Source organism: Melanerpes formicivorus, unplaced genomic scaffold (assembly GCF_026170545.1).
Source record: "Melanerpes formicivorus ecotype bairdi unplaced genomic scaffold, bMelFor1.0.p_v2 SCAF_8, whole genome shotgun sequence".
Classification (NCBI taxonomy): domain Eukaryota; kingdom Metazoa; phylum Chordata; class Aves; order Piciformes; family Picidae; genus Melanerpes; species Melanerpes formicivorus.
This window is the reverse complement of record NW_027142360.1, coordinates 28109766-28170713: the sequence shown is the minus strand read 5'-3', so window position 1 is coordinate 28170713 and position 60948 is coordinate 28109766. Positions and strand designations below refer to the sequence as shown.

General features: G+C 59.4%; 1 protein-coding gene across 4 annotated transcripts; it reads right to left on the bottom strand.

Moving 5' to 3' along the window:
• Window positions 1-1353: 1353 nt before the first annotated feature.
• Window positions 1354-32870, bottom strand: RASSF8 (Ras association domain family member 8). 4 transcript variants are annotated; one of them, XM_068142866.1, is made up of 6 exons: window positions 32493-32870; window positions 18171-18263; window positions 12214-12395; window positions 7579-8462; window positions 6497-6641; window positions 1354-5551 (listed from the first exon to the last, which is right to left on the bottom strand). In XM_068142866.1, the coding sequence occupies exons 3-6, from the start codon at window positions 12314-12316 to the stop codon at window positions 5430-5432; spliced, it is 1254 nt and encodes a 417-aa protein (XP_067998967.1). In that variant the 5' UTR covers window positions 12317-12395; window positions 18171-18263; window positions 32493-32870; the 3' UTR covers window positions 1354-5429. The 4 variants fall into 4 exon arrangements, with proteins under 4 accessions (XP_067998967.1, XP_067998968.1, XP_067998970.1 ...); XM_068142867.1 differs by having other exon boundaries at window positions 18171-18260; XM_068142869.1 differs by having other exon boundaries at window positions 32781-32870.
• Between the last annotated feature and the right edge of the window lie 28078 nt (window positions 32871-60948).

The following is a 60948-nucleotide window of genomic DNA, read 5'->3' as shown; positions in this document are numbered from 1 at the left end:
CGCGTGTTTTGTACCCGAGACAAGCTGCAGGATAGTGGAGAGCCCCGGCCGGAGTCCTGGTAACCATGCCGGGATCTGCTAGCTCAAGAGTTAAGGCAAGGTTGCAGCAGCAAAGCCCAGTTAAAGCTCAGCTGCTGTTCTCCAGTTTTCCTTCGGCTTTCCAGCAGGGCCACTCCTACCTCCCTCAGCTGGATGGTCTGCTCAAATCATCTTCTGGGCACAGAGCAGCATGCTAGAGATCTGCTGTTGCAGTCTGTGACTGGTAGCCATCCGTGAGAAGCTTCAGAGACAACAAAGACTTTCCAGTTATTCCCCACTTAAAGACTGCCCTGGGTTTGATTGTAGCAGCAGCTGTTGCTGGTGCCCCGTGACACCATGACACCGGCTCTAAAGCTGAATGATTCCTTTCCCATCACACAGACAGTGAAAGGGACTTCAGAGCAAACAGGAGCCGGGCTGATGGGTGCTCATCCCCCTTCCCTCCTCTTTGTTTCAGCAGAAGCCTCCCTCTTGTAACACCCAGGCGGGTCCTTATTTGCCCTTATCTGTGCTTCCTTCAGTAAAAGTTTTTAAGCAGCTCCAGCACCACAGACTGTCAGGGCCCAGGGATTCTGAGGGGAGCTACGGCCTGGGAGCAAAGCCAAGCTCTCTTGTCAGCCAAAGACAGAAGCCTTGGAAATGAGCAAAGGCCCCAGCTGTGCAGCATGCAGCTTCCCTCTTGCACTGAAGCCCAGCAGCAGGGACTCGCTGCAGCTCTTGCCATTGGCTTGTACTGCTTCTCCAGGCTGAAGAGTCACCAACTCCACTCCTCCAGCCCCTGCTTGGCATCTCCATAGGGTGCTCACAAGGGTGGGGAATGTCCTCTGCATTTGGAGCCCTGAACCAGCAGAGCAGGCAGGCCCTTGGGTCCTGCTCAGAACCACTCGAGCTTGCAGAGGCACCACAGCTATGCCTGCAAGGAGGCCTCCTTGCTGCAGCTGGAAGGGTTTTGTCTCACAGGGTGCTGGTGGAACCAACTCAAACACATCCATGGCCTGCTCAAGAATGTGCTCAGCCCCCAGCTGGATCAAAGGGCTCTGAGTTGATCCTTTGTGACCACCCCTGCTGCTTCTGCCCCCCACCAGCACCACCCTCTTGCCCCAAGCAGCATGGGATGGCAGGTGGGAGTTGCCTGCAGGACACACAGGACTGGGCCATCCTTCAGCCCTGAGCACACATTGCTGGAGGTGCTGCACCCACCCAGCCCCTGCCCACAGCATCACTGCAGTGAGCCTGCTGGGGCAGCACTTCACACAGCCCCTTCCACTCCAGCCTTCTATCCAAGTGGAAAGAAAAGCACCTGCAGAGAGCTGGGACGGCTTCCAAGCAGTCACTCTCTTGGCACTGATAGCTTTATTTGGAAAACTGGAAGCAGCAATACTGAATAAATAGACAGAATGATTGTTTTGTCATCTCCATACCCCCCGTGGCCTTCATCCCAAACATTCCAATACTGCAGCAAAGAGAATAAACATGCATGGTGCAAGGCTCTAACCAACAGCAACAAAAAAACCCAAACAGACAAAACCCCAACCAAAACCCCAATCAAACCAACCCCAACAAAAAAAAAAACCAAACAACTTCCCCCAAGGAACAAAAAGCCCAAACAAAACCCTCCCAACCAAACCCAGCCCAGGAGGGGTGCCTGGAACAGTCCCACTCGGGACACTTGTTCCAGTGCAGAGCAGCAGAGGCTGTTTCTGCAAAGAGCACCTGCAGACAGCTCTCTGCTCCGTGCAGGGATCTTAAGGCCCAGCTCGCTGAGCTAATGCACATCAGGAATTGATGCTTCAAGGTCACTGGCTGCAAAGGAGGAGATCAAATCCTTTGTTGGTAGGACCCCGGGTCACTGAAGCAATGCGACGCCCCTCAGGCTGAAAACAAGGCAATTGCTGCCCCACAGGAGGGCTTTGTTTCCCTGAAGCCTCTCTTCCCTCTCCCCTAGCCTCCAGAGCAGCTCTGCCTATTGCTAGTGCCATGGGAGTTCTCCAGGAACTTCCTTCTGTCTGGCTAGGCTCAGCCCCGAGCTAGGGCACCGCTTCAGAAGCGATTCAGGCACTTGGGAACCTGAGTCCCACTGAAAGGTAACAGAGGCAGGTCCCTGGCTGGCTTGTCAAGAGTGGGACTTGGATTTCTCCTTTGCTCTGCCGTCCAGGATGTTCCCCTCTGCCTCAGCCTGCTGGCGTTTCAAATGGCCAACCCCCACCCCAGCCTCTTCTCCCTACAGCACAAACTGGGTCCTCATGGATGAGAGGTGGCACAGCTCCTGCCCACCAGTAACCACCCCCAGGAGCCCCCAGATGAGTTCCTGTGCACTGGAGAGCAGTGCTGCTGTGTCCACACCCTGTGCCCATGCTGCCCAGCAAAGCAGCTGGCACTGCTCAGAACCAGCACTGCAGCTCCTCCCTGCCACTGCCCTGGGAAGAGGCTTGAGGCCACGTCCAGAAGTGAATGCTTGTGAAGGAGAGGGCTCTGCAGCTCTCAGAAGCCAGACCTTCCATGCCAGGTGAGAACTGGTCATACACAGCAGGTGCAAGGCCATGCCGTGCCTGGGGGCTTATTTACAGAGGGGCAGAACTGCTGCAGAACCTGAGCCTGGGTGGGCTCCAGCAGGCAAGGGGAGCATGGTGTGGGCAGGGGCACTGATCAGTGTCCCATAAGCACCAGGCTTGGCTAGCAAAGCCTCTCCTTGGCTACAGCAATGGCTATGGAGGTTTTCCAGACCACCCTGCCACATGCTAAGCCCTGCAGGAGGAGGGTCCCTCGGTAGTGCTGCAGTGAGGATCTTCAGGCAGCCCCAGGCTGCTCCCCTTGCCCAACAGCTGCTGCAGGCAGCAGGGGCTGCCAGGTTGCAACCCTCCAGAGCTGCTCTTACCCTTCCTTTCAAACCTCTTCCTCCTCCCTCCACCTGCAACTACCCTGGCAGAGGAAAGAGGGCAGTTTTTATGATGCAAGAGCCCAGTCCAGCTCCTGCTGCCAGCTGTGGGAGATGGACCAGCCACAAAAGCATGCCCAGAACTAGGGGAGCAACGTTGATCTGCCTTTGAAATGCTTCTCACAGGACAAGACTGCCCCAGGCTCTTGCTTGTGCTCCCCCCAGCCCCGTGCAGCAGCACAACTTGGCCCAGACTTTGCAAGGTGCTGAGTGCCTCAGCTCTGCTCCCAGCGAGAGGCACCGAAGGTGCAAGATATCCACTGGAGAGGGCCACTCTGCTTCCGTGAACGGAGCCCAGGATGTAAGGCATAGATGCTCAAGTACCTTGGACACACCATGGTCCCCAAACTGCAGCTCTTTGCTCCTTTTTAATATATATTTTTATATACACACATTCTTGCTTTATTTCATACAAAGTGAGGGGCAGGGGAGATGTGAGCACAGAGGGGGGAGGGACTAACAATAAAACCTGTGAGCACTGCCAAGATGCCCAGGGCAGGACCACCCCAGCCCCTGGGCTGCTCACAGAGGGCAAAAAAGGGGGAAAAAAAAAAAAGAGATCTGGTCAGTTAAAAAGTAAAAACTCAGAGTCCATCTGGAAAGGTCTTGACTCTATTCACAGCCTGGTCTGGTGCTGTCAGCCTAAGCACAGCAGCAGGTTTAGAATATATGATGCCATTAATAAGTGGAAAGGGGGTGGGGGAAGTATGGAACACTCAAGAGTCCTTCATCTTCTCCTAGGTAAAACTTGCATTGCTCAGGAAGCTCCTTTTTTAAACAACAAAAAAGGAGCCTTAAGTGAACCTTTCCCCTGCTCGTCAGGGAATCCACCCAGAGGGTGCCAGGGGCTCAGCACTCAGGATGCTTCCATCTCAGGGAGCCTGAAGCTTCCTACCAGAGGTAAAGTCCTGACCCTGCCAGACAGACCAGGAGTTCTGCCATCTGCCCAGGGACAGGGAGAGCAGAGGCCCTGAGGTGGGGCTGATGGCAGGGACTGCTGCTAGAAGAGCAAATCCAGGTGCAGGTGGGGCCCATCCCTTCTCTGAGTCACCCAGGAGGCCACATGGTCTCCCACCGATGCCACCCCCTCTCTCTACAGACCTGGTCCCCTCGGGGTCTCATTTCAGGGCCTGTAACCAATGTGCTGCTTGCTAGCCTCTGTCTGGAAGCTGCTTGGTCCAGTCCTTGTCCTAGCTGTGAGGCACCAGAGTGACCTCAGGACAGGATAACAAAGCCTGCCCAGTGCCTGCACTCCCTGTCTGTGAGCTTTCTGCTCTGGAAGGAACAAAGCAGCAGCACCTTTCCAAGAGGAGAAACCTCTGCCATGGGCCCTGGGATGAAATCCTGGCCCCACTCAAGTCAGCAGGAGCCCTGCTGTTAACTGCACAGGTCTCTGCCAGCTTTCTTCCTCCCTCAGCACTTGAGTGAGTTCTGGGAAGCTGGGAGGTGCTCCTCTGTCCTGGGAGTTGTTCCTCCTCCAACAGCAACATTTACTGCAAACAAGAACACTGCAATGGCTGGGGGGAAATGAAGCACAAACCAACCAAAGCCTCCTCACTCTCTCAGACAGACATGAAGACAGCTTCTGACATTGCTCCTCTCTCCCAAGGCATATTCATCGTGGCAAAACACCTCCATGTACACCCTTCCTAATAAAATATCATCTCTGTAGTGCATCCCCAACCCTGTGCTGCCAGGGGCCAGCTCCACGAGCCTCCTGAACACCAACTGCTTCCCTCAAGGCAGCTTCAAGGCAAGGCAAGCCCCCAGGCTCACTGCTCGAGCCTCCCACAGTAGCAATGGATGGAGCAGGGCAGGTGAGGGCCCCTGGGCAGTGGTGGAAGGTTCAGCGCTGTGCTGTGCTCCGTGCTGCCAGAGCAGAGGGTGGCTGTGCGCACAGGCAGGCTGCAGCCACCTCAGCAGCCTGACCTGCGGCCAGAGGTGGTGATCCACACGTGGAAAGTGCCGCTGGAGAAGGGCAGCACTCACAGGTCCACTGGCTCCTGGGAATAGATTAAGCCTCAGAGCACTTCACACGTGGCCTCCTTCACCTGCACTCTGCTCTTCCTGCCCAGGCGAGCGGCGATGCCCTGCCGAACGCTTCTCGAGGGGCAAAGCCAAGGGAGGCTTCAGCACTGCGGCTGTGCTGGCAGGCAGCTGGGCCTTGGCAGGCGGCCGGGCCTCGCTGGGCAGCTGGGCCTCACTGGGCGGGTGTGCTGGCAGGCGGCCGGACCTTGCCAGGCGGCCGGGCCTCGGCAGCCGCGGGTGGAGACAGCTCCTCTGTCTCGTCAGCATCAGTGCACAGGGTATGGCTCCAAGTGGTGCGGTGGAGGAAGAAGAGGAAACTGCAAACAGAAGTGGTGGCTGAACAGAAGAGAAGCTCTTCTTCCCCCGGTGGTTGGCAGAGTGACCATCGGCGTCCTGCCCGGGCGGCCGCGGCGCGGGGCCGGCGCTGTCATACGTAGATGCCCTCGGGGTTGAAGCCGGAGGCCAGGGGGCTCTGCAGCAGGCGCAGGTTGCTGGGCAGCTGCCGCGAGGAGCCCGGCCGCCGCAGCGAGCCCGACTGGAACGGGGGCTCTGCGGGGGGCACAGAGGGTCAGGGCTGGCACCTGCTCGGCCCCCAGCACAGCAGCACCGCACACCACAGACACGGCCTCACGGCGCCGCGGGCTCAGAGCACAGGGCTGCGTCTGTGCAGGCTGCTGACCCTCCCTCGGGGCAAGCACAGCTGCCACACCTCTGCAGAGGGGGGCACAGTCAGGCTGTGCCTGCACACAGGAAGAACACTCACCCAGGTTGGAAAAGCTCTCTAGGAGCACCCAGTCCAACCCAACCCCACCATGGCTACTAAACCATGGCCCCAAGTGCCATGGCCACAGGGTTCTGGAACACCTCCGGGCATGGGGACTCCACCACCTCCCTGGGGCAGCCTGTGCCAGTCCCTGACCACTCTGGCAGCAAAGACATTTCTCCTCCTCTCCAATCTGACCCTCCCCTGGCACAATTCCAGGCCATGTCCTCTCCTCCTATCCCTAGTTTCTAGGTAACTCCAAGCAAAGGAGGCTCTGCTTGTGCCACAGCTCTAGCACAGCTCAGAGTGCTGCCACGCTCGTGCCTAGGACACCCTGAGCCCAGATGTGGACATGAGTAGCGTGAGCTGACCTCCCATGGGGCACAGTCAACTGGCACAGCCAGTTCTGCAGGCCTGCAGCACAGCTAGAGCAGCTCCTGCTCCTGTGTGGCTGCTGTCTGGGATCTGGGGGCTCCAGCAGCTCCCTTTTCTACTTTGACAACATCCACTGGCCTGCTGGGGTACTGATGGGGCACCCCAGGCACAGTGGCAGAGGAGTCCTCGGTGTGCTCTACTCACAGCTTGCCAAGCCCTGGGGAGGAGCAGCTGTGACTCTGCTCACTCAGTATCCTGCCAGCACCTTCACCCCCTGCACCAGTGCCAGCAGGAATGCAGCAAATGCTCTGCCACCCCCTTTCCCCTGCCCACCAAAAGCACTCTGAGCACTGCACCTCTCTTGAGCTCCACGTGTGAGGCCTCCACCTCCACAGGGTCTGCTGGCAGCACTGTCACCTTGGTTCCCGTCTGCTGGATGAACTGCTGCAGGTTGACCTGGCGCAGCTCCTTCGTCAGCTGCTCCAGCTCCTGCTCCCTGTCCTGCCGGAGAGAAAGCAGCTGCTGAGCACCAGGGAGTGCAGCCCAGGGCCTGCTGCAGCTCCTGCCTGATCCAAAGGGCAAAGCTGAAAGCCTTTCACTCCATTCAGAAAGCAAATCTCCACTCCCTGTTACTTATGGGGTTATGCTTACACCGCTGCTGGGGGCTTCCCAGGGGCTGGTTGTGTTGGAGGACTGGCAAGAGGGTTCCATACCCCTGAGCAATGCCTTGGCAGAACAGCTGAAGGCCAGAGTGTGCATTCTGGCTTTGCCAGCAGTGCACAGTGTGACCTGGACAGCTCATGGGGTTCTTCTGTTCCTAAAAGCAGATTAATTCCTTTCTCCTCTCCCTCTCCTTCCTGTTTTGTATTTAGAATGTAAAATGTTAGGGCCAAGACTCTGCCTCTGAAGGAGAGCTGTGTTTTGTATAGCCTGGCCAAACCCTGGCTGGTTCACCTCCCCTTCCCAAGGCCATGTGGTGAGTAGGGAATCACAGCATCCTTCCAGCTGCAGAAGCCCTTTCAGCTCACCCAGCCCAACCAGCCTCCAACTCCACCAGGGCTGGGGCTAAGCCATGGCCCTCAGCAGGACAGCTCTGCCTCTCTGAAACACCTCCAGGCATGGGCATTCAGCCACCTCCCTGGCAGCCTGTGCCAGGCTCTGAGAACCCTTTCAGTCAAGAAGTTTCTTTGCTGTCCAACCTGACCCTGCCCTGGAGCAGCTGGAGGCCTTTGCTTTTGTCCTGCTGCTACTCCACAACAGTTCCATCTACCTACACTGCAATTTGCAACCCACAGCAACACTTCCCTCATGCACCCAGACACCCTGGGGAGGACACTGCTGCTGCCTTCCTTCCTGGGCTCCAAGCCTGTGCCAGAGAGATCTGTGGCAGTCAGCTCTGCAACTTCCCCTCGGCCAGGGCCACAGAGGCTGTCCTTACCTGCAGCCGCTTGGTAGCTTGGCCCAGAGACCTCTCCACAGCTTTGATGCCGTTCTCCAGCCTCAGGCTCTGCTGGCCCTGCACGTCGATTTCGCCCTTCACCTTCTCGATCTTCTCCTTCACCTCCTCCTCGTTCACCTGGGACTCCTGCACCTCCCGCTGCAGCTTCTCTGCCTCCAGCCCGCTCTCCATGCTGTGGATCTGCGACAGGTAGTCCTCCAGCTTGCTCTCGCAGTCCAGGATCCTCTGCCTCAGCTCCTGCAGCTGCTCCTTCAGCTGCTTCTCGTTCTCCTGCTCGATCTGCAGCTCGTTCTCCCAGAACTCTTCCTCCTCAATCTCCACTTCGTTCCTTTTGACCTCCTGCTCCAGCTTGAGGATCTCCTCCTCCAGGCTGGCGCTGTACTTCTGCTCCCAGTAGCGGATCTCGGCCTCGTTGGACTCCAGCTGCCTCTCGATGCCCTGCAGCCGCTCGCCCTGCAGCTGGATCAGCTTCCTCAGCTCATCCGCCGTGGCCCTGCAGCCGCCCTTGTGCTTCAGCTCGGCCTCCCTGCCCTTCCCGAAGATGTCCATCAGGCCCTTGGCGCCGCCGGTGAAGGTCAGGGACTTGCGCTTGGGCTCCCGCCGCTTGATGGCCTTGTCGGCGGGGGGCCGCAGCTTGGCCAGGGGCGGCAGGCTCTGCCGGTACAGCGAGCGCTCGGGGACGCGGGCGCCGCCGTCCGAGGTGGGCCGCTCGCTGAGGGACGGCCCGGTGCGGCGCAGGATCAGCTGCACGTCGCTGGCGTACTGGCCCCACTTGTTGAGCGACACGATGGGGTTCTCGCCGGGCGCCAGGTGCCGCTCGCTGTCCCGCCACTTCTCGATCAGCGCGTAGCGCCCGGTGCGGCCTGCGGGGACAACACTCAGCGCGGCCGCCTGGGGGCGCTGCCGCCGAGCCGCCGAGCCGGGCCCCGCGCCCCGGGGCGGACTGCGGGGACAACACTCAGCGCGGCCGCGGGGGCAGGGGGCTGTGGGGAGGGCCCCTGCCAGAGCAGCACGGCCCCGAGTAAATGCCCCAGCAACACAGCCAGGTGGGTTTGGAATACCTTTAGAGAAGGCTTCCAGCCACAGCCAGCCTGGCCTCAAACATCTCCAGGCAGGAGGCTTCCACCACCTCCCTGCGCAGCCTGTGCCAGGCTCTCACCACCCTCCTGGGGAACAACTTCCCCCTGTCTAACTCTCCCCTCCTCCAGCTTGGATCCCCCCAGTCCCATCACTACCCAAGACCCTAAAGAGTCCCTCCCCAGCTTTCCTGCAGCCCCCTTCAGACCCTGGAAGGCCACAATTAGGTGGTCTCAGAACCTTCCCCAACAGCAGAGCAGCTCCAGCCCTCTGCTCCTCCTCGTGGCACTCCTAACCCCTCTCGGTGCCCTAAGCTGCAGCAGGCTCCCAACAGAGGAGTTTCCTCTCTCCTGCAAGTGGCTTCACACAGAAGCCACAACACTGCTGACAGGAAGGTGTGGGAGACCAACTGCTGCTGCAGCACCTGACCCTGGAGCTTCTGAGCAGCTCCTCACAGACACCAGCAGCTGCTGGAGGCTGCAGGAGATGAGCTCTGAGGTCCCTTGCAGCCTGAGCCCTTCTAGGTTTTAGCCTTGCAAACAAGCAGGAAAAGCCAATTAAAACAATCAAAGGTGTGCAGCCAGGCCAGCCTTGGAGCTGGCAGCTAACAGAGCAGCTCCCTTCCTTCTAGGGTGCCAGCTGGTCTTGCCCTCAGCATCACAGCGATGCTCTGGAGGAGCCACTCTGGTCAGCCCCTGGTGCCAAGGTGCTGCTGCGTCCACAGCCCTGCCCAGCTCCAGCAGCCAGCCCCCACGGGCAGCAGGGAAGCAGCAGCAGCTCTTGCCCCTGGCTCTCATCACTTGCCCAGATTAAACAGGAGTCAAAACCAGCAAGAAATGTTTCTCTGCAGCCATGCTGGTTGTCAGAGCTCCTGGCAGTAGGACCTCGGCAGGATTTGCTGTCAGATGGTGATGGAGGTGAGCAAATCCAGCTGGCTCTGGCCAAGCCTTCCCAGAGCAGCCTCATGGCTCTGAGCTGGGGCTGCTCTGCACATTTCCAGTGCTCAGGAGGACACCACCGCTGCTCACATCTGCACTGTAAGGACCAACCTTCCTCTTCCTAACTTGCAAGCTATTTTTAGCCCCCAAACCTGGCCTGAGGCACCATCAAGTGTTGTGCAGGGTCCCAGCAGGAGGTGACTTCACTCTCTGGAAATGTGTAACTGGACAGGTTTATGTTTGCCTTGAACAGAACTCCAGGCAGCCTCCCCCCAGCCAGGGCACTTCTGAGTCAGGGACACAACCAACTACAGACCCCAGAAGGATCTCCAGGTGAATCTCAATCATGCCCCAAACCATTCCTCCTGGACCTGGCTCCAGACCCCCTCAGCAAAAGTCTCTCTGCAGCCTTCCTGCAGGATCCCTTCAGGTGCTGGCAGCAGCTCTGAGGTGCCCCTGGAGCCTTCTCCAGCTGCACAGCCCCAGCTCCCTCAGCCTGTGCTCAGGGCAGAGCTGCTCCAGCCCTTGAGCATCTCTGTGGCCTCCTCTGGACTCATTCAGCAGCTCTGTGTCCTTCCCCTGCTGGGGAGAACTGGAGGCAGGATTGGAGGTGGGGTCTGAGCAGAGCAGAGGGCAGCCCTGGCAGACAGAGCAGTTCTGAGTCCTGCTCAGCTATGCACTGCTGCAGGAGCCAGACTGCAAAGAGGCAAAGGAGATCAGAGCCAGCTGAGGCTGGCTGCTTTCCACCACCACAGGTCAGGTGAGAGCAGGAGGACACATTTCAGAGCTTCCACTCAGATCTGAGGCACAGAGAGTGGCTGCTGTGCTGACAGGAGGGCTGGCCAGCCCTGCCTGCCAAAGGCCTGCAGGTGCCATTTGGTTGCTGTCTCACATTGTCCCAGCAGCCCAAGCACTGGAGGTGGTTCCTAGAGAGGAGATTTCCCACAGGAAGGAGTTTCCCAAGCATGATCTTCGTTTGGCTCTGCTTGCAACTAAAATTCATCCTCACATGGAAGCAGCCACACGCCCAGGGTGGTCCTGTGATGTGCTAGAGGACAGGAAGTCTGCTGAGCTGACACAAACTGAGCCTGCCCAGGGCTGCTGGAGCCTCCTCAGAGCTCAGGTGAGCTACTGAGGAGGCAGACAAAAAAAACACAAAAGAAACTACCCAGAGCACTGAATGGCACCAGGCTGGGTGGGAGCTCATCTGCTGGAGGGCAGCAAGGCTCTGCAGAGGGACCTGGCCAGGCTGGATCCATGGGCTGAGGCCAGTGGGATGAGATCCCACAAGGCCAAGTACTGGGTCCTGAACCTGGGGCACAACCACCCCATGAACACTCCAGGCTGGGGGCAGAGTGGCTGGAAACTGCCCAGCAGCAAAGGCCCTGGGGGTGCTGGGTGCCAGCAGTGCCCAGGTGGCCAAGAAGGCCACCAGCAGCCTGGCCTGGAGCAGCAGTGGTGTGGCCAGCAGGGCAGGCAGGGATTGTGCCCTTGGACTCAGGACTGGAAGAGGCCACACCTTGAGTGCTGGGTTCTGTTTTGGGGCCCTCCCTACAACAAGGACATTGAGAGGCTGGAGCTGGTCCAGGAAGGGCAAGGAAGCTGGGGAAGGGTCTGGAGAGGAGCAGCTGAGGGAGCTGGAACCTGTAATTACTTTGAGGTGGTGTCTGAAGCCTGCAAGTCACAGCATGCACAGCTGGACTTGTGTTCCATCCCCATGAGATACAGAGGGGCAGCCCTCCACCCCAGCAGATGGAAGTGATGCTCAGAAGCACTCACCCAGAAACCATCACAGACATTCAGATGCATTGACTTCACTGGACCCTAGAATGGCTCAGGCTGGAAGGGACCTCAGAGCTCATCTCCAGCCTCCCCTCCATGCCCAGGGACACCTCTCAGCTACACTCAGCTGCTCAGGGCCTCATCCAGCCTGGCCCTCAACACCCCCAGGCAGGAGGCAGCCACAGCCTCCCTGGGCAGCCTGGGCCAGAGGCTCAGCAGCCTCCTGCTGAACAACTTCTGCCTCAGCTCCACTCTGACCCTGCTCTGCCTCAGCTCCAAACCATTCCCCCTGGGCCTGGCTCCAGACCCCCTCAGCAAAAGTCTCTCTGCAGCCTTCCTGCAGGATCCCTTCAGGTGCTGGCAGCAGCTCTGAGGTGCCCCTGGAGCCTTCTCCTCTGCAGGCTGCACAGCCCCAGCTCCCTCAGCTTGTGCTGACAGCAGAGGTTCAGCAAGCAGCCAGCAGCGAGCAGCCCAAGCCAGCCCTGCCTCCGATCCAAGCTGTGCTGCAGCAGGAAGAGCAGAAGCTGAGGGCTCAGCCTCACTGATCTGTGCTGTTCCCAACAGGGCACAGGAATCAGGAGGCTGTGAAAGCCAAGCAAGCACTCTGCAGTGCTGGGGCCTCAGCAGGGATACCTCAGCAGCCTCTGCAGCCCAGGGTGCTCCCCAGCAGAGCACTCAGTGTCTGCCACACCCTGGCAGCCTCAAACCAAAGGGCTGTGAAGATACTGCACTCTGCATGCCACACTTCTGCTCTGCTGCCACCTCCCCTGGCTTCAGTCCCCAGCCAAGCTGCTGCCCAGGTGCCAGCCTGCCTTACCAATGGCCTGAGCCAGGGCTATCACCACCTCCTGGCATGTCGTGACTTCCGTGACCCCGCAGACGATCCTCTGGACTCCATCCACCCATACCTTGAGCTCCATGGTTCACCAGGTCACCCACCAGCCATGAATGCAGATGCCTCAGGTCATCCTTGCAGCTCTGCTGGAGATGGCTCAGCAGCTGGAAGAGAGAAGAATTCTGCTGTTGGTAGTGGTGTCCCCAGATCTGAGCCTCACCCAGGCCACTCTAACAGCTGCTGAGCACACACAGGCTCCTCTCCTTCAGGCACCAGCAGGAACCACCCAGCCCAAGCTCAGCAGTGTCCACCTGCCCTGCAGACAGACCTACAGCTTCCCTGCACTGTGCTGCCTGAGGCATTCCAAGTCATCACAGAGCCCCCAGAGAAAGAGCCCCAAGGGACTGCAGGGAGCTGCTCAGTGCCCCCAGCCAGCACTGATGCTGTGAGAGAAGTGGCTGCTGCACCACAGCAATGCAACAGGAGGGAGCCAGCCAAGGACAACATTGCTGAAGAATGAAGCAGCAGAGAATGGACAACCTGAGAGACAGCTCCAAGTTAGTTACAGGAGATTAGCATCTGAGCAGAGCAGGATTACACCCAGAGCATGGAATCTGATGATGCTGCTGGACTGCGCAGAGCTGCAGTGGGGCAGACCTGGGGAGGGCAAAGGAACAAATCCCCAGCACAGGGCACACAGGGAACTGAGAGGAGAAGGAGAGGAAAACCAACAGACACAGAAAGGAGAGAGGAAAGGGGGTTGGGGGTGGAATGGGAGCACTGCAGAGCTCTCCAGTGGTCAGCAAACACCAAAGCCAAAGCAGGCCCTCAGAAGTGTCAGGAGCCTCACAGGGAGAGCCCCCACGAAGTGCAGCACCCCAGCAAAGCCTCCCCAGCAAGGGCAGCAGGAGTGCAGCCCTGCCAAGCTCAGGGCATTCATCAAGTGAAGTATGAAAGGAGAGGAACAAAACTGAGCAGAAGCATCCAATGGTTTGCCTGCCACACCAAAGCCTTGCAGGCAGTGAGCTGGGGCCCGAGGAAAGAACAATCCCAATGGCTTTTGAGACAGAAAAGCTATCATGGAGTGGCTCAGGCTGGAAGGGAGCTCACAGCTCATCCCCTCCATGCCCAGGGACACCTCTCAGCTACACTCAGCTGCTCAGGGCCTCATCCAGCCTGGCCCTCAACACCCCCAGGCAGGAGGCAGCCACAGCCTCCCTGGGCAGCCTGTGCCAGAGGCTCAGCAGCCTCCTGCTGAACAACTTCTGCCTCAGCTCCACTCTGACCCTGCTCTGCCTCAGCTCCAAACCATTCCCCCTGGGCCTGGCTCCAGACCCCCTCAGCAAAAGTCTCTCTGCAGCCTTCCTGCAGGATCCCTTCAGGTGCTGGCAGCAGCTCTGAGGTGCCCCTGGAGCCTTCTCCTCTGCAGGCTGCACAGCCCCAGCTCCCTCAGCCTGTGCTCAGGGCAGAGCTGCTCCAGCCCTTGGAGCATCTTTGTGGCCTCCTCTGGACTCTCCCCAGCAGCTCTGTGTCCTTCTCATGATGAAAGCACTAGAGTCAGAGTCCCAAGATCTCTGTTTCTCCCAGCTTCCAGCCAGGCCACCCCCAGCAGAGCACTGTACTGAGGAGAAGTACAGCACAGCAGAGCCTCCACTCCAGCCCTTCCAGCTCCTCAGACAGCATCTGCTCTGCTAACAGCCTGGACCTGCTTCAAGCAGCTTTAACCACTAAATCCCAGCCCCTGATCTGCTTCAGGATTAGGACTGAAGCATCACCTGCAGGTGGTGTTACACAGAGCTCTCCCTTCCCTAGCTCCATTCCAGCCACCACCAGATGGAATGACCAAGAGGGGACAGCACAACCCTGCCAGAGGCAGCACCAAGTGGTGCCACCCTTGAGAGCCTCCCTGCTGGGCACTGCTGCAGGGAGGGGCTGGGTGGCTGGCAGCAGCATGGCAGAGGTGAGGGCAGGTAGCAGATGGATGACTCTCACTCCATGCCAGAGGAACATCCCTTTGCAGCAGGCATTGCTGGCACCAGTGCCTGCCCTGCACCCCCCTGCTGTGCCCAGCAGCCCCAAGCAGCCCTGTGCCTCCCTCCAGGCACTCTCTGCTGCCTGCCAGGGCTCCCACGGCCTGGGTTTGCTCTTGGCTGGCAGTGAGCATGCAGCACATGAGAACAGCAACCTCCAGGCAGTAACAGCAGCAGCATGCAGGGCAGCTCACAGCTCTGCCTCTCTAATATGGCTAAACACCGAGGGGAGGGAAAGAGGAAGCAAAGAGCAGGAGAAGAGGAGAGCTGCTCCAGGGCAGCAAAGTGAGCTGCACCAAGGCTGCTGCTCCAGGAGCCAGCATCAAAGCCTTGCTGTGCTCTGCTTCCAGCAGGCAGCACAGTCAGACCTTCCACCCTGCTCTGCCAACAGCCCCCTGGGGATTCCCTGCTTCTGCTGACACTTCTGCAAGATGAGAGGAGATGCAGAGTGCAGCAGAAGAGGCACAAACCCTTCAGGCTCCAGGCCTAGGCCCTGGTGTTTGGATTGTTTTCAAAAGGAGACATTCTCAGAGAGGACAAGCTCCCTTCAGGGACCTGATGGAACAGCTCTCCCCTTGGAGCCCCTGCACTGGCTCTCTAGTCTGGGTTAGCTTTAGCCTTGAAGCTCTCTGCCAGACAGAGGTGCCAGGGATGCTGCCCTGGCCCAACAGAAGACCATCCTTGAGGGAGTCTGCCTTGGAACATTAGTGCCACACTCAGACACAGACTGCCCCCAGACCTTCTCAAAGAGCCCAGCAGAGGAGAGTTGAAGAGAGCTCTGAGATATGCCCAACAGCTCCCCAGCCTGTGCTGCTAGTGCCAGGCCTCTGCGAGCAGAGGGGCTGGGAGCTGCCCCAGGGAAGGTGCAGAGCAAGCTCCAGGCTCCCAGATCTGTGCCTGGCCCAGGGCCATGCCTGGGTAGCCTGCAGGAAACCTCTGCTGCAGAGGTGAGTCCCAGCCCCAGCACTCAGACCCCAGTGCCACCCCCCAGGGCCCTGCATGGCTCAGAGCAGATGGGGATCAGCCGGCAGGGCGCAGTGCCCAGGGAGGCAGCGCTGGGGGGGACCTGGAGCACTGCAGGGCCTCACTGGAGCAGGAATCCTTACCCAGAGCAGCCCAGCAGAAGCCACTGCCAGCAGAGCTCAGCAGCAGACACTGCCAGCCAGGCACCCCCTGCCTGCTGCCCGGAGCAGCCAGGCCAAGTAGGCCAAGTGTCAGCGTGGGACAGCAGGAGGCAGCTGGGCTGTGGGCAGCAGGGCAGCTCCAGCTGGCACCTCCCCAGTGGTGTTCCCCAGGGCTCAGCTCTCTGATCTTTGCTCTCAGAGGTCTCTTCCAGCCAAAGTGACTCTGCAGTTCTACAAACTGCCTGAATGTACCCAGCTGAGGAGACTCAACCTGGGCAGCCCTGCAGGCTGCTTGTGGCCAAGATGCCCACTCTGCTGCCAAGGGAGAGGCCTGGCCCTTGTCTGGAAGTGTGCTCAGCACTGATCCAGTAAGCACAACGCAGTGGCTCCTGGCAGCCCAGCACTCTGCTCCCCTTCCTTCCTGATAAGCCAAGCTGCTGGCAAAGCCTGGGTAAGAAACAGAGCTGAAGGGCACAAGCTGCAGTTCTTTTGCACTGGTGGTGAGCTGGAGCAGACCCCTCTGGAAGTGAGAGCTCCTCACCAGCACAGGGGCACAACCCACAGGGAACTGTCTGCAGCAGCACTTGGGAGTCTGAAGCCTCTGGGGCTGCTTGGAAGCACAAAGGCCTTCGGGGGGTGGTTTTTGTGGTGAAGAAACAAAGCCTGGCTGTGTGGAACTCAAAGGGGTGCTTTGTTCAGGACATCCCCATCCTGTGCCAGGTGCTAGCCTTGGCCTGCTCTGTGAGAGCCTTGCCTGCTTCTGAGGCTTCCTGGAGCAGCTCAGAGACTCCTGACTGAAGTCTCCTCAGACCTGGGCAAGGGCAGGTGGAAGAAGCCTGAAGTTCCTCGGAGAAGTGCAGTGCTACGCTGCAAGTGGAGACAGGCAGCCCTGCTCCTCCCCTGTCTGGTGCTGAGGGAGCTCAGCAGCAGCTTGAGGGGCTGCAGGGTTGAGAAATGAGAGACAATTTTACCTCATTGAGCTGCTTTGTCTCCCTCACTCCCAGACCCCAGCTACCAAAGCAGGTTTCCTTGGCCACCAAAACACCAAAGGTAAAGCTTTCCTTTCTTCCAGGCCTGCAAAGTCTCCATTTCCCCACACTGTGCAGCTGCCCTTCATAGGAAGCAGCCTAGAGAGCTGCCAGAGCAGCCTGAGGAGGAGAAACAAGCCTGGATCAGAAGGAGACGCCTGCAGCCGCAGAGGGCAATGCCAGCGTGTGCCAAGCGCTGCCTGGGCTGCTGCCCGCAGGCTGGGCAAGCACCAACCCTGGGAGCTGCTGCAGGAGCCTGGCAGGGTGAGCCTGCATGTCTGTGCCTCCCTAACACCCACAGCTGAGCTCTGCCACAGCCACCAGAGCACTGCAGAGCTCTCCAGTGGTCAGTAAACACCAAAGCCAAAGCAGGCCCTCAGAAGTGTCAGGAGCCTCACAGGGAGAGCCCCCAGGAAGTGCAGCACCCCAGCAAAGCCTCCCCAGCAAGGGCAGCAGGAGTGCAGCCCTGCCAAGCTCAGGGCAATCATCAAGTGAAGTATGAAAGGAGAGGAACAAAACTGAGCAGAAGCATCCAATGGTTTGCCTGCCACACCAAAGCCTTGCAGGCAGTGAGCTGGGGCCCGAGGAAAGAACAATCCCAATGGCTTTTGAGACAGAAAAGCTATCATGGAGTGGCTCAGGCTGGAAGGGAGCTCAGAGCTCATCCCCTCCAGCCTCCCCTCCATGCCCAGGGACACCTCTCAGCTACACTCAGCTGCTCAGGGCCTCATCCAGCCTGGCCCTCAACACCCCCAGGCAGGAGGCAGCCACAGCCTCCCTGGGCAGCCTGTGCCAGAGGCTCAGCAGCCTCCTGCTGAACAACTTCTTCCTTGGCCCCAGCCCTGTCTCTTCATCTAAGTAGCACACACCACCCTCCACCAGCTATGATCAGTTCCTCTCTCTGTTTCCAGACACTGTCTCCATTCTCTCTTTGCCTCCAGCTGCCAAGCAAGTGCTGAAGTTCTGAGCATCCCCTGGCAGCACTGCTGGTTCTCAAACACTCTCCAGGCCACAGCCCCTGGTAAGGGCTTCAAATGGCCTTCAAAACCAAAGCACAGGCACCAGAAATGATCTGCATGCAAGACCCAAGCTCTGTGTAAGGGCAGATTTCCTGAGGGCAGTAAGAAGGGGAAGGAACATTCCCTTAAACCTGAAAGCAGAGAGGCTGACACCAAAAACCATGAAGGAAGCTGATGCAGCCCCCATGGTACCCCCAGCTTCAGCCCCCCCACCAGCCTGAGCCAGGGTAAGGGCATCCCAGAGCTGCAGACATGAGGGAACAAGAGGCACTTTGTGCAGTGCTCAGCTCCAGAGAGGGCACTGGAGTGACAGCAGAGATGAGAAGCATCTCTTGGCATCCAGAGAATGCAGCCAAGCTCCAGGGTCCCAGGCACAAAGCTGGCAGAGCACTGCTGGGCTTTGCTCTGGCTCCAAGGCTGGGGAGGGAGGTGCAGACCCTTGCCAGGTGGAGGCTGCAAGTGAAGCAAGGAAGTGCAAGCAGCAGCACACTGGCTGGGAGATGGCTTTAGCCTCAGCCACAGCAAAACTCTACCTGAACCAGAGAGCCTTCAGGGAGCACCAGGAACATGTCCCTCCTCTGCATTCCTCTCAGCAGTTAGGTGATGGCTGGACTCCATCACTCCAACCCAGACAATTCCACAGTCAAGTCTAAGCTTTAGAGCTCTTAGCATGTTCAAGTATCTGCAGACAGGAGAAGGGAAACTCTTCTCTGAAGCTTCCTGACCACAGCTCCTTACCTGCAGGTGCAGATGGGCAGAGGGCTCTGTCTATGCAGCAGGGTTAGGGCAGGCTCCAGGCACAGCTGTCAGCTCTGCTGCCAAGCTCAGCTGCTACAACAAACAAGAGATCATTATGATCAGTCCAGTCCTGCTCCCCCTCCTCTCCTTGATCACAGAATGGCTCAGGGTGGAAGAGAGCTCAGAGCTCAGCTCCTCCAACCTCCCTCCATGCCCAGGGACACCTCTCAGCCAGGCTCAGCTGCTCAGGGCCTCATCCAGCCTGGCCCTCAACACCCCCAGGCAGGAGGCAGCCACAGCCTCCCTGGGCAGCCTGTGCCAGAGGCTCAGCAGCCTCCTGCTGAACAACTTCTGCCTCAGCTCCACACCATTCCCCCTTGGCCTGGCTCCCGACCCCCTCAGCAAAAGTCTCTCTGCAGGATCCCTTCAGGTCCTGGCAGGCAGCTCTCCTCCCATTGCCTCAGCCCATGGATCCAGCCAAGACTTTCTGAACAGCATTCCACAGGGATTTACCTGCTCTGGCTTAGCAAACTGGACCTGGCTGTGCCACTCACTGGTGCCTCAGCCCATCCAGGGATGGAGATGCTGGAGAGGAGCAACAGCATCAGCACAAAGCAGGAGAGCCGAGCTCTGAGCTGCTGAAGCTGCCTTCACCTGCTGCAAAGTGACCAACTGCTGAGCCCCCAGCAGCCAGCACTCACTCCAGTTCCTGCTCCTTGGCTGCTCTTCCAGAGGGCTTCAGAGTGCAGGCAAAGCCTGGTGGGCTTGGAAGCTCAAGCTGGAGGAGCTGTGCTGCTGCTGCAGCAGCAGGCACTGACACTGCTCACAGAGCTGCATTCTCATCAGCCCTGCTGCAGCACCAAAGCTCTTCTCAGAGCACTCTGCAACCTGAGTGGGAAAGGTAAGGCTGAGAGCCACTCTCTGTCCTCAGGGACCCCTATTAAGTCAGATTCCCAACATCAAGCACTTCCTCTTTGTTTCCCTCCAGCCATATGGCTTCCTGACAGAACCTCTGCAGACAATCAATCCATTAATCAAGGCCCTGCTGCAGGAAAAGGCTTTTTCCCCTTCATCAGCCCAGACATTTTCATGGAGATGGTTTATGTATTTTATGCTGTGGAAGTCCCACAGAAAATACTGAAGGGTTCTTTGTTCTCACCCTGCAGCCTTGGAGGCTGCAGCCCCAAGTCCAGAACCAGCCCAGAGGCAGCTGTGTGCTGGGCTGCATTCAGAGGTGTGGGCAGCACGGCAGGAGAGGGGATTCTGCCCCTGGACTCTGCTCAGACCTCCCCTCCAGGAGCCCTACAAGTGTGGAGGTTCCTGGGGACTTGCTGAGCCCTCCCCTGGCTGCCCTGCTGGAGCTGAGTGGATCCAGGCTCGGCTCACAAGGGGCCCCTTGCTCATCATCAACCCAAGCCTGCCCTACAGACTTCCTCCATGAGCAGCTCCTAACCCTGGGCTAGCCCACAGCAACAATCCAGTGCCAGGTCAGTTGTGCTGCTGTTAGCAGGCACATCACACACTGCTCTGCCTTCCCACCCCAGGGAGCTGTCACCCAGCACAGGCATCTCCCTTGCACCTCCTGCACTGCAGCTCCACACTGCTGCCAGACACAGCCCTCCCCACTTCAGTGAAGTTCAGGGCATGCAGCCTGACTGCATCTCCCAACCACAGCCCAGAGTACCCTGAGCTGCTCAGGTGGAGCAGGACCAGGGAGTGCTGCTGCCCACCAGCCAGCAGGGTGTCCTCATGGCCGAGGAGGATTGCATCCAGCAGCTCCAGGAAGGTTCTCCTGCCTCCCTGCTCTGGTGAGGCCACATCTGCTGCTGCAAGGGGGGACACCTGCACCCCTGCAGCCAGCTGACAAGAGAGTTGTTTGCTTGGGGCTATCGAATGACACCAGTGGAGGAACTGCCCCTCAGGACAGACTGGCATCTCCCTGCACCGTGTGTGGCACCTCAGCAGGGGACCTGGCACAGCCTCTGAGCCTTGACACCTGATCTGTAAGCAGCTCAACGTTCAGCACCCCTCACAAACAATTCCAGTTACAACTCCTCAGTGTCTACCAAGCACATGGTGCCAAAACCCCGACAGCTCCTGGCTCTGTGAGGTTCAGTGCCAGGGCACAGAGTCAGCTCCCAGAGCCAGCAGCTGGAGCTGCCCACCCAGAGCACCAACCTTGGGAGTCCCCATGGAAACACAGCTGGGATCAGCACAGAGCTCCCAGAGTTTAAACCCAACCCCTCTCCACCTGGCCCAGGAGCAGAGCTGCTGGAGTGCAGCAAGGGCTGCAGACAGACACAGCTGCCATGCCCGTGGTGATGGAGAGGCTGATCCTGCCCCAGGAGCCAGCCAGCCCCTCAGGAGCCACAGAGATCCATGCTCACAAAGGGGACAGCACTCCAGAGCCATCACTCAGGGGGAGAGCTGCTGCCAGGCTGTGGGAACACAAAGAGCTGTCCCCAAACCCCTGCTGACCCGAGGCAGGGCCCGGGAGGGTGCCTTGCCCCCGTGCCACACTCACGCCCAGTGCCGCAAGGGAGAAGCCTGGCCTGGGCACCAGGGCTGCAGGATGCCAAAGCCATCTGCAGTGGTATTTGTGGCTCCTGCTCCCTGTGCTTGGCAGGAGCAGAGGAAGAGCAATTTTCTGGAAGTGCTTCCATGGATCTTGCAGCTGCTGACAACACTCCAGCTGCTCTCAGACACCGCTGCCCTGCCAGCCCCTGCCCCATGCGCTGCGGGCTGCAGGCTGTGCCAAGCTTCTCCAGCTCCTGAGCCCTGCTCTTTCACCAGCTCTGAGCAAGAGCTTGAGGAGCTATGAACAGCTCACCCTGGGCCCTAATCTCAGCTCTGCAAACAGGTGGCATTGCAAATGCTGCTCCTCTCCAGCAGCCTGGTGACACAGCTCAGCTTCAGAGCTGTGCAAACCCTTGCAGGGAAAGGGTCTGGAGGCCAGTTCAGAGAAGCAGAGTTTCAGGGGAACCAAACCCAACTGGTTCTTCCACGAAAGCCCCACAGCCCCATGGGGACCAGGATGCCACCTGGCACTTCAAGATGCACCACACAAAGCAGCATCCCCTCTGCAGATGGCTGGAGGCTCGGGACTCTGGCTCAGCAAGCACAGTTCTGCCCACACCAAACAGATGCCAGGATTCCCTTCCCAGCTGTGTGCCTGGCACCTTCCAGAGTTAACCATCACAAGAACCAGAAAGCCTGGAATGTGAACTCCAGAGCACCCCAGGCACACAGCAGGGACCTCACTGCTCCCCCAGCCTCCATGCAGTGACCAAGCCACTTCCTGTCATGTGCAGTGATTCACCATGAAGTACTCCTCAAGAATGCAGCAACTCATCCTGCAGCATCCCATCAACAACAGTAACCCCTGAAAGGCACACCCAGGCCCCTTGCTGAGATCAGACACTGAATCCACCACAGACAGGGACTGCAAGGTCAGAGATTGCTGGAAAGCAGCTGCAGCAGCTCTGGGAAGCAGCAGTGCTTAAACAAGGGCTGGACAAGCAGCAGCAGTCTGCCCAGCTCAGATGATCAAACCTATTCCATAGCCACAGAGTGGCTCAGGCTGGAAGGGAGCTCAGAGCTCAGCTTCTCCAACCTCCCTCCATGCCCAGGGACACCTCTCAGCTACACTCAGCTGCTCAGGGCCTCATCCAGCCTGGCCCTCAACACCCCCAGGCAGGAGGCAGCCACAGCCTCCCTGGGCAGCCTGGGCCAGAGGCTCAGCAGCCTCCTGCTGAACAACTTCTGCCTCAGCTCCACTCTGACCCTGCTCTGCCTCAGCTCCAAACCCTTCTGTCTGCAGCCTTCCTGCAGGATCCCTTCAGGTGCTGGCAGCAGCTCTGAAGTGCCCCTGGAGCCTTCTCCTCTGCAGGCTGCACAGCCCCAGCTCCCTCAGCCTGTGCTCAGGGCAGAGCTGCTCCAGCCCTGGGATCACCTCCTCTGGGCCCAAGCTCATCCCAGGTTAACAATCAGGGTCAGTGTTTCCCATTGCTGCAGTCTGTGACTTTCAAACCCCAGGGCCACACCGACACAGCCAGCAAACAGCCACGGACCTGAGGTCAGCCTCCTGCTCTCCCAGCAGCCCTACCCCATGCAAGCAGCCTCCTGCCCCTAGGCACAGAGCCTGAGAGCAGCCCAGAGCTGAGCACATCCTGCAGCGAGGCAGGCACGGGACTGAGCTTTGCCTTGTGTCAAAGGAAAGAGCAATTCAGCAGCGGCAGAGGCAGCAGCCTGCGCTCTCCTGCGTGGGAATTCACCATCTGCTCGGCAGCCCCAGGCAGGCCTGCTCCAGGGTGGCATCCCCAGGGCTCCTGGCGCTGGGACACACAGCACAGAGCCCAGCAGCCCCCCCGGGCTCCCCTGGCTGCCCAGGCTGTGGTCCGAGGCAGTGAGCAAGGGCAGCCCGGGCAGCAGGGGAGGCACAGCTGCCAGGGCACACCGAGGGGAGCAGCTTGAAAAGGCTTCCCAACAAAAAGATGCTGTTTGCAGTGGCTGCAGGACACAGATCCTGATCAGGAGCCCAGCAGGCTGGAAATGGTCGCTGGAAAGGAGAGGCAAGGCAGAAGGCCTGCAGGAAAAGGTGCAGCTGGAGAGAGCTCCCCAGGCAAGGCTGGGGGGGTGCCAGTCCCTGCTGCTGGGAGAGCAGGAGGCCTCTGCCCCCTGCAAGCACATCTGCACAGCACAAACATGGACTCAGAGGCTGGGGTGGCCCGGAAGGGACCTCAGAGGTCACCCTCTCCTGCCATGGGCACCTCTCAGCTGGCCTGGAAGCTCCCTCTGCCCAGCTCTCCAGCCTGGCCAAGTCCCACCGGGGGAGGCACAGCCTGGAGCTGTCTCAGCCACTGCTCCCACTCGGTACCATCAGCAAACTGGCTGGGAGGACACTGTCTCTCCATCCAGGTCACTGATGCTGGACAGGACTGCACCCAGAACTGCTCCCTGGAGACCACCACTCGAGTGAGGGCATGCAGCCAGACTCTGCCCCACTGGCCACAGCCCTCTGGGCTGCCCCCAGCCCTGTGCCTGTGTGCTGAGGCTGCACTGCTTTGTGTGGAGTGGAAGAGCAGCCTCTAGTACTCTGCTCCCAGCCTCACCACGACCCCCAGGCTCCTTGCCAGAGCTGTTGTAAGGCTTCCCTGAGAGGCCTTGCAGGGCAGCTCAGCATCTGCCTGGGACCAGGAGACCCTGAGCAGCTGAGTGTAGCTGAGAGGTGTCCCTGCCCATGGCAGGAGGTTGTAGATGAGCTCTGAGGTCCCTTCCAACCCAAACCATTCTGTGTGCCTGTGAGACAGGCAGGAGCCATCTGCACCTCAGGAGCCCTAGAGAGCACAAGGCCAGCAGTCAGACACCCTCAGGTTGGGCTCAGCAGAGCACCAGAACCTAAAGCACTTTTAAAACTAACCTCAAAGCTCAGCCAGCCCCAGCCCCCTGCCATGGGCAGGGACACCTCCCACCAGCACAGGTTGCTCAGTGCCTCATCTCAGCCTGGCCTTGAACACCTCCAGGGAGGGGACAGCCACAGCCTCCCTGGGCAGCCTGTGCCAGGGTCTGCATAAACATCTCCAATTATTTAGGCTTTTGGAGGTGCCTTTAGAATGCCAAGCACGAAGGGCACCACGAGACAGGAGAAAACCTCTCTGCAGCACCACTTCAGTAAATCCAGTCCCTGTCTGCTCCCCACCAGTGACAGTTTTCAGAGGCTGGGGTAAGTGATTGAATCCTACAGAACCAAACCTTGTCTAGAGGTGATGGAGCAGTCCCCAGGCAGTCAGGAAGCTTTAGGCCCAAGACAGAGAAGTGTATTTGCCATTTCCCTCTATTTAGTCTCACTTGTACCTGGCAGTGTGCAAATACCTTTAAAAGGTCATTAATATTTCATACAGCAAGCCCAGTGTGAAGCTGCTACTTACTGCTGGCTTGTCCTCCCCACAGCAGAGGGTGATGCTCAGAGCCCTTCCCACAGCTGTTTGTGGGGTGCCAATGCAGCCACTGCAGCTCCCTGCCCTCTGCTGAGGACAGATTTGTGCACACACTGTTTACCTGCCACTGGCTTCCCAGTGTGAGTGGAGCTGAAGGGGAAAAGGCAAACCCAACCCCCCCAGACAACCCAACCCGAAGCAACTGGACTGAGTGTGACTGTCCTACACATCTGCCAGGGCTGAGCCTCAGCACTCCTGGGAAAACAACCACACTGAGGAGGGAAGGGCAACAGCAGATAAAGGAGACCAAGAATCTTGTCAAGAGAGATAAAAGTGTGGTCAGAGGTCAGTGAAGGACAAGGGCAGAGAGAGGAAGACTTCTAGAAGGTTCCTGGCTGGGGTTTGCTATGTGGTAAGGCAGAGAGCTGCCAGCAGCAAACAGGCTGCCTCCCAGGGAGCAGGGAATGGGCACTCCAGGATGCCAGGATCACCCCAGGACAGGTGCTCTGGGTACATCAAGCCCAGGTGCAGGACTCAGCAAGGTCTCCCCCCCCAGCCCTGGCTCCATGCAGCTCAGCAGCACAGGAGTCAGAGGAAGGCCTCTGCAGCTGGCAGACAGGCAGGGAAGGGCCCAGGCTCCCTGCTCCTCCTCGAAAGGCAAATGCTGTGCTGCAGCCAAACACCACCTAGAAAGCCACCAGGTCGTGGGCAGGGATTTAGGAAGCCTGGCAGCAGGGCAGAGCAGAGAGGTGCAGGGATGCCAGCCAGCACGGCAAGCGGGCACCGCTGGCGAGGGCTGGAGCGGGCGAGGAGGCAGCACGGGGGTGAGGAACAGCCCCAAGGCTGTCTCAGCTCTGCACAGACTTCATTTGCTATAGAGCCACAGAACAGGTGGGGTTGGAAGGGTCCTTGAAGTTACCACTACCTCCAGGCCCCTGCCATGGGCAGGGACACCTCCAGGCACTGGACACCCACCAGCTCTCCGGGCAACCAGCTCCAGCGTCCCCCTGAGGCTTCTTGGAAGCAGAAGAGCCCAAACGCCTCCTGCCTGGAACTCCTCAGCTTGGAATCCCCAGGACAAGGTGAGCAGGGATCTGGAGAGCAAACAGAGGGCTGGCAGTGGAGGGGCAGTGCTGCTAAGCCAGGAAAAAGGCTTTTCTGCTCAGCCTGCTCTGTAAACCGAGGCTCATTCAGGCACTCCCGACCCATCCCATCCCAGCTCAGCACAACGGCTGCTGATGGAGCATTGTGCTGCACCGCTTAGCAGCTCCTCCACAGCCTCAGTCCCTTTGTATGCTAAGCAGCCCCTGCTACCTCGGGGGCTACCAAGCCCTCCCCAGCACACGCTGCAGCCTCTCACTCCGCTGAGCCTCCAGAGCTCTCTGCCCTGGCTCCCGCGGAAGCCATTGGAGGGCTTGGGCTGGCTCGGCGGGGCAGATGGAGCCCGGAGCCAGCACACACAGGGATGGAGTAGCCCCGAGGTGAGGAACTGCTGCTGAAACTCAAGCAGAACTCCACACACGACCACTTTCTGATGGGCAAGGGCATTTCACCACTGCCCCATGCCCCTCTCCAGCTGCCATTTCCCAGGCACCCGTGCTGGTTAACACTGCCAGCTCCACAGCCACCAAGCCATGCTGAGCTGGTTGGGATCCTGCTTCCCAGGACCCATTTTTAAACAGTCAGCTGTGGCACCTTCCTGCTCTCTTCTGCAGGAAGGGTTGGCCATGTGCAGACACCTGATGAGTGAGACCCTTCCTGCCCTTCCTTCTCACAAAGCAGGGGAAGCAAGAAAAGCCTCTCCGAGCACCTCACAAGAAGCACTGAGCAACGACAAAAGCCCAAAGCAAGCCCAAGTGACAGCTGAGTGCCAACTGCAGGAGGGCAGAGTTACACTGGAGAGGAGGAAGAAATCCTGCCCAGGGAGGCTGTGGCTGTGCCCTCCCTGGCGGTGTTCAAGGCCAGGCTGAGATGAGACCTTGAGCAGCCTGTGGTGGTGGGAGGGGTCCCTGCCTGTGGCAGGGGGTTGGGGCTGGCTGAGCTTTGGGGTCCCTTCCAACCCAACCCCTGCCTGTGGCTTGTGCCCCAGACCAGCCTTCCTCTACCACTCTGCCCCTTGCTCCACACTGCAGAGCCCAGGGCAGTGCCCATCTCTGGAGCAAGGGCTCTGCCCTCACTCCCTGCCCAGCTCCATGCAGCTTATCTCCAACTTCAGATGAAGGAACTCAAGCTGACAACAAAAATACCTTTTGCCAAAGCAACAAAGAATGCTTTGTTCTCAATCTCCTCACAGGCATGGCAGGAGGGAGGGGGAGAGGACAGAAAGCAGATAGGGATCTGCTGAAGATCCCAACCAGCCCAGTGACAACAGCAGCCCCTCCACCCCAGAGCCACCCCCTCCCCCTTTGGCACCGACACAAAACATCTGGCTGCCTAAATTGCAGCCTTGCCCCCTCCCTGCTCCCCAGGCTGCTGACTGAGGAAGTCTCAAAGGGCCCTCCAGACACGGCAGCTCCCTTCGAGTAACAGCTTGGAGACATGGAGCAAAGCCCCAGGAGCACAACGCACCGGCACAAAGCCCCCCGAGCAACCCCCACACCACTGCCTGCCCCTCCAGCAGGCACAGCAGGGAGCTGCAGCTCCCCAGGCAGAGGGGCACACGACTACAGAGCACAGCCAGTGCAAACTGCATGACCTGATGGGCTGGCCTCAAGCTGTGCCAGGCTTGGGTTGGACATTAGGAACCATTTCTTGCCCCAAAGGGTTGTCAAGCCCTAGAAGGGGCTGCCCAGAGCAGCGGTGGAGTCCTCATCCCTGGAGGGGTTTAAAAGGCTGCAGATGTGGTGCTGAGAACTTGGCAGTGCTGGGCTCATCTTCAAGGTCTTCTCCAACCTAAACTACTCTGTGTCTGAGCAGGGGACACAGCAAGCTGGGAGCACACCAGCTGCTGTGGCAGGCAGGGAAGTAAAGCCTCAAGCAGCACCCACCCTGGGGCAAAGGCAGGGTCCAGGGGAAGTCACTCACAGGACACTTCTCCAAGCTTCCCTCCACCTTCCACTCAGAAGCAGCCAGGCATTAAAACAGAAGGCTTCAAAAATCCCCCAAACCACCACAAGCTCCAGTGCTGGGAGAAAGAGAGACCCTCTCCAAGGGCAGCTGTCATGGCACAGAGGCAGCAGCACACAGCACAGGACACCGCTGCAGCTCACCCTGCTGCTGCTCCGCAGGGGACAGACCGAGCCTGGGGTGCCTCACCCCTTCCCAGAGCTCCAACAGCCTCTGGGTACATCTGCAGGATAAATCTCCAGTCAGGTTAACCCCCCTGCAGCATGAACTGCACCCACCCCAGTCCTGAGCAGGAATGGCAGCCCCAAAGCTTCAGGACCTGTGCAGAGTTCACTTTCATTTTCTCTTCCTCTGAGTAAGAGCTTCTGGGACTGCAGAGCCCAGGGGGCACAGCTCCACTGATCTGGCAGCTGAACCCAGGCTGGGTGCAGAGTGGGTTAAGAGCAGCCCTGGAGAAAGAGCCTTGGGGGTGCTGAGCAGCTCCCCAGGAGCCAGCAGTGCCTCCTGCAGCCCTCAGGCAGCTGTGTGCTGGGCTGCAGCCAGAGCAGGGTGGGCAGCAGGGCAGCAGAGGGGATCCTGCCCCTGGGCTCTGCTCAGACCTCACCTCCAGCCCTGCCTCCAGCTCTGGGGTCCCCAGCAGGAGAAGGACACAGAGCTGCTGGGGAGAGCCCAGAGGAGGCCACAGAGATGCTCCAAGGGCTGGAGCAGCTCTGCCCTGAGCACAGGCTGAGGGAGCTGGGGCTGTGCAGCCTGCAGAGGAGAAGGCTCCAGGGGCACCTCAGAGCTGCTGCCAGCACCTGAAGGGATCCTGCAGGAAGGCTGCAGAGAGACTTTTGCTGAGGGGGTCTGGAGCCAGGCCCAGGGGGAATGGTTTGGAGCTGAGGCAGAGCAGGGTCAGAGTGGAGCTGAGGCAGAAGTTGCTCAGCAGGAGGCTGCTGAGCCTCTGGCCCAGGCTGCCCAGGGAGGCTGTGGCTGCCTCCTGCCTGGGGGTGTTGAGGGCCAGGCTGGATGAGGCCCTGAGCAGCTGAGTGTAGCTGAGAGGTGTCCCTGGGCATGGAGGGAGGTTGGAGGGGATGAGCTCTGAGCTCCCTTCCAGCCTGAGCCATTCTAGGATCTCATGACCTGCAAGCTGAGACCCACCCTGCTCAGCAGGCTCCAGCACCAGAGCTCCAGTAAAACATCCTCTGCCCTGCATGGAGCTGACAGCACCCTGGGGTCAGAAGCCATCAGTGCAGAGGGGTTTGCCTGCTGCCCTGCGCTCAGCATTGGAGCTTCCCCACACTTGGGCTGAATGCCCTGACCTAGCTGGCCCCCACCTTACCTTCAGCAGCAGTGCCCTGGACTGGAACTGCCCTGGCAATGGCTGTTGATGCCCTTGCAGGCACTGGGCTGAGCTGCTCACCAGCTCCTGACCTTCAGCAAAACACAAAACCACTACTTTGTTAATAACTATTTCCTCAGCAGTATTCCAGCCCTGGCTTGTCCCATCCAAAGGGAGGGCTGCAGGGATGACCTTCTGTCCTCATTACCATTCCTCCCTCCTTGTGCTAAAGATAGCAGAGAGTAAAAATAAATAAATCCTCAACAGCACCAGGAATTAGACAATGTCATGCTGAAAGATGCCCTAAGTGACCAGCCCCAGCTCCTGCCCGAGGGCTCTGCCCCACGGAGGGGAGCAGCCTTGCCTTGGTGGTCTCTTGGCAGCAGCTCCATGCCCAGCTGCAGTTTCTTGTCAGCCTGAACTCTCTGGAGCAGATCAGCAGAGCAGCTGAGCAGCTGGGTGGTAGAGGCCACCGCAACACCACCGGGGTCTGCTCTGCCCATGGCTCTCTCTCAGCACATTGCTTTGCAGTGCCACCACAGAGGGCTGGCCAGCAGCTGAGAGCAGAGCCTGGTCCAGCCATGCCCACCACAGAACAGCCTCTGTGCTGGCCAAGCCCTCTCAGGGCTCTGGAAGGAGTGACTGGGAAGTTAAAAAGTGAATTCAGTGGCATCCTCAAGCACCTCTGAAAGCTTGCAGCCCCCTCAGACTCAGCCACTCGCCCCAAAGAGGAGCAGGCACTGACAGACCTGAGTGCAGGGACAGCAAGAGGGAGCCCAGCTCTAAAAATACCTTGCTGATAGGGCCTGGACTAGCAGGAGCAGGGACCTGATCACACCCCTGTACCCAGGGGGCTGGAACTGGATGATCTCATGGCCCCTTCCAACCCCAACCATACTGTGCACCACCTTCAGTGACGAGCAAGAGCTGCCTGCAGCAGGGGCACAGCTCTGCCTTTACCAAGTGTACAACTCCCCCGGGGCACAGCAAAGCCAGCACTGAGAGCCTCATCCCATCACACTAGGAAGTCCCAACCCCACAGAAGAAAAGAAAACCTCAGCTTCTGGAGCAGCTCTAGAAAGCCACACAACATCTCCAAGTCATCTGAGCACAGATCTTAAAGGGCTTAACGGCTCAGACAAAGACCTGACCCTAGGCAGCACAGAAAGCAGCCCCCAGGCCCTGAGCCCACCAGGGGAGCAGGCACCCAGAACTGCACACACCATGCTCAGGGGATGCTCTGCCCGCTCCCCGAGGGACACCCCCCACCCTGCAACCCAACTTAACCACTTGGAGAGGCCAAGATTCCTTCAGGTGCAGCTTGAGGCAGGCTGGTGAGGTGCTCCAGCAGGAGCATGCACCAACACTGCCAGAGAGGCCAGGGGACAAACCCCCTCCAGTCCCAACCCCACCACAGCAAGCTCAAGCTGCTCAGAGGATGGCACTGACCACGAGTTTCCTGCCCAGCTCTGGAGGGGCACTGGCAGCAGCAGAAGCAGCAGCCAGCAGCAGCCAGCAGCACAGCCACACGAGGAGCACCACCTCCACCGGGAGCCATCCCCCTGCCAGGCACAGCTCCCACCGCCTGCCTGGGCAGCAGCAGCCTCGCCGGTGCCCAGCTCTGCCTTCCAGCAGCTGCACCTCCTCCCTCCCAGCCAACACGTTCCTCTGCAGGGCCTCCCTCCGAGGGGATGCTCGGCAGCCCCAACCTGGCTCCTCGCAAGCACTGGGGGTGCTGCCAGGAGCAGCCCAAGGCACAGGCTGAAAGCACTGCTGCTCAGATTTGGTTTTCCTCTCCTACTTTTCCCCATTCCGAAGTTCTTTAAACTCCAGGAAAGATAAAAAAAGATTCCTGGAACTCAAATGGTGTTGGGCTGCTAGGGATGGGGAGGGAGAGGGATGGAGAGAGGACTCAAGTGCAAGAAGTGAAGCAGCTTCACTCTTTCGGTTGTCCTGCAGGGCACAGAATCACTAAGGCTGTTAAAGACCTTCTAAGATCAAGTCTGGCCCAGGTAAGGCCAAGCTGCTGGCTCAGTCTCCCCAAGCCCATCACAGACCAAACATTCTCCTGCTGCAGGACACACAGCCCTAGCTTAATGCCCAGCCTACTCCCCAGCTGGATACCACCAAACAAAAGCTGATCTGAGAGGCAATTTTACCTCTTCGAAGAAACAGGAAGAGCAATTAGAGCTGATCTGTCTGCTCTTCAGCCACCTAACCCTGTGGGGTTCTGGGGCAGGACTCATCAGAGGTAACACAAGCAGGACCCACCCAGCTCCTTCTCCCCTCCCAGGCTGACATTCCTTGGCCTCTCAACACGTCCCACAGCCACACCACCCCCCTTCCCTGGCAGCTGAACACCATTAACAGGTGTCTGCAGCCACCAGCCGCTGATGGACTGCCCTGTGCCCCTGCCCAGGCTCACCTCACTCGGGATGCAGGAGCTTGGGAGCTGCAGAGCAGACTCTATGAGCCACAAACCAGCCCTGACAGCTGTGAGCAGCTCCCAGTGACTGCTAACCTGCCAAGCTCTGCTGTGCCTGCAGCCCGGGCTGGAAAGTCTGGCAGGTGTCATCCTAAAGGGGATGCTGACAGCTGTAACCCTCCCTCCTGATCCCTCACCCTGACGAAAGCCAGGGACTACGATGCTGGGGGGGCCTGGTGTATCCATCCTGTGAGGAGAGGCTGAGAGATGAGGCTGTGCAGCTTGCCAAAGAGCAGCCTGAGGGGGATCTGATGAATGCTGATCAAAGAGCTAAAGGGGCAGTGCCAGGAGGATGGGACCAAGCTCTGCCCGGTGGTGCCCAGGGGCAGGCCAAGGGGCAGTGGACACGGACTGGAACCCAGGAGGCTCCCAGTGAACATGAGGGAAAAATTCTTCCCTGTGAGGGAGGCAGAGTCCTGCAGCAGGCTGCCCAGAGAGGCTGTGGAGCCTTCTCTGGAGCATTCCAAACCCACCTGGCTGTGTCCCTGTGGGACTGACTCTGGGTGGCCCTGCTCTGGCAGGGGGCTTGGGCTGGATGGTCTCCAGAGGTGCCTTCCACCCCCTGCCATGCTGTGATATTGAGCTGCAGTTCAGCAACGGCTCTGCTGGCACAGGAAGAGGCTGCTCTGCTGGAGAGAGCAGAGCCTGGCACACACCACTGGGCTGCTACAGCCCCAACACCAGACCCCTGGACCAGACCTTCTCCACAAGGGCTCCGAGCTGCTGAAACCAAGGAGCAGAATCCATTTTCTTGCCCTTTAACGTCCATGCCCCCGTGTTGCCCCACTGCACTGATCTGCTTTCCCCCTCTCCTCCACACCAAAAAGCAGCCCTACTAAATCTCACCCATTCCCTGCTGGCAGAACATGTTTCCATCTCACTGCTGGTGTGGGTTGCTTTGGGGTTTTTCCCCCCTTTACCGGCAGAGGAAAAGAGAGAGAAAGGGATTGGGGCAGAAGTAAAAGATTAATTGTGAAACAAATCAGTACTGACTGGAGAGGGGGGGAAAAGGACCAAAATAAACAAACAGTGCCCGGCGTGGGGGGAGGAAAAAGAAAAATAGGTTTGGTTTTCTTTGCGGTGCCAACAACAGGGAACCAAAAAAACTACTGCAAAGACTTCCAGGGTGTCAGGAAAGTGGCTTCCGAATTCCCTTCCTCAAGGACACGCAGAATACTGCTGTACTTTTCACACGATGCCCGAAGGAAAGGGAGAGACAAAATGCCAGGAGAGAGGAAAAATGCTGGAGAGAGCTGGAGAAGTATCGAGGGAAGGGGCGGAAAGGAGGGGAGGCAGGGAGGGCGGCAGCGGCGCCGGGAAGCGGGGAACGGGAGAGCCCAAACGCCGAAAGCGCCGCTGGAAGCGGGAACGCGAGGGGAGGAGGGAAGAGGCGGCGGGGACGGAAAGTTGGCGAGAGCTGCGGCGAGCGGAGGGGCAGCGGCGGCGGCGCCGAGGGGCTGCGGGGCCGAGGGGCTGCGGGGCCGGCTCCCCGCCGCGGCTCCCCGCGCACTTACCGCTCGGCTGCTCGGCCCGCGGCGGCGTCCCCGGACACCCCAACGGCCCCGGCGGCCGCCGGCTCCTCCTCAGCCCCGCGGGGGGCGGCGCGGCCGGCGGCGCAGCGCCTGCAGGCTGTGCCCAGCCCAGCCCAGCCCAGCCCGGCCCTCCGGGGCTCCCCGCTCCTCCCCCCGGCTCCGCCGGGCCGCCGCCGCCGCCCGCTGCCGCCCCGGCCCGGCGGTGCGCAGGGTGTCCTGAGCCCGGAGCGGCCGCCCCCGCCTCCTTCCTGCCGCTCCCCCGCTCCTCACCGGGCGAGACATGTAACGGAACTGGGACGGCTGCGCGGCATTGTGGGAGCTCTTAAAGCCGCAGCCGCCCGCCGGGGCCCGCGCCGCCGCCGCCGCCTCCCCGCGGCCCGGGGGCGGGCGGCAGCCGCGCGCGCGGGGGGCGGCGCAGCCTGGCCGGGAAGCGGCCGCGCGGAGCCCCCGGGGCCGGCCGAGGCGGCGGCGGCGGCGGCGGGGCGGGGCGGGGCGGGGCCCGGTGGGGCGGAGGGCGCCGGCGGTGCCCCGGGAGGAGCGGGGGGGGGGTCGGTCCCGAAGGAGCAGACGTGTGAGAGCTCGGCGGGGGCGCGGCCGCGGCCCGGGGTTGCTCGCAGCGTTTCGGGAGCACTCGGAAATGCCTTTGGAGCTTGCTTGGAGCTGCAGCCTGGGCAGCCGGCGGTCGGTGCCTGCTGCTGGTGCGGTGCTGGGGGGGGGAAATTCCCCCCTGGGCTCCGGCGGAGCAGCAGGGCGGCTGTAAGCCGGCGGCAGATCGGGGCAGGAAGTTCCGAGCGAGAAGTGTTCAGCAGATCTGCAACTTGCAGTAGGAAAAAGCGTTTGCAGGAAGAGAGGGAACCCAACCAAACCCAAGGGCGTTTTGAAAACCAAGCGGGGAGCAGGGGGGCACCGACATTTGTCACTGTCAGATGACTTCGTGCTGGGCAGCCCCGGCTACAGGTCATCCTCCGGGCTGGGGGCGCTTCCAGAGCCGCCTGAGTACCACAGAAACACAGAATGGTTTGGCTGGGAAAAGCTCTCTGAGCTCATCCAGTCCAGCATCAACCCAGCACCAGCATGGCCACCAAACCGTGGCCCCAGGTGCCATGGCCACAGGGTTCTGGAACCCCTCCAGGGATGGGGACTCCACCACCTCCCTGGGAAGTCTGTGCCAATGCCTGCTGCATCCCCAGAGCTGTGTGGTTGTGTGAGGCCTCTGCTGACCTTGCTCCATTAGGAGCAGCCCTGAATGGATCCTAGCAGCAGGGACACAGCTAACTGGGACCACGGCTCACTGATGTCCTGCAGGGTTTGTGTTCAGCAGGGAAATGTTCAAGGGGCTGGGGGGGGGGGGGGGGGGGGGGGTCCAAACTAAAGCTGCTGTCTGAAATTCCAGGGAAGCAAACAAACATCAGATCAGAGCTCAGGTTCAGTGCATTCTTCAAGCTCTTTCTTCTGAGTCTTGTTATCCTTTTCAGTTAATACCTATTTCTTGCAGCCTGAAGAGCAGTAACTCCTGCCTGCTTCTCCTGCAGGCTGGCTGGGTGCTGCCCTGCTCTGTGCTGGCTGTGGAGCCTGAGTGCTATGATTTGTTAGAAGGAAAAACAGCCTCTGTCTTCAGCAGCTGACGAAGGACTGATCTCCCAACATGCAAAACATCTTCAGCTTCCGTTCCACACAGCAGCTTCTGGGTGCTCCCAGACACCTGCAGATTGCAAAACTCGGCTCCACACCTCTGCTGTGAGCACAGGCTGAGGGAGCTGGGGCTGTGCAGCCTGCAGAGGAGAAGGCTCCAGGGGCACCTCAGAGCTGCTGCCAGCACCTGAAGGGAGCCTGCAGGAAGGCTGCAGAAAGGCTGCAGAGAGACTTTTGCTGAGGGGGGCTGGAGCCAGGCCCAGGGGGAATGGTTTGGAGCTGAGGCAGAGCAGGGTCAGAGTGGAGCTGAGGCAGAAGTTGTTCAGCAGGAGGCTGCTGAGCCTCTGGCCCAGGCTGCCCAGGGAGGCTGTGGCTGCCTCCTGCCTGGGGGTGTTGAGGGCCAGGCTGGATGAGGCCCTGAGCAGCTGAGTGTAGCTGAGAGGTGTCCCTGGGCATGGAGGGGAGGCTGGAGCTGACCTCTGAGCTCCCTTCCAGCCTGAGCCAATCCATGATTCTGTGATTAATAAATCCTAAACCCTCTGTTTTGACTCCCCAACAGTCCTTTGTCTCCTTCAAAAGGGATGGAATTCCTTGCCCCTGAAGCAGCCAAAGCCAAGTCTCCAACACCTTAAAACCCAAGGAGTACAACATGTGAGACACACTGCAGGAGTTCCAGAGCTCCAGCCCCATTTTCATAAGCTAGGGCCAGACTGACAAAGCTTTGGGAAGATGCAAATAGATGCCCAGAGGGGTTTTGAAAGCAGACATCAAAATGGGGAGGGGAAACCAAGCAGAACAAAGGATTGCTGCTGAGGTTTCCATATTAAGGAGTTTGTGTGGGGAAAGAAAAAGAAAAGTTTGGCTTATTTCTCATGGAGTGTTGGAAGGGCTTGGGAACAAACACTGCAACATCACTGTGCAGCACATCTTCAAAGCTTTGCAAGAGAAGCTGGAGGTCATCCTGGGGCTTGGCTTTGCAAGCCCTGCCTCTGCCACGACCTCAGCAGATTCACTTCTCTGCTGACAGCAGTTTCCCTTTTGTTTTGTGAGGTCTTTTTCTTAGACTCAGTCCTTGCCTCTGTGGTCTGCCAGTTGGGAAACATAAGAGGGCACCAGGAAGAACTCTTCCTGATCCTGATGACCTGAGCCTGCCAAGCTTCCCAGGGAGAAGCAAACTGCAGGCCTGCTTAGGGCAACTGTGGGGCCTGATGCCTCACAAGTGAGTTACTGGAAGCAAGAGCTGTGAAAAGCTCTTCCCTGGCTTCACCTGGGGCTGCCTCTCATCGAGGACTTTGCTTTGGAGAGGTTTCAGGCTTTGTCTGAAAAAAGAGCAAAGAGCAAATGAGCTCTGGGAGGAGGTCTCAGATCTGTACATTGCAAACTGGCTGCTACTGGGTTTGAAGCTTCCTTGCTGCCCCTGTCCGTGTCCCTTCCCCTCTCTCTTCTGCAGGATGTCTTTTTCAGCACATTTCAGGAAGGGCAGGGAGCACAAATGCGAGCCCAGGAGGTTCCACCTCAGCAGGAGGAGGAACTTCTTTGGTGTGAGGGTGCTGGAGCCCTGGAACAGGCTGCCCAGAGAGGTTGTGGAGTCTGTGATGAGAAGGTGGCTTTTCCATCAGCCTGCTGCATGGGAGAAAGCCTCCCCCAGGCCACCTGGGCACGAGGATGTGGATAGGCTCACAGGAGTGACCAGCACAGCAGAGCCACCCAGGCCATGCCACAGCTGCTGTGCCTGTGAGGCAAGGCCAGGGCTGAGCTGAGATCAGGGCAGGCTCCTTTGCCATGCTGGGAAGCAAGCAGACCAGGCTGCCCTGTTCTCTCCAGGGAGGTGTTTCAGAGCAGCTCCCCAGGAGCACAGCTCTGGTGCCCAGCCAGCTCCCTCCACAGAGCCACATCGTTTGTCCTTGGGAAGGGCATTGGGAAGCTGAGCTGCAGAAGCTGCCAGAGAAGAGGTCATTGCTGCTTCCAGCCCATCCTGGGGTGACCTAAACACCCCCTCCAGTCCCTCTGCAGTATGGGCTCTGCACCCCTCTTGCAGAAAGAGATTTACCTCACAGAGGACACAGCTGCCCTGGGACATTCTGGAGTGAGAAGGAGCAGAGTCCTTCACAAGGGCTATCACAGCATGCTTCCAGCTGCAGAAGCCCTTTCAGATCACTCAGCCAAACCATTCCCTAACTCTGTCAAGGCTGGGGCTAAGCCATGGCCCTCAGCACCACAGCTCTGCCTCTCTGAAGCACCTCCAGGCATGGGCATTCAGCCACCTCCCTGGCAGCCTGTGCCAGGCTCTGAGAACCCTTTCAGTCAAGAAGTTTCTTTGCTGTCCAACCTGACCCTGCCCTGGAGCAGCTGGAGGCCTTTGGTTTCGTCCTGCTGCTACTCCACAACAGTTCCATCTACCTGCACTGCAATTTGCAACCCACAGCAACACTTCCCTCGTGCACCCAGACACCCTGGGGAGGACACTGCTGCTGCCTTCCTTCCTGAGCTCCAAGCCTGTGCCAGAGAGATCTGTGGCAGTCAGCTCTTACAGAGTCCTGTTGGGAGAGGACTCCCAGAGGTGATCTCTTGGTGCTGAGGGACAAGTGGCACCTTCTGAAGAGGAAACCACAGGAGAGCTCAGGGGAGCAAGGGGGTTTGTCCCGAGAGAAGATCCTGCACCGGTGTGTGAGGGCAGAGCTGCAGCCCCTGGCAGTGGCCATGCACAGAGCCACAGTGGCTGCAGGAGGCAGTTGGGATTTGGGGCTCAGGGCCTCCTCTCAGCATTGCTTCAAGAAGACCTCTTCTGATTCACAAGAGAAGGATCTGCTCTGCCACACCAAGCTACGACGAGCACTGCTTCAGGCTTCCTGCACTTCAGGCCTGAAGCACAGCCCTGCAGAGAGCAGAATGAGGACTGCTCCAACGTCCTGGGGATGGTGGAGCTTAATTCCTCATTAGAGGAAGCAGAGGAAGAGAGGAGTAACAGAGTTAGAGAGAATGGCTCTGCTTGTTTGCCTAAGTGCTCTGCCCCCTGAGTGAATCTCCTCCAAATGTGATTATTGATGGACTCTCTTTGATGGTGATGTTATCTCTAATGCCAGACAGCCCCCAGTGGCGTTGCTCAGGAGAGAATGAAAGCAGAAGGAGCTGTGGGCTGGAGAGCAGGAAAAACCAAACCCAGTGTTAAGTGCAGGTGGCCAAAGCCAGCGAAGCACTGTGTGGGACTTGGATTCCTGCAGGACTCAGCTGTGAGAGGGGGCTGGGAAGTGCCATAGGCTCCACTGCAGCACAAAGGCATCACTTCAGCTCTGCACTCAGGCCTTATGCCTTACTCCCAAAGGAAGAGCCAAGCTGCTTCAGGATCCTCACCCTGCCAGCCTGTGCTGGGCAAACCCTGCTCCAAGTGCTGATAAGCTCTGGGCAGGTAGGTGACAGAGCTGGGCAGGCAGCTCCCCAAGATGCTGTGCAGATCTCCCACCTCAGAGAGGCTCTTGCCTAGGTTCAGGCAGGAATGGTTTTCATGGAGTCATGGAATTGCTCTGGCTGGAGAGGACCCTGAGCCATCCAGTCCAACCATCCTCTAACCCTGCCAAGGCTGGGGCTCAACCATGACCCTCAGCACCACAGCTCTGCCTTCTGAAACCCCTGCCCAAAACACAGCCTTGGTGCTTGGAACAGAGAGAGGGAGGCTGGCAGTTAGGAGCTGATCTTGTCTGGGTGTTGCCAGCTGTGCCCTGCTGAGAAACTTTTGCTGTCTGAGGGGATTTTGTTTTCTCAGCCAGAGGCACTCTTCCCACCCCTGCCCCACCAAAACTTTGGGGAGAACCTGGCAAAGCTGTGCCCCCCTTCGTGCCCAGCACTGTGAGAACAGTTGGGCTCCATGAGCTGACAGCTCACTTCCAACCAGAACAAGTCTGAGCCTCCGATTGCTTCATCCCCCCCAGGCTGTGCCCAGGAGCCCCCCCGGGCACACCAGGCTCTAAATCACCTGGGGACACACCAGGGCTGTTTGTCTCCCCTCCAGCAGGAAGTGTTTGTGCAGCCAAAGGAATCACAGAACCAGGGAACTGTTTTGGTTGGAAAGGGCCTCCAGGATCAGAGAGTCCAACCACCACTTTGTGATTTTATCTTAACTACCACTAAAGCCCCAGCCCTGCTGTGCAAGATCCAGGCTGTCCTGCAGAAGTGCTGCAAGGAAGCATCTGGGATGGGGGTGAGTTGCTTCACCCTTTTCTGTTGGGTTTTTCCTCCCCAGCACCAGCAATTTGTAGCCACCCACGAGGGCTGGCATCCTCAGGACTAGCCTGGCATGTCTTGCATGAGAAAGAGTGGAGGGCAAAGAGCTGTCAGAAGGGCTTAGCTGCAGCTGTGGGAGCCTGGACCCCCCTGGCAGAGGGCTGACTGCACACCTGGGCAGCTGCTCCTCTTCACTTTGCTTTCTCCTGCTCAGTGTCTGCTTCCCAAGTGGGTGAAAGAGTGCTGCTAGGGCAGGTGCCTGCACAGGCAGCCCACAGTGTGCCTCAGAGCAGGGCTGTTGTCCTTGGGACATGTCCTGTGGGTCACTGCCCCTGGCATTCCTCTGATTCCTGCCCCCCTGGAGCAGGGACAGCCTGCCAGGGAATCAGGACAAACAGCTGTGCCTGGCATGGCCCCAGAGCACAGCGGCCAGGGACCTGCAGAGCCTCAGAGAGAAGCCAGGAGCTGAGGGATGTGAGGTGGTTGCCTGTTCTGCAGGTCCTGTGCTCAGGGTGACACTTGGGAGACACTTCAGGGCCAGCACAGTCTGTGATTGTCACAGAGCTACAGAGTGCCAGGTCAGGAAGGGCCCCAAGGGCCATCTGCTCCAACCTTGCTAGGTGCTGGTGCAGCTGAAATGAGCTGGCCCAGGACCCTGCCCCATGCAGGGGGCTCCACCACTGCCCTGGGGAGATGATTCCAGTTCCCAGCTGTGCTCATGCAGAGCAGCTTCTTCTGGAGCCCACTGGGACTCTCCCCAGCAGTACCTTGTCCCCATCACCCCTTGCCTTCTCCCGGGACTCCCTGCACCAAGGGAGTCTCCCTCCTCCTGGTGGTACCCTGTAGGCGCTGGTCCACGGTGCTAAGGCCTCCCTGAGCCTTCCCTTCTCCAGGCTGGACAGCCCCAGCCCTCTCAGCCTGTCCCCCTCTGCCTTGTTGCCCTTCAGGCAATCAAGGGCCACTTTCACCTCCTCTGCTCTTCCCTCTCAGGGCAACAGCAGCCTCCAGAGCCCAGGCACCTGATGGCCTCCTGTTACCCGGGAGGCCAAGGCAGGGCATTACCTGGGGTGCCAGGGGCATGGCTTTCACCCAGCACCATGAGAACTGCATTGTCAGCCAAGCCTCATGCCCTCTGCTGAGTGCTGGGCATGGCTCCTCTGCCTGAGCTGTGTGGAAACCCCAAGACAGCAGTAGGTGTCAGAGCTGTTGGGAGCACTGCCTCCAGTCCTGCTGCCCTCAGCACAACAAGGACCTGGAACTGCTGCAGCAGGGCCAGGGGAGGCCACAGGAATGATCAGAGCCTGGAGCACCTCTGCTGTGGGCACAGCCTGGGAGAGCTGTGGCTGGCTTCTCACAGCATTGCCTTGGCTGGAGCAGAGCCTGACCTGTGTGCTGGGCTCTGGCATGTGCTGAGCAAAGGAGCTGCAGCTTCCTCTTCCCCAGCTCTCCTGTCCCGTAGTTGCTTTCCTCCCGCACAGCTCTCTGAGCACCGAGCAGCAGAGCCTGGAGCCATGCACTCCCACGACTGCTAATGGTTAGGATTCTCCATTGTCTCTGGTGACGTCAGGAAGGCCCAGCCAGATGCCTCCAACTCTGAGGAAATGTCTGCAAGGCATCTTCGTGGGAGCAGAGGGCTGCAGATCCCATTCATCATCGCCCTGACAGCTTAACTAGCTGCCAAGAAGATCGCTGGAATCCCTTCCAGGAGTGTGAGCTGGAAGGACAGGAGCAAGCCACTGAGAGCTCAGCCTCCCAGAGCAGCCCTGGAGAAAGAGCCTTGGGGGTGCTGGGTGCTGAGCAGCTCCCCAGGAGCCAGCAGTGCCTCCTGCAGCCCTCAGGCAGCTGTGTGCTGGGCTGCAGCCAGAGCAGGGTGGGCAGCAGGGCAGCAGAGGGGATCCTGCCCCTGGGCTCTGCTCAGACCTCACCTCCAGCCCTGCCTCCAGCTCTGGGGTCCCCAGCAGGGGAAGGACACAGAGCTGCTGAGAGAGCCCAGAGGAGGCCACAAGGATGCTCCAAGCTGAGGCAGAGCAGGGTCAGAGTGGAGCTGAGGCAGAAGTTGTTCAGCAGGAGGCTGCTGAGCCTCTGGCCCAGGCTGCCCAGGGAGGCTGTGGCTGCCTCCTGCCTGGGGGTGTTGAGGGCCAGGCTGGATGAGGCCCTGAGCAGCTGAGTGTAGCTGAGAGGTGTCCCTGGGCATGGAGGGAGGTTGGAGGAGCTGAGCTCTGAGCTCTCTTCCACCCTGAGCCATTCTGTGACTCCCTGATTCTGAGGACTCCATCATTGTCACAGGGCAATGGTTCCAGGAGGTCCTGCACAGGAGGGACTTCTGTTTTCCAGTGTCAAGACCACCTCAGCTTGTTGCCAGCACTGTGCACAGGAGCTCTGTGGCTAAACTGCTCCTTAATGTGCCAATTAAAGTCATGCCTCTAGCTTTGGCCCTGGAGGTTTGTGTGGAGCCCCCAGGTCCATCAGCACAGAGAGCTGCAACTGATAAAGGAATGAAGCTGTGAACAATCCTAATTTGTGTTGTGCTGGCTACACCCAAAGCTCCTTTTGCCTAATCCTCCTTCTGCCTTTGTAATCCTCACACAGCACCTCTGGGCAATCTCCCTGGGAAGCAAATTCAATAATGGAGCAAAATCTTTTTGGAGCCAGGGCTGATTTCTGAGCACACAAAGCTCTGGATGGCTCCATGCAAAGGCTCACATCTGGCTGGAATGGAGGAGTGGTCAGGCAGACCTAGGCTGAGGGGAGACCTCATGGCTCTCTACAGCTCCCTGAGAGGAGCTTGGGGCCAGCTGGGGCTTGGGCTCTGCTCCCCAGATCTAGAGGAAATGGCCTCAGGTTGCACTGGGGAGGTTTAGGTTGGACATGGGAAGAAACTTCTTGACTGAAAGGGCTCTCAGAGCCTGGCCCAGGGAGGTGGCTGCATGCCCATGCCTGGAGGTGGTTCAGAGAGGCAGAGCTGTGCTGCTGAGGGCCATGGTTGAGCCCCAGCCTGGGCAGAGTTAGGGAATGGTTGGGCTGGATGATCTTCAAGGTCTTCTCCAACCAAAGTGACTTTGTGATGTGTAGGACCCACTGGGAATGTGCAGCACAGGCAGATGTGAGGCTGTCTGGACAGAACCAAACCCTGCTGTGGCTCAGTTCCCAGATCCTAGGAGTGTCTGAACCCCCTTTCACCCAGCAGGTCCCAGTGCTGCCTACAACATCTGGCCACAAACATCTGGCCTACAAACCCAGGCAGTTCTGTGGTGGCCCTGCCCAGAGCACCTCCTGAGCTCCTGTGGAGGGAAGGGAAGGGGCTGGGGCTGACCTCTGTGTGCAGGCACTGGGTGCTGTGCTGCCTGCTCAGGGCTGTCAGGAGGGGACCCACCCCCAGCCGCGATGGGAGAGGAAGGGGAGAGGAGGGGAGGCAGGAAGAAAACCACCCAGAGACAGACAGGCACAGAAGTGGCTGAAGCCATTCCAGGGAGAAGCAAGTTCTGGGAAGCTTGATGCTCCTGGGCAGGCTCTGGGCACCCATGGGCCCCACAGACCCTGAAGCAGCTCCCTGGGGACAGTGCTGCTCTTGCTTTGCTTCCCTCTCCTTGCAGGGTTGGACTTGATGCTCTTCAAAGCCTTCCAGAAGGGAAATGGTTCTGGGACTCCAGGAGTCTGCAAAAGGAGGCTGTGCTGAGGGCCAGCTGCTTGCTGCCTGTGCTCTCCCTGCAAGCAGAAGACAAAGTCTCCAGCTCTGCCATTCAGGAGCATCTTCATCCTGCAGTGCATTCATCCTCCAGGCTGTGAACTGACCATGAACAGTTCTCTGCAAGCATTTGCTGTGGTATTTAGGAGGGACAAGTCAGATGAGGCACCTGAGGCTAGACTGCAGTCCTCTTGGTCTCTGCTCATAGCAGAAGGCAGGCTGGGAGGACCTGGGGGGTTCTCCCTACACCAAAAGCAGGTCAGAACTTTCCACCCTCCTTCCTTCCAGAATCAGCAGTGGGGGAAGCAGGGGGAAGGCAGGTCTGGAGCAGGAGCCAGGATCACCTACACCCCAGAACAGCTGATGGCAGCCAGTGAGTGTTGCCATGGAGATGTTGGGATGAGTGGAAGTGGTTTGGGGGTTCAAGGAGGGCCCAAGGGTCCAGAGGAGGCCATGAAGATGATCAGAGGGCTGCAGAACCTCCCCTGTGGGAGCAGTGTGAGGGAGCTGGGGCTGTTCAGCCTGGAGAAGAGAAGGCTCCAGGGAGACCTCAGAGCAGCCTCCCAGTGCCTGAAGGGCTCCAGGAGAGCTGGGGAGGGACTTGTGACAAGGGCTGGGAGTGCCAGGACAAGGGACAATGGATTGAAGCTGGAGAGGGAGAGACTGAGACTGGAGAGGAGGAAGAAATTGTTTCCAGTGAGGCTGGGGAGACTCTGGCACAGGCTGCCCAGGGAGGCTGTGGCTGCCTCCTGCCTGGGGGTGTTGAGGGCCAGGCTGGATGAGGCCCTGAGCAGCTGAGTGTAGCTGAGAGGTGTCCCTGGGCATGGCAGGGGGTTGGAGGAGATAAGCTCTGAGCTCCCTTCCAGCCTGAGCCATTCTGTGCTCTTTCTGTCTCAAGGACCTTCCTTGCTCTCCAGCAGGGTGCTGTGGCTGCAGGGCTCCTGGTGTGGCTCCATAGCTGCACTCCCAGGCTCTGTGGAGCATCAGTGGGCAGCAGAAGCAGCTGGTCCTGCAGCCAGCAGCGGAGCAGCGAGAGGCTCCCTGCTGCCCTTGCTGGCTGATTGGCCATTGTCTAACGACATTGTGGCTCCAGCTCCAGTATTTTTAGGAGCTGCTCAATTGCAGCAGTGATTAGGCAGAAGTGGAGTGAAGCCATCAGCTGATTGCTCTCAGGCACTGCCATCCCCTTCTGAAGGGGCTGGGGGGAGGCTGCAGGTTTGTGCAGCTGCTGCTCACAGCTCTCATGTGCTGTGGCCTTGCTCTGGTCTGCAGACATCACGGGGACCTGCCCCATGCCAAGTGACTGCAGGCTGACTCCCTCCCACTCACCAGCAGCCCTGCAGCTGCTGGGCAGGCTGCAGAGCACTCAGCTGCCCCCAGCACGCTTCAGACCATTGCTGTGCTCCCTCGGGGCAGGGAGCAGCCAGCAAGGTGTGTCTGGGACTTGGCCAAGCCGTGGGTACAGCTGGGCCGGGGTGCCCACTGTGCCAGGGCCGTGTTGGGGTGGCAGGTGACGCCGATGCCCGAGGGGCAGCAGCAGGGATTGCAGGAGCAGGTTCTGCATCTCCCAACAGCAGCTGGAAGCTCAGACACCAACCTGGCTGCAGGTGGGAACACCCTTGCCCTCCCAAGGAGCAGCTCAGTGCCTCTCACCAGCTGCCTGCCCTTCCCCAGCAGATCAGCATCCCAGCACCGTGGCTTCCAAGGCTCTCAGCACCACACCGAGGTGCAGGTGCTGCTCTTGCTGGCAGGAGGGGAAATTGGCACAGGCCTCTATAAATCTGGTGCCTTCCCCCAGGGCTCCTCTCTAGCTGGCTGCAGTTCTGAGTGCTGGGAAAGCCATCAGCTGCCCCAGGCAGCCAGCTCTGGCTGAGGCTGGGAGGCTTTGACTATCCAAAGGAAGGAACTGCAGCCTCCATTCGGGTCCCCTGGCTCCTTCCTGCAGCGAGGATGTGGAGCCCTGCTCAGGAGCAGGTCAGTGGCTGCCTCTCTGTCAACGACCTGGGTGGCCTTGTAGCACCCAGTGAGTGCTGCTCAGGACCTGGTCCCTGCAGGGGCTGCATTCTGAGCTGCTCTTGGCTCCAGACTCGGTGCCCATGAGCAAAGGGAGCTGATCTCTGGTGAGCTTCCCTTGGCAGAAGCCTTCTCTGTGGGCTCGCAGCCTCTCGGTGCCAGCAGCCAGAGCAGGGCGAGGGGGGGGTGAGGAGGAGCCTGCTGCTCTTGGAGATCCCCTAACAACATCTCCAGCCTGCCCTGTGTGGCCAGGAGCAGCTTGGCTCCCCTGGAGTCCCCCTGGACTGGGGGCAGGGATTCTGCCCTCTGCAGTGGCTTCTGAGCTCCCTGATCCCAGTGTCTGCATGGCTCTGCCTCTGCAGGGGCTCAGCTGCCCTGCTGGGATGGGAAGGGGCTGTGGGTCTGAAGAGAGTGGAGAGAAGGCAAATTGTGTGGGTGAGGTGGGGGCATGAAGAGCCAACATGCTCTGGTGGAGAGCTCAGCCAGGCTGGGAGTGCAGTGAGCTTTGTGTCACCAGCTCCTGCCACGTGTCTGTAAGCGCTGGGAGAGGCTACCTGAGGGTGGCAGAGGTGCCAAAGGCTCTCACCCTGTGAGCTGCCAGGGCTGCTACCAGCTGGCTGCTGGAGCTGCCTCAGCTCTCTCAGCACTGCAGTGCTGCTCCTGGGAGCATCCCCACCTGCACCGATGGTTTCCTACCTCTCAGGGCTGCTGGAGCTCTGGAACTGCCGCTGTGAGCCCTGCAAAAGAGCAGAGCCTGGCCCTGCTGGCACGGGGAGCTGTGGCTGTGCCTGGGTGACTGCTGCAGCTGGGGCACAGGGGCTGGGGAGCTGAGAGCTCTGGGGCTGCCTTTTACTTCCTTTCTGAAAGGAAATCTACTCAGGAGTGAAAACCTGAGGTCCAGGGGAAGTGCAAGAGGAGTCCTTGGGCTGCCAGGGAGCCAAGCTGCAGACACCAAGCCACAGGCTGCTGCAGCTGTGCCAGCTGTGCTCAGCACCACCAGGCTCAGGCTCCCCAGGTCTCCTCCTGAAACGCTGGGGTTAAGTTTTCTCTTCAGGCTGCTTTTGTTTTCTGTGAAACCACTGAAAACACAGCTTGGGAGCAGCAGCCTGCCCTGTGCAGGAATGTGCAGGCAGCAAGCAGAGCCTGGATTAGCATTTGCATGAGAGACACTCCCGGCAGGGCTGGGAGTCACAAAAAGCCCTCTGTGTGTGCTGGTGGTCACCTTGCTGACCCCAGGGACATTCTGCACACTGGCAGTGGAAGCCCAGCAAGAGCAGAGCTCTGGGCTCTGTGTTTAGCTTCCTGGTCCTGCTCCAGAGACCTGACCATGGCCCTTCACCTCTCTACCCTCCAGGCAAGAGCAGCTTGCAAGGAGCAGAGCCCAAGCCCCACCTGGCTGCAGCCTCCTCTCAGGGAGCTGCAGAGAGCAAGGAGCTCTCCCTCAGCCTCCTCTGCTCCAGGCTGAACACCCCCAGGGCCCTCAGCTGCTCCTCCCCAGCCCTGCTCTCCAGACCCTTCCCCAGCTCTGTTGCCCTTCTCTGGCCCTGCTCCAGCCCTCAAAGTCCTTCTGGCAGTGAGAGGCCCAAAACTGAACTAACTTTTCAAGGTGCTCCTCCCTAGTGCTGAGTCCAGGGGCACAATCCCTGCCCTGCTCCCACCACACCACTGCTGCTCCAGGCCAGGCTGCTGCTGCCCTTCTTGCCCACCTGGGCACCCCTTGGCTCACCTTCAGCTGCTGGCACCCAGCACCCCCAGGTAATTTCCTGCTGGGCAGTTTCCTCCCAGCCTGGAGCCTTCATGGGGTTGTTTCACCATCACCCTGTCCTGCTGCCCCAAGCCTCTGGGCATTTCCCTGGTGTCCCTCTGCCTGGGGGAGCAAAAGCCCCTGGATGGCTGCCAGTGGAGGATTTGGCCCCTGGACCAGGCTGACAGAGAGTCCTGGCTGGTCTGTGGCTGGAGGAGGGGGGAGCAGGGCAGGGAGGGTGTTGCTGGTTTTCTTGGCTGCTCCTGTGCAGATGTGAAGGTGGTCTCCAGGTTCCCCTGCCCCTGTTGCTGCCCCTGGTGAGAGGCTTTTCTGTCCTCAGGAGAGGAGTGAGGTGTGAATGGGCCTGGGAAGTGCCAGAGGCAAGAAGTGCTTTCCCCTGGCACGGAGAGGAAGAGCTCTGCCGGTCTTGCTGAGGTCCTGGCTGGGCTGCTCTTGTAGCAGGGAGAGATGGGCACGGATCAGGTTTGGTGCTTGAGGGAGGTCCTCGTGGCTTGCTGCCCCTGCTGGCCCCTTGCTCTGGAGTGGAAGAGGCTGAGGCTGTGCTCTGGGGGGCTGGGAGGAGGTGTGCTGGGCCCAAAGCTCCAGGCTTGGCTGCAGCATGAGCTGAGGTCACGGAGGAGCCTGCTGGCTCCTGGCTGCACTCAGCAGCTGCTGGAAGCAGAGCTGTGTGATGTAAGCCCACACGTGTCCCAGGGCTCGGTCCCACAGCCAGGCAGTCTGAGCACACCCTGGCTGCTGCCTCCCCCCTGCCCCTTCCTCCTCCTTGGGGTCAGCTTCTGACACTGCACAGGCAGTGCTGAGACCATCAGCTGCCTGCAGTGGGGTGGGGTTGGGCTCTTCTGCCTAGGAACAAGGGATAGGAGAGGAAATGGCCTGAAACTGTGCCAGGGGAGGGGTGGGTTGGAGAGGAGCAGAAATGTCTTCGCTGCAAGAGTGGTCAGGGACTGGCAGAGGCTGCCCAGGGAGGTGGTGGAGGGGTTCAAGAAAGCTGTGGCCCTGGCAGCTGGGGGCAGGGTTTGGTGGCCATGGTGGTGCTGGCTCAGTGCCTGGGCTCAGTCTTGGAGGTCCTTTCCAAGCCAACCCATCCTGTGCCTCTGTATAAAATACTCCTCTCATATCTCCAGACCCTGGAGGTCCCAGCAGATGAGAAGGGCTCAGGTGGTCAGGAGCTCTTCCATTCATCCATCCCAGGCAGCGAGGGCAGGGAGCCCAGAGGTGATGGCTGAAGCTGAGAGAAGCTGGGGAGCCTCTGCAGCAGGGGTGGGAGGAATTCCAGAGCAGGCTGCAGCAGCCTGCCCTCAGCCCAGGCTCTAATGTGTACCATCTGCTCTCGGGGGCCGGGGCAGGCATCTGCAGGGCTCACGCCGGGCTCTGCGCCCCCCAGCCGCAGCCAGGGCTTGGCCCAGCTGGGGGAGAAGTGGCCCTGAAGGAGGGGGAAGAGGAGAGAGCTGCAGGTTTTGTTTGAACAAGCTAGGGACACAATGCCAGAGGAAATGAATCAGAGCAGTGATTCCTGCCGCCTGGGTTTGCCTTTGTGCAAACAAAGAGGGTCCCCTCCCGGCCCCCCAGAGTCACCAGGGCCCTTCTTTGACTCTGGCAGCGTGGGGCCTGGGCTGCTGGGGGGGAAGGGGCTTCCAGGAGAACAAAGGCTGCTTGGGCTCCTGTCTGCTGCAGCCTCCCCGGGCTGCCCCCCCAGGACCCTTCTCCGGAGGGTTTATTTTCCTCTCCCTACAAAGCCATTGCCACCTCCACCCCGCCCAGAGGCCACAGCTGTCCTGGCAGTGTGACCCCTGCAGAGCTGGCACAGGGTGGGCTCCTCTGCTGGCACCGGCCCCTGCTTGCTGCCTGCTGGGCAGCCCTGGGCAGCCTCAGCTCTGGGCTGTGCCCCAGCGCAGAGCCCCAGCGCAGAGCCCTGCAGGGGCATCTGCAGGCAGAGCCTTCAGGGGGCTGCCAACAGCCTGCTGCTCTCCATGGCCTTGCCCTGCTGAGGCAGAGGAAGGCTTCCTTCCTCTCCACCTTACTGAGCTCCTCTGGAGAGGCCACAGGAGGAGGATGTGCCCCAGCCATGCCTGCCCACACCCAGGTTCTTGGGAGCAGAGGAGGTGCTGTGGGCTGAGCTGCAAGCCCCAGCCAGGCTGTAGGGCAATGCCCTTCCCAGGCAGCTGTGTTTGAATGGATCTGAAGCTCCTGGCTTGTTCCCAGCATGAAACCACAAAGCACCAAGCAGCTGTGGTCAGTGGGACTCCTACTCCCTGGCCACCCCTGCCAGCTGTGTGCATGAGACATGCATGGCACATCCCATAATTATCCCTCTACCAGCTGGGTGTGCTTCTAGCACACAGCATGGCCAAGGGCTGTGCTTGCCCTCTGGCCATCTGGAATGCCCAGGGGAGTGCCCAGGGCCAGCTGTGGTTTGTACACACAAGCCCAGTCCAGGTCCTCTTCCCACTGTGACCTGCTAGGGTCTGAGGTACTGCCAGGGGACGTCACTGAGCTGCTGTCCTGCAGTCAGGGTGGCTGACACCGTGCTGCAGCGCTTCCTTCCCTCTGAGAACCACAAGGGAGGAGCCCAAGGTGTGAGAGCAGCCACCCCAACCCCCTCAGCGCTGGCACAGGCTGCCTGGGGGCTGGTGGAGGCCCCAGCCCTGGAGGTGTGCAAGAAACCTGTGCCTGTGGCACTGGGGGCCACGGAGGGGTGGAGTTGTTGGCTGGACTGGGTGGTCTCAGAGGGCTTTTCCAACCCAACCAACTCCATGATCCTCTGCTTGGTGCAGGGGCAGCAGGCCTGGCTTGCTTTGCAGGGGCTCTGGTGGATGTCAGAGGGGAGACTTGAGGAGCTGCACGGCCACAGCTCAGCAGCAGCTCCTCCTGGGCAGCAGGGCTCTGGTCAGCAGGGTGTGCCCCTCCCGAGGTGTGGACCTCATGCAGGGTTAGCTGCTCCCTCCCAAAGTCAACAGCTGCCCTGGGGAGCTCAGAGCACTGCACAGGAGGCCCTCTCTGGGTTGTTTTCCTAAGGGGTACTTTGGCAGCACAAGGGAGCCCTCGAGGAGCCCTGGCTGCAGCATCTGCAGTGGCCTCAGCGATGCTCTCTGCTCTCCTGAGTGCCTGGTGAGCTCTGTGTGCCACCCTGCTCCCCCCCCTGCTGCCTCTGCCTCTTCAGGGAGCAGGAGGTGTTTCTGCTTCTCGGGGTCTGGGGGAGGCTCAGGCTTTAGTGCTCTGCTGGAGGCATGAACTGGAGCTCGGAGCCTGGAGGCTCCGGACTGCATCAGCAGGTGACCTCCGGAGGTCCCTTCCATCCCCACCCTTCTGTGGGGGTAGCACATCCAGCTCCTGGGGATCTGTCAGCCCTGCTGGGGAGAAGCTCTTCTGCCCCTGGGGTGTGTTGCTGCTCACGTCCAGAGCTCTTCCTGTGTTTGATGCTTGGCTGGATGCTCTCAGAGCCCTTCTCCAGCCGCCCTGGTTCCGTGAGCCTGCACGGGGGTGGCAGGCAGCAGATGGAATTATTCAGGAGCAGCCTTAGCCTTGCATTGCTGCTGACTTGAGGAGCCCGAGGCCATCCCAGGCTCCCGCGGCTGCGCTCTGCAGCGCTGAGCAGGGAGCTGTCCCGGGGCAGGCTGAGCGCTGCCGTTCGGAGCGCTGCGGACGTGCGGTGCCCGTCCGGGGCCGGCAGGGCTCAGGGTGCCCAGCCTGGAACCCAGCCAGGCAGCCTCCTCCACAGAGCTTCCTGCCAGGCCTCAGCAGATGCCCACAGGTGAGGCAGGGACGTGCTCAGTGTAAATGTCAGCTCCTTCCACCGAAGGGCATCTCCTGGAGTGCCAGCTGGACGCTGGGCACTGGGCTGGCAGCAGGCGTGGGATGTGCTCACAGCCCTGCCTTGGGGCGAGCTGCTCCATCCTGTCCTGCCCAACTCCCCCTCTGCTTGGATGTGCCCAGCCTGCTGAGCCTGCCCACAGAGCAGCTGTCCCTGCAGCAGGGGAGCAAGGGCAGCGCTGCCCAGCCTGCTGCCCTCATCGTCAGAGACCCACAGGATGGGCTGAGTTGAGAGGGACCTCAAAGCTCATCCAGTTCCATCCCCCTGCCACGGGGGGATGACCTTGAATGTCTGGAGGGACAGGGCCTCAACCACCTCCCTGGGCAGCCTGTGCCAGTGTCTCACCACCCTCACTGTGCAGAGCTCCCTCCTGATGCCCAGGTGCTGCCTTCTGGAGGGGCAGCTGCTAAAGGAGCTCCCCAGGCTGCAGGCAGGGTGCTGGGGCTGGCAGGGTGCTGGGGCTGGCAGGGTGCTGGGGCTGGCAGGGCAGATGGCAGCAGCGCTAATCCCTAATCCTTGTATTCACCTAGCAGGGCAGAACCTGCTTTCCTCTCCTGGGAGGACAAGCAGCCCCTGGCTGTGAGTGCTGCATTATTGAAGCATAATCAAAGGATTGGATGAGAGTTAATTCTGAAATCAAATCAGTGGAAACAGCCTTTTTTTTTTTGCTTTAATAAGATGCTGCCTCTGCTGCTCCTTTAGCAACAACTTTATTCACAATGGTGAATATTTTATGGTGCCAGGGGCACCATTATCTCCTCTGCTATTCACAGAATCATCTCACAATGCCTCAGAGCTTATCTCCAGCCACCCTACCATGGGCAGGGAGGCTCCCTCTGAAAGGCTGCCCAGGGAGCTGGTGGAGTCCCCACCCCTGGAGGTGTTCAGGAAAGCTGCAGAGGTGGCACCTGGGGACAGGGCTCAGTGGGCATGGTGGTGTTGGGTCAACAGTCAAAGTGGGCCACAGAGATGCTCCAAGGGCTGGAGCAGCTCTGCCCTGAGCACAGGCTGAGGGAGCTGGGGCTGTGCAGCCTGCAGAGGAGAAGGCTCCAGGGGCACCTCAGAGCTGCTGCCAGCACCTGAAGGGATCCTGCAGGAAGGCTGCAGAGAGACTTTTGCTGAGGGGGTCTGGAGCCAGGCCCAGGGGGAATGGTTTGGAGCTGAGGCAGAGCAGGGTCAGAGTGGAGCTGAGGCAGAAGTTGTTCAGCAGGAGGCTGCTGAGCCTCTGGCCCAGGCTGCCCAGGGAGGCTGTGGCTGCCTCCTGCCTGGGGGTGTTGAGGGCCAGGCTGGATGAGGCCCTGAGCAGCTGAGTGTAGCTGAGAGGTGTCCCTGGGCATGGAGGGAGGTTGGAGGGGATGAGCTCTGAGCTCCCTTCCAGCCTGAGCCACTCCATGATTCTGTGATTAATAAATCCCTGGGCATGGAGGGGAGGTTGGAGCAGATGAGCTCTGAGGTGCCCTCCAGCCTGAGCCATTCAGTGACTCCATGATTCCACCTTAAATGACAGCACTGGGGCTCAAGGCAGGACCAGCTTCAGCCCTACAGAAGGCAAAAGCCACAGCATTGGTTCCTTGGTTTGGTTCTGGCCACTCATCCTTTAGATGAGGGCTTGCAGAGGTGATGCCACCCTGGGCAGCTTCCACAGCTCTCCTGCATCCAGGCTGGAGGGGTGAAACCTCTGTGCCAAGAGAAGAGGCAAAACAAAAGAGCAGGAAAGGATATCTGGAGTGGGTTTGTTATGAGGCAGTCTCCAGGCAACTCCTGGCTGAGGGCAGAGCTAAATGAAAGCTGGTAGTAGCAGCCTGATAGATTTACACCTCAGGAGCTATTTTTAACCCAGGCACCTCTGCCATAGCTCACAGCTGACAGCTTTATTTGAATCCAGGCCATTCAGGGGTGGAATAAGCAGCTAATTAATTTATCTCATGAATATCAAAGATGCAATTAAGGCACCGAGGGCTGGGCAGCCCAGCCAGCCCCCACCGGGGCAGGCTCCACAATGGCAGGGAAATGAGGCCCATTCAGGAGCTGCCCTGCCCTGCTCTGCCAGGTGCTGCTTGGCGTGGTGCTGTCTGTCCCCTGGGTGCAGGGCTGTGTGTGGGTGGCTGATGGCTGCCCTCAGCCACGGCAATGTGCAGGGGGCACAGGAAGATGCAGAAGCTTCATGTTTTAGTCTCAGTGCCCTGAGAGCAGCTGTGCCAGGGCTGGGTTAGGTGGGGGCTGGGCTCTGCTCCCCAGTCTCAGGTGATAGAAGGAGAGGCAATGGCCTGAGATTGTGCCAGGGGAGGGTCATGCTGGAGAGGAGGAGACTGGTCAGGGGCTGGCAGAGGCTGCCCAGGGAGGTGGTGGAGTCCCCATCCCTGGAGGGGTTCCAGAAGCCTGTGGCCATGGCACTTGGGGCCATGGTGGTGCTGGGCTGATGTTCCATGGTGCTGTGACTTTTTGTTGGCTCTCAGGTTGGGTGTGCTTAGGGAAGCTGTAATGACAAGCTGGCAAGGTCTCAGATGCTGCCCAGAGCAGCTGCCCTGCAGACACAGCTCAGCTGTGGGTGGTGATGGCTCCTGGCTGCCCCTGCCCTGGGCTGAGTGTGGGCACTGAGCAGCCCCACAGCTCCCCAGGCTCCAAGCCAGGCTTCCTAAACCTTCAAGTGCACTTCCAAGGCTGGGCTCACACTGTCTATGGAGCTGATTGCCCTCGAGTTCACCTTGGGCCTAATTGGCTTACTGGATTAATTAACAAAGTGCTTATTAATGTCTAGTGGCAATTAATTTTCAAGGGATTATTTCTCCTAAGATCATCAGCAGGGAATTAATGTTGTGTGGAGACCCAGGCAGTGCTGGGTGTGGGGTGCTGTGCTTTGATGTGCCCCCAGAATGGCTCTCCCTGGCCAGGCTGGGCTGGCCCTGCAGTCACCACAATTAGCATCACTGATAAACAATTAACATCTGCCCCGAGCCGGGAGCTGCCTGCTCCGAGGGCAGCAGAGCTTCTGCTGGGCTGGCAGGCACCACGAGGGGCTGGGGGGAGAGCAAAGGGCTTCTGCCAGAGGGGAGAGTGGCACACCAGCAAAAAGTACACCTGGGGATGTAGAAGGGAGGCTGTGGCAGCCTCACCCCTGGAGGTGTTTGCAGCCAGGCTGGAGGTGGCTGTGAGCAACCTGCCCTGGTGTGAGGTGTCCCTGCCCATGGCAGGGGCTTGGGGCTGGCTGAGCCTTGGGGTCCCTCCCAGCCCTGACAGTTCTGTGATTCTGTGGTGCTGAGCCCACATTTCACAACCCCAAGGCTGCTGCTGTAGTAGTTCAGTATTTTTATGTGCATGAAAGTTGGGAGTGGGAACAGTGGAGCCTGAGACCCTTCTCCAGGATCAGGGAATCCTTTCAGTGGGGAAAGACCTCAAAGACTGAGCCCAACCATTCGCCAACTCTGCCCAGGCTGGGGCTCAGCTATGACCCTCAGCACCACAGCTCTGCCTCTCTGAACCACCTCCAGGCATGGGCATTCTGCCACCTCCCTGGGCAGCCTGTGCCAGGCTCTGAGAACCCTTTCAGTCAGGAAGTTTCTTCTATGTCCAACCTGAACCTCCCCTGGTGCAGCTTGAGTGCTTTTTCTCTCCTCCTATGCCTTGCTCCTAGGGAAGAAGCCAACCCCCATGTGGCTCCAAGCAGTTTCCAAGGAGCAGCAGAATATGGGCTAGGGCTTAGGGAGAAGCCTGTCAGAACATCCTGGGGGCTGGAGGGCACAGGGCAATGAGATGCAGCCCAGAGACCACACTAAGAGCAGCGGTGATGGAAGTCCTGCGTCTGGATTAGACATAACCCCCTGAGGCCAAGCAGCTGAACACTTTACTTGGTGTTGTAAGGAAGGGTCAGGAGTGGGGAAGCAAAGAGGCTGGGTCCTGGAGAGCAGGAGCAGCCACACTGGAGGAGAGCACACTGGGAACAGCCCCGGGAAGCAGCGGAATGCTTGGCCTGGAAGCGCAGGGGTTTGGCACAGCAGCCTCGCAGCTCAGGAGCCTCAGCCAAGCTGCTCTGATCCCATCCCGAGGAATGTGCTGCCTCATTAACTCCCCAGCCAGCCCATCAGGGCCAGTCCATACTTTTTAAGTGTTTATCAGTTAAACAGAACCCTGGCTCAGTTTGTCAGAGAGGAGGGACTGCAGCTCCAGGATTCCTGCTGTGGTGCTTGGGCGACCTTGACTCTGTGCTCTGTGAAGGTTCCCTGGGCTCCTGCTGGCACTGGAGGCTTGCTGCTGCAATCCAGAGATTCGTGGGATGGGCTGGCTTGGGAGGAACCTCAGAGATCATCCAGCTCCAACCCTGAAATTCCAGAGGAGGTGTGCAAGAGAAGCCAGCAAGAGCCAGGCAGGGGAGAGCAGGAAGTTCTCTGGAGGAGCACAGCCAGTGGAGTGAAACCAGGAGTGAAAATCACCACCAAATGGGGCCTGTGTCAGGGAGGAAGGAACCCAGTGGTAGGAAGAGTTGGTCTTGGAAAGGAGATGATGTTGCTCCATAGGTGAACTGTCCAGGAGCCTGAGCTCACCTTCCCAGGGAGGCTGTGGCTGCCTCCTCCCTGGAGATGTTCCAGAAACCTGTGGTGGTGTTGGGTTGATGCTGGACTGGATGTTCTTGGAGGTCTTTCCCAACCCACTCTGTGTTCCATGAGGAGGAGGAGCTGGAGCTATGTTTGTGCTGTCAGCCAGGCAAAGCATCCCCTTAGGAGCCTCCTCTGCAGAGCCCTCAGCCTGCTCCATCCCTGCTGCTCCCAAGGCTTTCCCACTGACTGTGTCCCACAAACACCTGTGGCCCTGGCTCCTGGGGACCTGGCTGGGTTCAACTCCATGATCTCAGAGTCCTTTTCTAAGGACTGGGAAGGCAGCAGGAGGCGTGGGGCCGCCAGCTGCAGGTCCTGCTGCTGCCTCCATCCGGTGGCTCTCCAGGGGTCTTTGATCTTTATTTATCCCTTCCTTGCATTCTGCTGCCCGGAGCCACCCCCGCAGGCTGCTCAGGCCTGGGGCAGCCTTCAGCAGCGCAGGAGCCTGCTGTGCCGGGGCCGCCGGCTGGGGCTTGCTGCTCTCACCTCCGGGAGGCAGGAACTGAGCCCCGGGAAGGCACTGGAGCAGCAGTGAAACCTCTCAGCCTGCCCCTGAATCGTTGAGTCCTGCCCTGCTGCAGAGCAGAGCTGATTTCTGGTTGGAAGAATTGCCTTTTGCAGCAATTTTGGCATGAAAGATTCACTGCTCTGCAGGAGAGCCTCCGTGCCTCCCGATGCTCCTCATGAAAAATTCACCTGCAGCCTTGTCCTGGCTTCCCTCCTTTTGCTTTTGGCCCTTCTCTGACCCACACACCGGCAGCCTCTGCTCCCTGCCAGCCTCCTCTCCTCTGTTCTGCCTGGAGAGGTGCACACCAGAGCACAGCAGCCTGGAGTTTTCCCCTCAGCATTCAGCTCTGCCCAGGCAGGGATGGCTGAGGGAGAGTTTGTGTCCTGCTGCCTCTCAGCCCCGCTGAGAGCTTTCCCTTCTCCACCAGGTGAGTTGACTCCTCTCTGCCCCTGCTTACCTGGGGGGGTTGGCAGCAACAGGAAATGCCATGGGGGGCACTGATGACATCTCATAGCTTCATTCATGTTTGGGGTTAGAAGTGACCTGGAAGATGCTGGCAGGTGGGACATGGTTCAGTGGTGGTGTTGGGCTGGATGCTCCTGGAGGGCCCAACCCATTCTGTGCTCTGTGAAAAGGAGGAGCTGGAGCTGTGTTTGTGCTGTCAGCCAGGCAAAGCATCCCCTTAGGAGCCTCCTCTGCAGAGCCCTCAGCCTGCTCCATCCCTGCTGCTCCCAAGGCTTTCCCAGTGACTCTTTTCCCAAGCCAGTTCCTAATCACTTCCCTTATCAAACACTCATGCCAGGGCTGTAACTCTTTATCCTGCTTGCCAGAGACTGCCAGGGCTGCCCAATTAGCAGGGTCCTTGCCACATGGAATTCTTTTCTCCTCACCCACTCCTGGCCCTGCTGTTCCCAAGAGGCTGTGCTGGGAGTGGAACTGTGCATTGCTGCCCTTCAGGCTGCTCAGCTGGCGTCACCTGGGCCAGGCAGGGTGCAGGGTGGCTGCAGCACCCAGCAGCTGCAGGTGAGCTGATGTGGGCACACTCAGGCTCCCTCTGCTCACTGCTTCCCTGCCTTGTTAGGAGTCTGAGAGAGGGAAAATACTGGAGAAGGAGGAGGGGAGGGCAGAAATGAACAAATCTGTCTTGGCATGAACAGGTTTGGCTCAAGAACACAACAGTTGTCAGCAGCTCTTCCACAAGGCTGCTCCTCCAGGAGCAGAGCAGGAACCAGGTGGCTGGAGAGCCAGAGCAGGTCCTCACTGTGCCCTGGGAAGAACGTGGAGGGGAAAGGAGCAGAGGGAGGAGCTGTGTTGGTAAAAGGAAGTGTGCTTGGTGCTCCTGCACATCCAGAGCCAAGGCAGAGCCTGCCAGGCAGAGCTGCAGCCCTGTGCTTGCCCTGCTTGCCTGGCCAGAGGGTTAGACAGAAGGGGAAAGCCCTCTCCTCCTCTGCACCCTCCCTCTGCCCATTCCTTTCTCCTCCACAGGATGGCTTTGGGGGTCCCAGCCTGTGTCTCTGTGATCTCCCAGGACAGGTCCCATGTCTGCCACTGCTGCCTTATCCTGACAGCTACAAATTGCTGGGGAATGGTCTGGAGGAGCAAAGTCCTTTGAAAGTGTCTTCAGAAATGAGGAGTGCTGAGAGAACCCCTGTGAAGCCCTGCCCCACCACGAGGCACAGCAGCAAGCAGAAGGCCTCCTTTTGTCGTCCTGCTTCGAGGCAGATCGCTGTTTCCTACCTGTGACTGTCACTGGGAGGCCAGAGCAGGTCAGTCTGGCAGAAGGGGCAGGGTTTCAGCGGGAGGAGGCCACCTGAGTGCCTGTGTGGGGCTGCACAGGGCACCTCCTGCTGCTGCTGCTGCTTCTCTCGCACAAGCAGGCAGACATCTGGCTGTGGTTGGAAGACTCCACTCCAGAGACACCCAGTGGGTGCCTTAGCAGGCAGCAGGAACATCCCACGGGGAGCAGTGAGGTGTTTGGCAGAGCTCAGGGTGTCAGCAGCTGGGGACAGCAGAGCAGCAGTCCCTGGCGGTGGTCCGGAGCAGCCTCAGCTCCTCACCTCCGTGCACTGCAGTGAGCTCCCCTGGGCAGGCTGATGGGTGTTGGTGCCAAGCTCCAGATGCTCTCCAGGTAAGTCCCTGGGGTTGTTTTGTTGTATTCCATTCCTCCTTACTCACAGCTCACTTGCCTTGAACTGCAGCCACTGGCAATAACCATCCAGAGAGCTGCAGCTGAGCTGAGTGGACGCTGCTGTCCTGTCTCCTTCAGTCAGGGCTGGGCTGATGCAAGGCTCCAGCAGAACCTGAGCCAGGAGAGCCTTCAGAAAGTTCAGCTCTTTTCACTTGATTTTGAACTCTTTGTGAGCAGGGAATGGAGGGAATTGCTTTTGTCCCCAGCAGAAGCTGAACCCCTCAGCACTCCCAGAGCTGGGCTGCCCTCCGGCAGGGGCTGGCATCCTGCTGCCCCTTCCCCCTCTGCCCCACTCACTGCTGGAGGCCCTGTGCCTGGAGGCATTCAGCCTGGCTGTGTCCCTGGGCAGCCTGCTCCAGCTGGAGCTGTCCCTGCTGCCTGCAGGGGGTTGGGCAGGATGCCCTCGGAGGGTCCCTGCCAATGCCAGGCGCTCTGTGAACTCTGTCACCTCCCAGAGCATGCTGGAGGAGACTCATTCACTGCACAGAGCACACAGGGGCTTGGCCCTGGGTGGTCTTCGAGGTCCCTTCCAACCCTTCTGTGCTCCCTGCTCCCTCTGCCCTTCCCTGCAAAGGGAGGGAGCAGAGACCCCCACCCCCCAGCTCCCTTGGCAGCTCTTGAAGGTGCAGTGTGAAAGAGAGGTCTGGGCTGAGCCTTGTGAAGCAAGAGAAGAAAAGAGCTGAAGTCATTTCCAGAACAGATCTGCAGAGCCTTGCCTGGAGCTGGGATGGAAGATGCAAAGAGTCACAGGGTCCCAGCCTGGTGGGGGTTGGAAGGGACCTCTGGAGGTCATCCAGCCCAGCCCCCCTGCCAGGTCACCCAGAGTAAATCCCATGGGGGCTGGAACTGGAAGATCTTTCAGGTCCCTTCCAACCCAAACCACTCTGACTCTATGGGAACTCCTCTGCTCCCTGGGGCTCTGGGGTGCAGCCCTGCTGCCCTGGCTCTCCCTGGCTCACAGCTCTGCAGCAGGCAGCTCAGCTCTGTTCCTGGCACTGCATTTGCAGCTCTGTGCACTGAATGATGAAGTTATTCCCTCGATGCTGGCAGGGGAGCTGCTAACACCCAGCTCTGCCATTAAAGATTAACACTGAGCCCTCGCTCCCCTCAGTGAGCACTGCTGTGCAGAGCACATCCTGCTGGCTCTCCCCAGCAGGGAGCAGAGGCAGAGGGGTAAGAGGCTCCTGGTTTGCTCCACCACAGAGGTGCTTAGGGCAGAGGCTGCTGGTGTCAGGGGAGAAGGTGCTGTGGGACTGGTGCTCAGCTGCCTGCTGCAGGGCAGCACCGCTTTCTGCTTTTGCTTTTGCAGGCTTCTCTCCTTGCTCACTGCGTTTGCAACCAGCAGGCTCACAGCTGGCAACATCTGGAGTCTACAGGAGTGTGCACAGAGCAGCCACAGAATGGCTTGGGCTGGAAGGGACCCCAAAGCTCATCCAGCTCCAGCCCCCTGCCATGGGCAGGGACACCTCCCACCAGCCCAGGCTGCTCAGGGCTTCATCCAGCCTGGCCTTGGACACCTCCAGGGAGGAGGCAGCCACAGCCTCCCTGGGCAGCCTGCTGCAGTGCCCCCCACCCTCAGAAGTCACCTCCAGATGGTGTACCTTCACTCCTCCCTGTCTCTGATGTACAAGCTCTTGCACTAGCTGTTGAGCTCGGGTCTGCTCCTCACCCAGGCAGCTCCATGCTCAGACTGAGTCAAGAAGGTCACAAAGCTGGAGCTGAGCTGCTGCCTCCCACTCCCCCAGAAGTGCTCCCCCCTGCAGATGGCTCTTCTGTTGCTGCTGCTGTGGTGACTTTCACTCCTGATCCAAAGGCTCAGCTGTGGAGGTTGTGAGCAGGTTAAAAATAGCCCAGCAGCAGCGGTGGAGGCAGCACTTGGAAGCCTCAGCCCCTGCCAGCCTGGCTGTCAGTCAGGACGTTTCCTGTTGCTGAGGAGCACTAATTGAGCTTCAGAGGCAGATGCAAGCTGCAGACAAGGAACCAACTCCGCTCACGTTTCAGTGGGAAGAGACAATCCCTGCCGCTGCCTCCTCCGGCAAGTGGGTGCCGGCCCCTGGCTTCTGCTCCTCCCACTGCATCTCCTGGGGCTGCACAGGGCCACAGCACGGCTCAGGCTGGAAGAGACCTCAGAGATCATCCACTCCACCCCTCTGCCATGGGCAGGGACGCCTTCCACCAGCCCAGGATGCTCCAAGGCCTCATCCAGCCTGGCCTTGGACACCTCCAGGGAGGAGGCATCCAGGAGCAGCCTGCTCCTGCCGAGCCTGGCTTTGGGAATGAGCTCACCTGGCAGAGCAGGAGCACCTCATGCCCAGCATGGAGCTTCAGCACAGGCAGCTGCCTGCTCAGCACCCCATGGAGAAAAGCTTTGGGCCATAGGGGTCTACACTGACTGCAGAGCACCCTGAGCTGCACTTAACTTGGGGCTGTTCAGCCTGGAGAAGAGAAGGCTCCAGCAAGACCTCAGAGCAGCCTTCCAGTACCTGAAGGGCTCCAGGAGAGAGCTGGGGAGGGACTTGTGACAGGGGCTGGGAATGCCAGGACAAGGGACAATGGATTGAAGCTGGAGGAGGAGAGACTGAGACTGGAGATGAGGAAGAAATTGTTTCCAGTGAGGCTGGGGAGAGCCTGGCACAGGCTGCCCAGGGAGGCTGTGGCTGCCTCCTGCCTGGGGGTGTTCAAGGCCAGGCTGGATGAGGCCTTGAGCAGCCTGGGCTGGGGGAGGTGTCCCTGTGACTGTGAAGCCTGTGGATGACAATGAGATGTCCTTCTGCTGCCCTCTTTCTTCTGCTTGCAAGCACATCTGCTGCATGCACATCTCTACCACCCTCCTAGCTCTGCACTGCACTCTCTCCAGCAGTTCTCTCTCTCTCCTGAACTGGGGAGCTCAGGACTGGCCACAGTGCTCCAGGTGTGGTCTCAGCAGGGCAAGAGGTGAGAGGCTTGTGGAGGACAAAGCTCTGAGTGCAGGGAGCAGTGATGTGCTGACAGGGCATGAAGGGTCTTCCCCATCCTTCCTGGCTGACTCCATGCCCTCTGGAACAGCCTGAGGTGCACACAGTGCTTTCCCAACACACACAGGAGCAGGGAAACAACCTGCCTAAGTGCTCCTGGGGGCCTGGGCAGTGCTGTTGAAGTCAGCTTCAGGACCATGCCAGACAATAAGGAGCTTGACAGTAGTTTTCTCCTCTTTGCTCTTCCCCCTCAGCTGCATTGCCCAGGACTGTGCCTGTCCTGGCAGCAGCTTTGCTGCACACACAGGGGGCTCAGGGCTGCAGCAGCAGCCAGGCTGGGGCAGGGTGCTTCCAGGAGACAGCCTGAGCTGGCAGCTCCATTCCAGCTGAGAGGGTCAGCAGCACACAGCTGCAGAGAGCCTGGCTGGGCTGGAGGAGAAGTGTGGCTGTGGTTTTGCTGGGGGTGGAGCACTGAGCATGGAAGAGCTGGGGAAATCTCAGACCTCTTGATCCCCAGACCCCTCTGCAGTGTCTGTTAGTGGTGGTGTTCCTCACTCCTGCTCCACACAGCTGAGAGAGACTTTACCTTGCCCCAGGGCCATCACATCAGGGCTTGCAGGGGGGCCCCAGCCCAGCAGGCACCCCCTGCCTGGCCCTCAGAGGCTTTTTGCTGGTCCCAGCTTCTTGCTCCTGTTTGTTAAATAACCATAATGGGAACAAAAAAGGGGAAATGTCAGGCAGCACTGGGGGCACAGGTTCATGCAATCACAGAGTGGGTTGGGTTGGAAGGGACCCCAAAGCTCACCCAGCTCCAGCCCGCTGCCATGGGCAGGGACAGCTCCCATGAGCCCAGGTTGTCTCTTCCTCACCTCCAGTCTCAACCTGTCCCCTCCCAGCTCAAAGCCATTGCCCCTTGCTCTGGCACTAGCAGGAGAAGAGTGTCCAGATGGGAGGTGGTACACAAGAGGTCAGACAGCCTGACCTGATCAGCCCCTCCGGCCCTGAAGAGCTGCACTCCAAGAAACCCTCAGCTGCAGGAACAAAGTGGCTCAGCTGCAAACAGACCAACTGATCT

Excerpts from the sequence above, each read along its gene's own strand:
- RASSF8 (XM_068142866.1), bottom strand. The coding sequence starts at position 12,316 with ATGGAGCTCAAGGTATGGGTGGATGGAGTCCAGAGGATCGTCTGCGGG. Across the intron at positions 8,463-12,213 it reads AGCCCTGGCTCAGGCCATTG|GCCGCACCGGGCGCTACGCG; the intron begins GTAAGGCAGGCT and ends TTGTCCCCGCAG. Across the intron at positions 6,642-7,578 it reads AAGCTACCAAGCGGCTGCAG|GACAGGGAGCAGGAGCTGGA; the intron begins GTAAGGACAGCC and ends TCTCTCCGGCAG.